This window comes from Bos indicus x Bos taurus, chromosome 8 (assembly GCF_003369695.1).
Source record: "Bos indicus x Bos taurus breed Angus x Brahman F1 hybrid chromosome 8, Bos_hybrid_MaternalHap_v2.0, whole genome shotgun sequence".
NCBI classification, from domain to species: Eukaryota; Metazoa; Chordata; class Mammalia; order Artiodactyla; family Bovidae; genus Bos; species Bos indicus x Bos taurus.
The window spans coordinates 22,580,564-22,652,347 of record NC_040083.1 but is presented as its reverse complement, the minus strand read 5'-3'; the positions used below and the strand labels follow the sequence as shown (position 1 = coordinate 22,652,347).

Sequence of the window (71,784 nt, the reverse complement as noted above, 5' to 3'; positions counted from 1 at the left end):
CTGTATATGACACCCGGCATGTTCTTTTCTGTCATGCTGCTGCTAAGTCGCTTCAGTCATGTCCGACTCACTTTCTGTTATGACGTCATTTGAATTCAGTCCCTCAGTCATGTCCAACTCTTTGTGACCCCATGCACTGCAGCATTCCAGCTTTCCTGCCCATCACCAACTCCCAGACCTTGTTCAAACTCATGTCCAACGAGTCAGTGATGACATCCAATCATCTCATCCTCTGTCATCCCCTTCTATTCCTGCCTTCAATCATTCCAGCATCAGGGTCTTTACTAATAAGTCAGTTCTTCACATCAGGTGGCCAAAGTATTGGAGTTTTAGCTTCAGCATCAGTCCTTCCAATGAATATTCAGGACTAGTTTTCTTTAGGATGGACTGGTTGGATCTCCTTGTAGTCCAAAGGACTCTCAGGGGTCTTCTTCAACACCACAGTTCAAAAGCATCGATTCTTCGGTGCTCAGATTTCTTTATAGTCCAACACTCACATACATACCTGACTACTGGAAAAACTATGGCTTTGACTAGATGGACCTTTGGCGGTAGAGTAATGTCTCTGCTTTTTAATATGCTGTCTAGGTTTGTCATAACTTTTCTTCCAAGGAACAAGTGTCTTTTAATTTCATGGCTGCAGTCACCATCTGTGATTTTGGGGCCCAAGAAAATAAAGTCTGTCTCTCTTTTCATTGTTTCCCCATGTATTTTCCATGAAGTGATGGGACTAGATGCCATGATCTTCATTTTCTGAATGTTTTAGGTATTAAACCAGCTTTTTCACTCTCCTCTTTCACTTTAATCATTAGAGAAAGTGTTCCTTTAGTTTCTCTTTGCTTTTGCCATAAGAGTGGTGTCATCTGCATGTCTGAGGTTATTGATATGTCTCCTGTCAATCTTGATTCCAGCTTGTGCTTCATCCAGCCCAGCATTTCACATGATGTACTCTGGATATAAATGAAATAAGCAGGCTGGCAGTATACAGTCTTGATGTACTCTTTTCCCAGTTTGGAACCAGTCTTTTGTTCCATGTCCAGTGCTAATTGTTCCTTCTTGACCTGCATACAGATTTCTCAGGAGGCAGGTAAGGTGGCCTGGTATTCCTTTCTCTTGAAGAGTTTTTCACAGTTTGTTGTGATCTACACATTCAAAGGCTTTAGTGTCGTCAATGCAGTAGAAGTAGATGTTTTCTGGAATCATGACCTAGTTGAGCACAATTATGGGTGAGGCATCCTCCTGAGTTTAATATAGTGCTGGGCAAAGGCTGAAAAGTGTGCTGCACTTAGTACTTGAATCCCCAGACCACATGTGCCTTCAAGGAAGGAGACTCCTTGTGGTTTTAGCAACAAACTCAGTATGACTGGTACCAGCAGGAATAGAGTGGAAATACCAGACGCTGTCTATTATAGTTCCAGGAAATAGGGCCCAGATGAAGCAAAATAGCTGGGTCATTTGTAAATGCCTTCCAGTAGTAGGAGGAAATCTGAGAAACTGCTTTAGCTACAATTACTTGTTGAGGACTTATCTGATGGTACAGTGAATAAGAATCTTTCCTTAGGAGAGACAGATTAGATCCCTGGTCCAGGAAGTGTCCACCTGCCACGGAACAACAAAGACAGTGCTCCCCTGTTACTGAGACCCTGCTCTAGAGCCCACACGCTGCAACTCCTGAAGCCTGCACGCTAGAGCCTGAGGAGGACCACACAGCAAGTAAAGCGGGTACTGCGAGGAAGAGCGATCCCCACTTGCCACAACTGACGAAAGTCCAGGCAAGCAGTGAAGACCCGGTGCATCCAGAAGTGAATAAGTAAATAAATAACCAGAAAACAACTTGTTGAGCAATTACACTGGGCCTGGTACAGAGGATACCACAGAGAAGAAGGCAGAGTTCAGTCACTACAGAGCTGATTTGCCAAAGATGGTCACATATCTCTTATTTGAAGTTTGGAACATAAGGGGACAAGACAACATAAAATCCACTGCAAATTCAAAAGGATTCCGGAGCAGAGCCAAAAGTTAAATCTTCCCATGGAATAATCAATATTTATCCCATTCTGAATTAATTACAAAGATGGTTTCCTTTTATTTTAAAAGAATAGACTTGGATTGGAAGTTGGAAGTCATTTGGAAAATATGAAATTTAATGCAAATGAACAGAGAGAGAGATTCACATGGATGGTGATTCCTAAATCATGTTTTCTCACTGGGGATGATATGCTGCCACACATGCAGACATTAGTTTTCTGAAACATGAACAAAGCTTGTCATTACAATGATTTATTATTACACTTCAAAACCCAATCTGATACAACAAAATTGGACTCCTTAGTATTTATTTCTCACTTTGGCATTTCTTGTGTATCATATGTAAGAGGAGCATTGAGATTGAGTTTATGGAATATAAACAAATTGTATACAAGGTCAGTGGTGCAACCTAAGGCGACTTGATGGTTCACTGGAGGACTTTCTCTCCTTCCTTTGCTTCATCTCAAAGTCATCTTGTGAGAGGTGGCCTTTCTATACTTATGAGCAACCATTGGATGTCTTGGGCATGTTGCTTATGTTTGAACCTCAGTGTTATTTGGGCTCCAGAAATTAAATAAAAATGGAAAATTGTATTTGTAAATAAAATACAAAAAATATATTTTTATGTAATTCTACTATAGCTATTCACCTATCCAAGTGTTGAAAAGAAAAAAAATGTTGATAATATCCAGATGAATATCTAGCATTAATTAAAATGAAAAATTACTTTCTGATATGAAGAAAATTCAATGTTAAATACCTAAAATAAATATTAAAGAACTATTTAAAGTTATTCAATGATTTGAGCAGCTTTGAATGACTTTCAAGAGTGTCTATACCTTGGTATGATTATAAAGTATTTATGTAAGTTCTATTTGAATATGTAATTTGATACATTCCTACTTATATAACTAAACATATGACATTAAAACTCACTCAGGATACTTAGTTTATAAAGTTAAAGTATAATTCAGTAGATTTCTTAGTTTTGTTCTGGTAGATATACTTTTTGGTTTCCTTTGTTTGCTGGGTCAGTCTATAGTACTTTATTTTTGGTGGACTGTTCTGATTTTGCTTATGGATGTATACATATGCATGTATATTTGTTCAAACTTTTTATTGGTAGAGGCCTCTGGATCCACACTAGGCTTTTGCAGTCTGCCTAGCTATCCTTTTGTTTTTTTCTCCTGTTTTCTTTATTCTTCTGTTTTTTTTCTCTTTTCTCTTTTTTATAATTTTAACTTATGATTTTTTAAACATATCATATTATTTCTATACTTATTCCTTTGTGTGCCTTTCCTACTGCTCTTTTCCCCTTGCAGTTAATTTTTAATGTATATAAATCTTCTTCATCTACCTCTATTTAACTTTGCATATCTATTCTTTCTTTCATGTCTTTCTTTCCTTTTCTCTCAACATATTTCTTAGTTTTGTTTTTATTGCTTTATTCCCTACTTGGCACCTTGCTTTAGCTTTGTTTTCCAGTCTGTGCTTTAGTTACTTTTGTGATTAATTGGTAAATATAATTTTTTATTTCCTTTTTTTCACCAGGTCAGTCTAATGTACTTTATTTTTGTTGGACAGTTTTGACATTGCTCATGGGTGTATGTGCATATATGTATATTCCATTATTTTAATTATTATTTACCTGATTTTGTAACTGCTATTTGTCTGGGATTCATCTTTGGTTTCTCGTTTTGGATATTCATTTTAATCTCACTTAATGCCATAACAAACCACTTGTGGAATCTTTATTCCTGACCACAAATCAAGCCCTGAGCCTTTGGAGTGGGAGCACTCACTCCAAGACCCTAGACTACCAGAGAACTAACCCTAGTGGGTATCAAATAGTGAGAACTCAGACAAAGGAAAGCACTGGAATACAAGACCCAGCATCACCCAATCACCAGTAGCAACCTGTGCAGGACACCTCATCTAAACAACAAACAAAGCAAAAATACAAACCCAATCATCAGCAGACATGATTACCACCTCACTCAGCCTTGCCACTTAGAGGAAAAACAAACAAAAACTGAGCACAAATTTCACCCTATAAGAAACTTACACAAACCATTGGACCAAACTTAGGAGAGCAGAAACCAAAAGGAAGAAAGAATTCAACCTTGAAACCTGAGAAAACGAGACCTCAGACAAAATAAGTTAAAAAAAAATCGTCATGAAAAGGTGGAGAAATACTACACAAATGAAAGAACAAACTAGAAACACAGAAGTCCAAACAAATGAAGAGGAAATAGGCAAAATACCTGAAAAAGAATTCGGAATAATGATAGTAAAGATGATCAGAAATCTTAAAAGCGAAATGGAGAGAAAACAAGAATCCATTAACAAAGACCTAGAAGAATTAAAGAATAAGCATACAGAGACAAAAAACACAATTACCAAAATTAAAAGTACTCTGCTGATGCTACTGCTGCTGCTGCTGCTGCTAAGTCACTGCAGTTGTGTCCGACTCTGTGACCCCATAGCAGACTATTTGAAGCAGAAGAACGAATCAGTGAGCTGGAAGATAAAATGGTGGAAATAACTTCTGAAGAGCAGAATAAAGTTAAAAGAATCAAAAGAAATGAAGATGGTCTCAGAGACCTCTGGGACCATATTAAATGCACCAACATTTGAATTATAGGGGGTCCCAGAAAAACATAAAGAAAGAAAGGGTATGAGAAAAATTTTGAAGAGATTAAAGTTGAAAATTTCCCCAACATGGAAAAGGAAATAGTCAATCAAATCCAAGAAGCACGATTCCCATACAGGATAATCCCAAGGAGAAACACGCCAAGACACATACCAATCAAACTAACAAAGACTAAACACAAATAAAGAATATTAAAAGCAGCAAGGGAGAAGGAAAAAGTAACATACAAGGGAAACCCCATATGCTTAACAGCTGATCTTTCAGCAGAAACTCTGCAGGCCAGAAGGGAATGGCAGGATATATTTAAAGGACTGAAAGGGAAAAAATCTACAACCAAGACTACTGTCACTGGCAAGGATCTCATTCAAAATTGATGGAGAAATAAAAAGCTTTTCAGACAAGCAAAAGATAAGTCAGTACCACCAAACTAGCTTTACAGCAAATGTTAAATGGACTTATATAGTCAAGAAATACAACAGAAGGAAAAGGATCTATAAAATCAACCCCCAACAATTAAGAAAATGGCAATAGGAACATATATATCAATAATTACTTTGAATGTAAATGGATTAAGTGCTCCAACCAAAAGATACAGACTGGCTGAATGGATACAAAAACAATACCCATATATATGTTGTCTACAAGAGACCCACTTCAGACCTCAAGACACACATAGACTGAAAGTGAGAGGATGCAAAAATATATCCCATGTGCCGGGAGCCGGCGAGAGACATTCCGCTCGTGACAAAGGTCATGAGGAAGGAGGCTCGGCATACGCAAAGGCGGGATCAAGCCTCGGGAGTCTCCCCGGATATTCTCGAGCATCTTCCCCCAAAAAACCAGAGTCTGCCTACTTTATTGCTTTGTGCTCTCACCTCTGACTTTACTGGGGGCTGTCCTCCACCACCATCTCGCTCTCTCTGTCAAAGACTTAACTTACAGCTCCAATTAATAAAGTTCCTGGGCAATTAGGAGTGTTTAAATCCAAACCCCTCAGATGGCTCTCTAACTCGCCTGACAAGTTTACCCGGACTCCTACAGCTATGCATCCGATTGTTTACAGTCTCCCAGAGGCACGGGAATCTTAAGATATTCAAATAGTTTAGAGCCTCTCAGAGAGTTAGAAACTGTCAGAATAAACTAGTAAAGGATTTCATTGATGAGCCAATGCTTGTTGCCAAGTTTTCACATCCCCTGAATTGTATCCTTGAATGTGTATTAATTAATATAGTTGGTATGTAGAAAAAGTAAGTAGTGGCCTTGGTGTTAGTAACTTTAGACCCTTAAGGTAATAAATTCTTTCCTTTGTTGTAAGCCCATTACACATCCGCCCTATAGGAATGCAATTTTATCTTCGGAAGATGGCGCCAAACCTTAAAATAATTACTCTTAGAGAAAATAAGTCTTTGTTGATAAGTCCTTGTCAAGAGTCATAAAATGTTAATAGGCCTTCTGGCCAGAAGATGATGTAAATCACCTAAACCATTTGTATACGATAAATTTGCAGGAAAGAAACCCTGGTTTTTGATAAGGATCAAAAACTGCTGACTTTGCAGCCCCTATTATCCTCTATGTGTAACTTAGGGTATATAAGCCCCTGTTGAAAATAAAGCTACGGGCCTTGCTCACCAACGCTTGGTCTCCCCATGTCATTCTTCCCTTTAACTTCCAGCTGAGTCTCCATCTGGAGCGCGGAACCCACCATGCTTACTAATTATGCCTGGGCTTCTAAGATCCGACCGGGGAGGCCTCAGTGTCTCCTCTCCTTCAGGAGAATGAAGGACAGCTGCGGCCTACGTAAGTGGTGCAAACTTCTTGTCTTGAAGTTTTATTGGTCTCCCGCGTAAACCAAGCTACTCAGCCTCTTTTCTCCACTGAATTTTCCTACTGAGCTATCCTCATTCTATTACTCTTTATATCTTTGATAAATATGTAAATAGTCGCCGACTCCGTTTCCCCTTCGAATACCCTGGATCAGCCGGGGCTGGACCTCGGCACCCATGCACATGGGAAGCAAAAGAAAGCTGGAGTAGCAATCCTCGTATCAGACAAAACTGACCTTAAAATAAAGATTACAAGAGATAAGGAAGGACACTACATAACGATCAACAGATCAATCCAAGAGGAAGACATAACAATTGTAAATATCTATGCACCCAACATAGGGGCACCTCAATACATAAGACAAACACTAACAGACATAAAAGAGAAATTGACAGGAAAACAATAACAGTAGGGGACTTTAATACCCCACTCACACCAATGGAGAGATCATCAAAACAGAAAATTACTAAGGAAACACAAGTCTTAAAATGATACATTAGATGAGACGGATCTCATTGATATCTTCAGGACATTCCATCCAAATTAAGAAGAATACACCTTCTTCTCAAGTGCACATGGAACATTCTCCAGGATAGACCAGATCTTGTGTCACAAATCAACCCTTGGTAAATTTAAGAAAATTGAAATCATATCAAGCTTCTTCTCCAACCACAACACTATGAGACTAGATATTAATTACAAGGGAAAAAATGTAAGAAACAGAAACACAAGGAAATTATACAACACATTTCTAAATAATCAACAGATTACTGAAGAAATCAAAAGGGAAATAAAAAAATTTTCTAGAAGCAAATAATGAAAATACAACTCAAAACCTATGAGATGCAGCAAAAGCAGTCCAAAGATGGAAGTTTATTGCAATACAATCTTACCTCAAGAAACAAGAAAATCATTGAATAGACAACCCAGCTTTAATCCGAAAACAGCTGGAAAAAGAAGTACAAAAAACCCCCCAAAATTAGTAGAAGGAAAGAAATCACAAAGATCTGAGCAGACATCAATGAAAAAGAAATGAAATAAAGAATATTAAAGATTAATAAAACTAAAAGCTGGTTCTTTGAGAAAATAAACAAAATTGACAAGCCAGACTCATCAAGAAACAAAGAGAGAAGAATCGAATCAACAAAATTAGAAATGAAAAAGGAGAGGTTACAACAGACAGTGCAGAAATAATTGGATTATAAGAGAGTATTATGAACAACTATATGGCAATAAAATGGATAACCTGGAAGAAATGGACAGGCTCTTAGAAAAGTTCAATCTTCGAAGACTGTACCAGGAAGAAATAGAAATTATGAACAACCCAATTACAAGCACTGAAATTGAAGGTGTGATTAAAAAAAAAAAAAATCTCCCCAAAAAACAGAAGCCCAGGACCAGAGGGCTTCACAGGAGAATTCTATCAAACATTTAGAGAAGAGCTAATGCCTATCCTTCTAAAACTCTTTCAAAAAATTACAGGGGAAAGAACACATCCAAACTCATTCTACAAGGCCACCATCACCCTGATACCAAAACCAGACAAAGACAACACACAAAAAGAAAACTACCAGCCAGTATCACTGATGAACATAGATGCAAAAATCCTCCACAAAATTTTAGCAAACAGAATTCAGCAACACATCAAAAAGCTCATACACCATGATCAACTTGGGCTTATTCCAGGGATGCAAGGATTCTTCCATATACACAAATCAATCAATGTGATACACCACATCAACAAATTGAAAAATAAAACCACATGATCTCAAAAGACACAGAAAAAGCCTTTGACAAAATTCAGCACCCATTTATGATTAAACCTCTTCAAAAAATGGGCATAGAAGGAACCTACCTCAACATAGTGAAGGCCATATATGATAAACCTACAGGAAATGTTATTTTCAATGGTGAAAAGCTGAAAGCATGCCCCCTAAGATCAGGAACAAAACAAGGGTGTCCACTTTCTCCACCATTATTCAACATAGTTCTGGAAGTCCTAGCCTCAGCGATCACAGAAGAAAAGGAAATAAAGGAATCTAGATAGGAAAAGATGAAGTAAACCTCTCACTATTTGCAGATGACATGCTACTGTACATAGAAAACCCTAAAGATAGTATTAGAAAATTACTAGAGCTAATCAATGAATTTAGCAAGGTTGCAGGATACAAAATCAATACATAGAAATCACTTGCATTTCTATATACTAACAATGAAAAATCATAAAGAGAAATTAAGGAATCAATCCCATTCACCATTGCAACAAAAAGAACCAAATACCTAGGAATAAACCTACCTAAGGAGACAAAAGAACTTTACACAGAAAATTATGAGACACTGAAGAAAGAAATCAAAGATGACATAAACAGATGGAGAGATATTCCATGTTCCTGGGTAGGAAGAATCAATATTGTGAAAATGACTCTACTACAAAATGCAATCAACAGATTCAATGCGATCCCTACCAAATCACCAATGGAATTTTTCACAGAAGTAGAACAAAAAATTTCACAATTCATATGGAAACCCAAAAGACCCTGAATAGTCAATGCAGTCTTGACAAAAAATAATGCAGCTGGAGGTATCAACCTTCCTGACCTTAGATTACACTACAAAGCTACAGTCATCAAGACAGTATGTTACTGGCACAAAAACAGAAATATAGACACATGGAACTAGATAGAAAGCCCAGAAATAAACCCATGCACCTATGGGTACCATATTTTTGACAAAGGAGGCAAGAATATACAATAGGGCCAATAGCCTCTTCAATAAATGGTGCTGGGAAAACTGGACAGCTACACATAAAAGAATGAAATTAGAACACTTCCCCAAAACATACAAAGATAAACTGAAAATGGATTAAAGACCTAAATATAAGACCAGAAACAATAAAACTCTTAGAGGAAAACACTTGATGTCCTTAGAGGCAGAACACTCGATGACATAAATCAAAGCAAGATCCTCTATGACCCAATTCCAAGAGTAATGGAAATCAACCAAAAGTAAACAGGTGGGACCTGATTAAACTTAAAAGCTTTTGTATAGCAAAGGAAATTATAAGAAAGGTGAAATGACAACCCTCAGAATGGGAGAAAATAATAGCAAATGAAAGAACTGAAAACGATTAATTTCCAAAATATACAAGCGGCTCATACAACTCAATGCTAGAAAAACAAACAACCCAATCAAAAAATGGGAAAAAGACCTAAACAGTCATTTCTCCAAAGAAGACATACAGGTAGCTAAGAAACACATGAAAAGATGCTCAATATCGCTCATTATTAGAGAAATGCAAATCAAATCACAATGAGATATCACCTCACACAGGTCAGAATGGCCATCATGAAAAAGTCTACAAACAATAAATGCTGGAGAGGGTGTGGAGAAAAGGCAAAGCTCTTGCACTGTTGGTGGGAATGTAAACTGATACAGCCACTATGGAGGATGCTATGGAGATTCCTTAAAAAACTATGAATAAAACTACCATATGACCCAGCAATCCCCCTCCTAAGCATATACTCTGAGGAAACCAGGGTTGAAAAGACACATGTATCCCACTGTTTCTTGCGGCACTATTTACAACAGCTAGAACATGGAAGCAACCTAGATGTCCATCAATAGATGAATGGATAAAGAAGTTGTTGTACATATACATAATGGAATATTACTCAGCCATAAAAAGGAACGAATTTGAGTCAGTTCTGATGAGCTGGATGAACCTAGAACCTGTTATACAGAATGAAGTGAGTCAGAAAGAGAAAGCTAAATATCATATTCTAACACACATATAAGGAATACAGAAAAATGGTACTGAAGAATTTATTTGTAAGGCAGCAATGGAAAAAGCAAACAGGTTCCAGAAAAACATCTATTTCTGCTTTATTGACTATGCCAAAGCCTTGGACTGTGTGGATCACAGTAAACTGTAGAAAATTCTGAAAGAGATGGGAATACCAGACCACCTGACCTGCCTCTTGAGAAACCTGCATGCAGGTCAGGAAGCAACAGTTAGAACTGGACATGGAACAACAGACTGGTTCCAAATAGGAAAAGGAGTACGTCAAGGCTGTATATTCTCATCCTGCTTATTTAACTTATATGCAGAGTACATCATGATAAATGCTGGGCTGGAAGAAGCACAAGCTGCAATCAAGATTGCTGGGAGAAATATCAATAACCTCAGATATGCAGATGACACCACCCTTGTGGCAGAAAGTGAAGAGGAACTAAAGAGCCTCTTGATGAAAGTGATAGAAGAAAGTGAAAAAGTTGGCTTAAAGCTCAACATTCAGAAAACTAAGATCATGTCATCTGGTCCCATCACTTCATGGGAAATAGATGGGGAAACAGTAGAAACAGTGTCAGACTTTATTTTTGGGGGCTCCAAAATCACTGCAGATGGGGATTGCAGCCTTGAAATTAAAAGATGCTTACTCTTGGAAGGAAAGTTATGACCAACCTAGATAGCATATTCAAAAGCAGAGACATTACTTTGCCAATGAAGGTCCATCTAGTCAAGGCTATGATTTTTCCTGTGGTCCTGTATGGATGTGAAAGTCGTACTGTGAAGAAAGCTGAGCACTGAAGAATTGATGCTTTTGAACTGTGGTGTGGGAGAAGACTCTTGAGAGTCCCTTGGACTGCAAGGAGATCCAACCAGTCCATTCTAAAGGAGTTCAGTCCTGGTTATTCATTAGAAGGACTGATGCTAAAGCTGAAACTCCAATACTTTGGACACCTCATATGAAGGGTTGACTCATTGGAAAAGACTCTGATGCTGGGAGGGATTGGGGGCGTGAGGAAAAGAGGATGACAGAGGATGAGATGGGTGGATGGCATCACTGACTCAATGGACAAGAGTTTGGATGAACTCCAGGAGTTAATGATGGACAGGGAGTCCTGGCGTGCTGCAATTCATGGGGTTGCAAAGAGTTGAACATGACTGAGCAACTGAACTGAACTGAATGGAGAAACAGACTTAGAGAATATACTTATGGACACGGGGAGAGGGGACAGGGTGAGATGTATGGAGAGAGTAACATGGAAACTTACATTACCATATATAAATTAGATAGCCAACGGGAATTTGCTGAATGGCTCAGGAAACTCAAACAGGGGCTCTGTATCAACCTAGAAGGGTGGGATGGGGAGGAAGATGGGAGGGAGTTTCAAAAAGGAGGGGATATATGTATACCTATGACTGATTAATGTTGAGGTTTGATAGAATACAACAAAATTCTGTAAAGCAATTATCCTCAATAAAATAATAAATTTAAAAAAACAGTAGCTTTCACATTTAAGTTATAGCTTAAAATTTTATGTAATTCTCAACTCTACATTGAATACAAAGAGTAATATTTACACTTCCTTTTTCTATGTACAGAGAAAAGTTATCCATAGAATTCATAAAAACATACCCAGTATATCTGTGCTATCAAAATTTCACAATCAGGGCACCTAAAATATATCTAAAAAGGCTCTGTGGTCAGAAGAAAGAAGGACAACATGAAAAAAAAAAACAATGATTGAGAAATGCTGCCTTAACCCATTTGGAGAGTGCAAACTGAAAAACAAAAACAAAAGTAGAAAGCAAGAGGGAACTTTCAGAAAATGGAAACCATGGGCTCCTACTTAAGACACAGGCCTGAAGGAAGGTCTTCAGAGAATCTAGAGAGCAGGTTCAGAGTCACCCACCTCCCCAGGCCACAAGCATCTGCAAGGTCCCCGATGGCCCCAGCCTGGTCCTTACTCCTGGCCCTGCTGCTGCTCAGCTGCAACGCCATCTGCTCTCTGGGCTGCCACCTGCCTCACACCCACAGCCTGCCCAACAGGAGGGTCCTGATGCTCCTGAGACAACTGAGGAGGGTCTCCCCTTCCTCCTGCCTGCAGGACAGAAATGACTTCGCATTCCCCCAGGAGGCGCTGGGTGGCAGCCAGTTGCAGAAGGCTCAAGCCATCTCTGTGCTCCACGAGGTGACCCAGCACACCTTCCAGCTTTTCAGCACAGAGGGCTCGGCCGCTGTGTGGGACAAGAGCCTCCTGGACAAGCTCCATGCTGCACTGGATCAGCAGCTCACTGACCTGCAAGCCTGTCTGAGGCAGGAGGAGGGGCTGCGAGGGGCTCCCCTACTCAACGAGGACTCCAGCCTGGCTGTGAGGAAATACTTCCACAGACTCACTGTCTATCTGCAAGAGAAGAGACACAGCCCTTGTGCCTGGGAGGTTGTCAGAGCACAAATCATGAGAGCCTTCTCTTCCTCAACCAACTTGCAGGAGAGATTCAGGAGAAAGGACTGACACACACCTGGGTCAATATGGAAATGATTCTCATGGACCAACAGACTACACTTCCTCCTGCGCTGCCATGTCAAGGACTCTCATTTCAGCTGTTATCATGCAGTGAAATTGATTCAATTTGTCAAATATTTCCTGGAATATTAAGTGACATTATGTTCTACTCTACAGGCACTTGGTCCTCACAGATGCCGAAGCTGATCTATTTACTTATTCACTACCTGGACCATTATTTATCTCTTTTAGTATTTATTTATCTATTTATAAATATTTAAATGATCTTGTTGATATAATATTATGTATGTGTATTCATGGGAAAATGTAATTTTGTATTTAGTTAGTTTGTGATTTTTTTTCACTCATTAAATTCTTAGTGTAAAAAACTTACTTTGTTTTTTCCCTAAACACCAAGCCTGAATGGCACCTTGATTAAAACAATGCATTTTGTAAATCCTTGACCCCTCTTTAGGATTTGGATATTAGAAGTAAAAACTCACAAGCTCTACCTAAGTTGTTTGTTGCTCTGAAGACCTTGAAGTGATCATAACTACTCCAATACATTTTGTAACTCTGATTTTTTCAAAAGAAAAGTAACCTAAAAGCAATGATCCAAAAAATTCATGCTTCAGGATTTGATGAACTCTTGGGAAGGGCTTTCTGCCTCTCGTTGGTTGTCGAAGTTGTTTCCCTGGAAAGTGGTAGAGATGCTTGAAGAGATGTGGTCAGTCGGCAAGAGGTCAGGTGAATATCTTATCTTTACACTCAAATATCACAATCATTCACTTCCTCCCGGTGTAGGAATTCCCAGCATGCTCTCCTCATTCACTCTGCATGAAGGTGTCCTCTTCATTCACATAGCTGTTTCATTCTCCATTATGGTTTCTGGTTGTCATTTTCCTTTTAAGACTGCAAAGCCACCAACTGAAAGCAGAACCTGAGTGAAACTTCTAGATTTGTCAGGCACTCGCCTATGAGATCACCTGCTCTGCCTGCCAAGCACTGCAGGTCCAGACTGCCCCGCCTCAAAGAGAAACACAGTAAAAAGAGGGAACCCCGCACCACAGTGAACAATGGTGGAGTCTCCAGGGGCTCCTCTGTGCCTCCACCTGGCTCTTCCACTTGCTGATTGCACTAGGAGGAGCTTGCCTGGGTCAGGAGTCTCACTTGCTCAAAAAGCCCAAAGCGCAGGAAACTTGGAGTTGAAAGTCAGCAGCAGTTTGAGTACTCGGAAGGAGAACAGAGAAGTGTAAAGTGTTCCCTGGAACAGAGGCAGGTCCTCAGGACCTGAACCACACAGATGAGCTGCCCTGAGGCAAGAGGGCCAGTCCTGTCACAGCTCCAGACACGTTTCCTCCTTAGGACCCAGCAAGGTATCTCAGAGCAGAGCAAGATGTACCTGGGGACAACGCAGTCCACTGCCGGGGTCCAGCCCCGACTGATCCAGGGTATTCGAAGGAGAGACGGCGTAGGTGAAGATCAGGAAACAATTGCTTAATTAAATGTTAATTAAGGATATAAAGAGTAATAGAATGAGGATAGCTCAGTGAGGAAATTTCAGTGAAGAAAAGAGGCTGAAATAAGGATAGCTCAGTGAGGAAATTTCGTGGAAAAAAGACGCTGAATAATTCAGCCAGAAGGTGAGAGAAAGAACGACATGATGAGACCAAGTTTCGGTGAACAAGGCCCGCACTTTATTTTCCAAAGTAGTTTTTATACCTTAAGTTATGCATAGAGGATAATGGGGGAAGGGTTAGAGTCATGCAGCAAGCCAGGCTTTCTTCCTACAAACTTATCATATGCAAAAGCTTAGGTGATTTGCATCATCTTCTGGCCCGGAGGCCTGTTAACATTTTAAGACCCTTTATTCAGAAAACTTATTTTTCTCTAAAGGTGATTGGTCAGGAGCCACCCTCCAAAAGCATTAGATAAAGTTGCATTCCTACAGAGCAAAGGTGTGGTGGGCTATAACAAGAAAAAGAATTAACTCAAGGGTCCCAGGTTACAAACATTAAAGCTACTACTTACACCAATTATATTAATCAATACACTGCCAGGGACACAGCAGGTAAGGGATATGGAAACTTAGCAGCAAACATTGGCCCAACAAGTGAAAATCCCTTCACCAATACAATTTCTAATCAATCTTTTAACTACTCAAAAGAATCTGTGTTTAGACAGTTTAGACCATCTCCTGCCTCTCACAGTTGGGAGGCTCTGAACAATCACATGTGGCCGGAAAAACCTATTCAGGCAGGCTAGAGGATTTCCAAAGGAGTTTGTAGGATGAAACACTGTCACACCCAGGAATTATTAACTGGAGCTGTAAGCTAACTCTTTTTTCAGAGAGAGGTAGTGGGGGGCAGCCCCCCGTAAAGTCAGAGGTGTAGGTGAAAGCACAAAGCAGAAAGTAGGCAGACTCTGGTTTGGGGGGTAGATGCTCAAGAATTTCCAGGGGGGCTCCTGAAGCTTGATCCCACCTTTGCGTATGTCGAGCCTCCTTCCTCATGACCTTTGTCATGGGCAGAGTTCCTCACGCTGGCTCCTGGCAGTGATAGAATTCCAGTTGAGCTATTCCAGATCCTGAAAGATGATGCTGTGGAAAGTGCTGCACTCAATATGCAATATGCACTCAATATGCAATATGCCGGCTCCCGGCAATCCACGAAGTTCTTAAATTCCTCCATAATGTCTTTGCATCTTTGAGAGACAAAGTCAAACGAGCTTGAATAAAAGAGTCGCAGGCAGGCCTTTAGAACATTCATTAACAGTGGGACAGAGCCATCCCCCCAGGACATATGTCAGTAATGTGCAGACTGCTGCTGCTGCCGCCAAGTCGCTTCAGTCGTGTCCGAAACTGTGCGACCCCATAGATGGCAGCCCGCCAGGCTTCCCGTCCCTGGGATTTTCCAAGCAAGAACACTGGAGTGGTTGCCATTTCCTTCTCTAATCATGAAAGTGAAAAGTGGAAGTGAAGTCACTCAGTCATGTCCGACTCTAGTGACCCCATGGAGTGCAGCCTATCAGGCTTCTCCATCCATGGGATTTTCTAGGCAAAAGTACTGGAGTGGGGTGCCATTGCCTTCTCCGATGTGCAGACTGGGAGATCGCAATTTCTCAAAGTAACAAAGATCTTTGTGGAAATTAGTGTATTTAATGTAGGCAATTTTGAAGGAGGACATTGATGGATCAATCATCTTTCTCTTCTTCCCAGTTGGGACACATAGCACATATAGCTACATGTAAAGTCAGAGGGGCATTTTTTTTATATAATTTAATTTATTTATTCATTTTTCACTGTACTGGGTCTTCATAGCTGCATGAACTTTTGCCCAAAGCTGGGCTTCTCTCTAGTGGTGGTGCATAGGCTTCTCATTGCAGTAGCTTCTCTCGTTGAGGAGCTGGGGCTCTAGGGCACTCGGGCTTCGGTCGTGAAGGTCCCGGGGTCTGGAGCACAGGCTCAATGGCTGTGGTGCACCGGCTTCACAGCCTCTAGACCACTTGTAGTCCTATGTGGCACCTGCCTTGGCAGGCAGATTCCTTACCACTGAGCCACCAGGGGAGCTCCTCAGAGGACATTTAAAGTACATTGAGAGGTGTAGAAAGCTTCTTGAGGATTAGGGTCCTAAAACAAGTAAAAAACATTCCTTTATTACTGGTAAAAGTATCATTTTATTAACAAACTATTTTCTAAATAACTTTTCAATGTCAATTCTATACTATTAATGATATTTAATAAGTTGATCTAGAAATTAAAAAAAAAAGATAACTACATAAGGCATTGAAGCTTACTTCACAAGTCAAGCCAGTCTCTCCCTGCTAAGGAGAAAAATCTTCACTGCTTCTGTCTAGGAAGCACATATGTTTTTCCCTCTTTGTCACACACAGGTCTCCTCAACAGCCACATCCTGACCAGTAGCTGGAAAACAAGGAGCAGAAGTTCTCCACTGGACTCGACACCAGGATGACCCGTCTGGACTGGAGGTGAGCAATGCAGGTGTCCTCCTTTAGAATGAGAACAGCAGGCTTGGGAGTTCATTTTCTCAGGAGGACTTGCTGAGGACTACAGGCTGGAGGTCAGCCTCTCTTCTGCTCTGAGGGACTGCTCCACAGATGTCGGGGAGGTCAGGATGCATGTGATTGTGGTGAAGGGGTGACGTGCAGATAAGCTCACATCTTGGGAGAATGTGGCTGAGAATCAGGAGGAACAGATGTCTCTCTGAAGGATTTTAGAGCTTTTCTACCCATGAGAAGGTGCAAAATTGGGTTCATAAATTTCCTCTGGGAATTATCTAACTCTCTGCTGACTTGCTGTGCCAGTTTTCCCAGAGCACAGAGTGCCTCGTTCCTGATCTCCATCCTGAACTCCTATCAGGGTGTGTTGGAGGTCAGGACTGCAGTGAGTAGTGACTTTATTCTGCAGAATCTGCTGAGGAAAGATGTTTTCATTGTCATCCTGAAGGAGCAACGTCAGAGCTCATGTGGTGAGAAACTGTTGGATGCTTTTTCTTTGTACTTAAACTCACAAGAAAGGTCAAGAGTTTAAAACACATAGAAAAGAGGGCTCACTTCTTGTAGGGATAATAAAGTTATTTCACTATATTTCATTGAAGAAACCACTCATAAAAGCTTAGACTTCCTTCTGCGCGGCTTGTGTGATTGGACTTCCCCAGCCAGGGATTGAAATCAGGTCACAGCAGTGAAAGTGCTGGATCCTAACCACTAGCCAATGAGCAAACACCTGTTTTTTTTTTTTTTTTTTTTTAAGCTGGCAGAACAATCTATTCCCTTCTAACTACTTAATAGTGATTTCATCTATTTAAATTAAATCTTAGTTCTGCTGACTTCAGACCACACCCTGTGGCCCTACAAAACAATAGATAGTGGCCCTTTGGCATTTGAAATGGATTAAGGGGTCTTTGTCATCTCATTCTCCTCCTCATTTATTTCATTGGTTCCTTAATATCATGTTGATATAAACCCTTTTATTTTTTAATGGGATCCTCCAGACAAATCAAAGCCGCCAAGGTTTGCCCTTGAATCTTTGCTACTATTGGAATAGTTCATTTGTTCAGATTTATACTTTTCTCCAGGATTATAAGTAAGTGTGACCTAAGAGTTAATGAGAGGATTCAGTTAAAATTCTAAAGAACTTGGAAAGTGGCTAGTCCATTCAGTTCAGTTCAGTTCAGTCACTCAGTCGTGTCCGACTTTTTGCGACCCCATGAATCGCAGCACGCCAGGCCTCCCTGTCCATCACCATCTCCCGGAGTTCACTCAGACTCACGTCCATCGAGCCAGTGATGTCATCCAGCCATCTCATCCTCTGTCCTCCCCTTCTCCTCCTGCCCCCAATCCCTCCCAGCATCAGAGTCTTTTCCAATGAGTCAACTCTCGCATGAGGTGGCCAAAGTACTGGAGTTTCAGCTTTAGCGTCATTCCTTCCAAAGAAATCCCAGGGCTGATCTCCTTCAGAATGGACTGGTTGGATGTCCTTGCAGTCCAAGGGACTTCTCAAGAGTCTTCTCCAACACCACAGTGCAGAAGCATCAATTCTTGGTGCTCAGCCTTCTTCACAGTCCAACTCTCACATCCATACATGACCACAGGAAAAACCATAGCCTTGACTAGACGGACCTTTGTTGGCAAAGTAATGTCTCTGCTTTTCAATATGCTATCTAGGTTGATCATAACTTTCCTTCCAAGGAGTAAGCATCTTTCCATTAGTAGCAAGCAATAAAATTCAGTGATTATTTTAATATCATAATTACCATTTCCCTGATTAAGATCAGGGTCTTCTAGAATCATTTAATTCCATTTCCTTTTAGTTTTTCTCAAAGCCTCTTCTCATTGCCTGGGCGGATTTGTTACCTAGGCAGATGCTCAGGAAGGTTGGGCTCCAAGACACTGCCAAAGAGGATTCGTGTTCTAGCAACTGGCATTCTAGTCGTTCACCTCTTGTTAGGTGGTGGGTTTGACTTCTTCCTTCTCTCCTGAAACTAATCCTACATGGATTAATTGAAAGAAAACTGAGATAGCTGATCTTCCAAAGCAAAGGGCAGTCAACTGACCCAGGATTTGGCCTTCCTTGAGCTTCTGTCGGAAGCAGCCATGCCCCAAGCTCCGTGTTGTTCGTCCTGGCCTCATGCTTCCCCTCTGCCACAGCCTCGTCCCCAGCTGTGCTGCACGGAATTTGCTAACTCAGAATGAGTCATTCCATCAGGGGAAACCACTTCCCTTCTTTCAGAAATTCATAATACATTAGTTTTCTCTTTGCCCACAAAACAACTGTGGACTTTTACTTTCCAGGGAAGTGCAAAGGGAAACAACAACAAGAAAAAAAAACTAAAGTTTGAAATGATAGACCTACAGCCCCTCTGCCTTTCTTTGCTTTATTGTTCTTACCTCAACGTGAATTAGAACCAGAGCAGAAGCAGCAAGACAAATCCTGACCACCAAGTCACTAAAAGAATGCAGAAATTTTAAGTAAAAATTACACTGTGGAAAATTCTGAAAGAGATGGGGATAGCAGACCACCTGACCTGCCTCTTGAGAAACCTATATGCAGATCAGGAAGCAACAGTTAGAACTGGACATGGAACAACAGACTGGCTCCAAATAGGAAAAGGAGTACATCAAGGCTGTATATTGTCACCCTGCTTATTTAACTTATATGCAGAATACATCATGAGAAACGCTGGGGTACAAGAAGCACAAGCTGGAATCAAGATTGCCGGGAGAAATATCAATAACCTCAGATATACAGATGACACCACCCTAATGGCAGAAAGTGAAGAGGTACTAAAAAGCCTCTTGATGAAAGTGAAAGTGGAGAGTGAAAAAGTTGGCTTAAAGCTCAACATTCAGAAAAAGAAGATCATGACATCTGGTCCCATCACTTCATGGGAAATAGATGGGGACACAGTGGAAACAGTGTCAGACTTTATTTTTCTGGGCTCCAAAATCACTGCATGTGGTGACTGCATCCATGAAATTAAAAGACGTTTACTCCTTGGAAGGAAAGTTATGACCAACCTAGATAGCATATTGAAAAGCAGAGGCATTATTTTGCCAACAAAGATTCGTCTAGTCAAGGCTATGGTTTTTCCTGTGGTCATGTATGGATGTGAGAGTTGGACTGTGAGGAAGGCTGAGCGCCAAGAATTGATGCTTCTGAACTGTGGTGTTGGAGAAGACTCTTGAGAGTCCCTTGGACTTCAAGGAGATCCAACTAGTCCATTCTGAAGGAGATCAGCCCTGGGATTTCTTTGGAAGGAATGATGCTAAAGCTGAAACTCCAGTACTTTGGCCACCTCATGTGAAGAGCTGACTCATTGGAAAAGACTCTGATGCTGGGAGGGATTAGGGGCAGGAGGAGAAGGGGAGGACAGAGGATGAGATGGCTGGATGGCATCACTGACTTGATGGACATGAGTCTGAGTGAACTCCGGGAATTGGTGATGGACAGGGAGGCCTGGCATGCTGCAATTCATGGGGTCACAAAACGTCGGACACGACTGAGTGACTGAACTGAACTGAACTGAAAGGAAAGAAGGCTATTTCTCCCTGAACGAGTAGCCTCGCTCTCACAATCCTGAATTCTCAGAGGGAGAAAGAAACAGAGGAACAGAGATGCCCAGTGGAATCAACTGCCTGAATGAACGACTATAACTCACTAGATTCTGTGACATAAGCTTCCAGTGAGAGACAACACCATCACTCAATCTCCTTCTTCCAACTCAGAAACTCTGATCAGAACAAGTCTTGAACAGTTTAAGTAAAAAGATTGAATAATAAAACTATACTTGGCAATGCACATAATATTTATCTACTAAAAGAAAAATAATTGCAGTTGGAAATTCCTCTACCAACTTGCACAAATACATATTTGCTCTCAGTATCTGAGCACTGCTGACACTTTGGACATCTGGGGACATGGGTCAGGAGAAGAGGAGGTCACCACTGAGAACTAAGGTTCTTCACACAAATATTGCAGGGGAGAGGACGGGGGTTTAGGAAGATGATTTATTCTCCCAACAAATAAGTCCTCCACAGAAAGGAGATTTTCGAGTCCACAGGATGTGGTGAGCCTGTCCTCAGGGAGGGAGTCCAGAAGGGGAGGAAGGGACTCTGTCACTCTAGAGGACAGGGGGGTGGCTCCATGTGATCTCTCCTTGTGAGTGAGGTGCTGCTGGGAAAATACAATTATCCTGGATTGAGAGTCTCCTTGTCAATGTTCTCTGAGAAGAACCAGGATTCTGGTGGGAGTATTGGCCCAGTCTGTGAGGACGACAAGTCTCCAGTAAGAAAATGGTGGAAAAAAATGATGATATCTGTAACAGTCCTGACCTCAGGTTCCCTGAAGCACAACCAAATGGACCTGCAGGAATGTGTTCCAGAAGGAAGAGAAACAGGGGAGGAGTTCATGGACTCATAATAATCAGCCTCTTCTCTAAATCAAACACTCAAGAAAACTCAGCATTTGTTTTGAAGAACTTAATTGCCAGAGTGATCTGGTAAACCCCTAAATAAATGCAGAAACCACAGAGCCGAGGGAGCTATCTTCCCATGTAAAGTAAGAGAGAAAAAAGGAGCCTAATAGCAGGGCTCCCGATGTGTTCACGGATAAGAGGAGACCAACATTTATGCATTAGAGACAAAGAGGAATAATGTATATAATTACAAATGTCCATTAATTCTGACTTAAGACAAAGACCTTTCTCATTTGATTGATAGATATCCATTTGGATGGGTACATTTGAAGTTATTAGGAAGTAGGTAAAATTAATAGTTTAGATTGATGACATTTTCTTCGATCATACTGTGAATACATAAATAAAAATCAAAAAAGGAAGTACAAGTACACAGAAATGACTAGAAAATGAAAACTATCATGTTCCTTATTTAATGGCCTTGCTAGAAAGCATGGCATCAGAGAACCTACCTCGAGGTTCCACCAGAGGCCGTCTCAGCCAGCCCAGCAGCAGCCTCATCTTCCCCATGGCCGTCATGCTCTCTCTACTGATGGCCCTGGTGCTGGTCAGCTACGGCCCGGGAGGATCCCTGGGCTGTGACCTGTCTCAGAACCACGTGCTGGTTGGCAGGAAGAACCTCAGGCTCCTGGGCCAAATGAGCAGGCTCTCTCCTCGCTTCTGTCTACAGGACAGAAAAGACTTCACTTTCCCCCAGGAGATAGTGGAGGGCGGCCAGCTCCAGGAGGCCCAGGCCATCTCTGTGCTCCACGAGATGCTCCAGCAGACCGTCAACCTCTTCCACACAGAGCGCTTCTCTGCTGCCTGGGACACCACCCTCCTAGAGCAGCTCCGCATTGGACTCCATCAGCAGCTGGATGACCTGGACGCCTGCCTGGGGCAGGGGATGGAAGAGCAAAACTCTGCCCTGGGAAGGATGAGCCCCACACTGGCCATGAAGAGGTATTTCCAGAGCATCCATGTCTACCTGCAAGAGAAGGAATACAGCGACTGCACCTGGGAAATCGTCAGAGTGGAGATGATGAGATCCTTCTCTTCATCAGCCAGCTTGCAAGAAAGGTTAAGATGATGGATGGAGATCTGAACTCAGCTTGACATAACTCTTACTGACTAAGATGCCACATCACTGTTGTACACTCACCTGCAGCGATTTAAGAGACTCTGAATTCTGCTTTAGCCACAGTATTTATTGAATTAAATCAAAAATACTTTCTCAGTAGTAATAAGCAAGTAGTTATAAAAAGTACTCAGCTGCACAGGAATCAGTGCATAGCAATGACTGCCCTGATGTTATTTATATGTTTCTTTATGTACATATTTTCATTCATTATTTTATCTCATCATATTTATGCTGCTAAGTCACTTCAGTCGTGTCCGACTCTGTGCGACCCCATGGATGGCAGCCCACCAGGCTCCCCCGTCCCTGGGATTCTCCAGGCAAGAACACTGGAGTGGGTTGCCATTTCCTTCTCCAATGCATGAAAGTGAAAAGTGAAAGTGAAGTCACTCAGTTGTGTCTGACTCTTAGCGACCCCATGGACTGCAGCCTACCAGGCTCCTCTGCCCATGGGATTTTCCAGGCAAGAGTACTGGAGTGGGGTGCCATTGCCTTCTCCACATCATATTTATATTTTTATATAAAATTTTTGTTTACATTGTAATAAAATTTAGGAAACATATTCATTTCCTTAATCTTCTAATTTGTTTTTATTAAATTCTTTTTTTTCCTTTTTTTTAAATTTTATTTTTAAACTTTACATAATTGTATTAGTTTTGCCAAATATCAAAATGAATCCACCACAGGTATACATGTGTTCCCCATCCTGAACCCTCCTCCCTCCTCCCTCCCCATACCATCCCTCTGGGTCGTCCCAGTGCACTAGCTCCAAGCATCCAGTATGGTGCATCGAATAGGCAAAACACTCTCTGACATACATCACAGCAGGATCCTCTATGACCCACCTCCCAGAATATTGGAAATAAAAGCAAAAATAAACAAATGGGACCTAATTAACCTTAAAAGCTTCTGCACATCAAAGGAAACTATTAGTAAGGTGAAAAGACAGCCTTCAGAATGGGAGAAAATAATAGCAAATGAAGCAACTGACAAACAACTAATCTCAAAAATATTAAATTCTTATGAAGGTAAACTTGTTTCTTCATTCTGAAGACCTAAATCTTTATTTTGTCTACATAAACCTATTGTGGAATTGCATTTGCCCTTGTATACTATGGAATGGCTCTATTACTTCTCAGGACTTGATTGTCAAAAGGTGGAATTCCTGGAATTCCACGGCAGTCCAGTGGTTTGGACTCCACGCTTCCAGTGTAGGAAGCTCAGGTGCCATGGATATCTGCTCAGGGAACTACGATTCTGCAAGCTACGGAGTGCAGCCCTCCATTCCACCCCACCAAAAAAAAAAAAAGGAGATAGAAAGGAATTCTGAAACTGTGGAAAATGACTAGTCCTGAAGTCACAGATAAACTAATTTATACCCAGTCAGCAAAGAACTGTTGGTGTCAGTATCTGGGGGGAAGACTCATCTCCTCCAGAAAAGTTGCCAACATGTGGTGCTGAGTGGCTGATCCCGACACGTTACTCTTCCTCCCACCTTCCCCTCAGTCCTGCTTTACTGAACAATCTACTCCCTTACACAGTCTCCTCACTGCCTCCAACACAGGAGCTCTGTTCTGTGATGGTTTCTGGTTCAAAGTTTCTCTGAGTGGAAATCACTGGAAGAGAGCGCAAGTGAAAGGAGAGTTCTAGAAATTTCAAAACCTTTGAATTGCAGCTCTGCTATTTCCTGCAAAATATCACAAACACTAAGGAGAAGGAAATGGCAACCCACTCCAGTATTCTTTCTTGAAAATCCCATGGACAGAGGAGCCTGGTGGGCAACAGTCCATGTGTCACAAGAGTCGGACACGACTGAACCAACTTAGCATGCACACAGGCACGCATGCTGTCTTGATCCTCTTCTTTAATATGGGGAAAATAAGAGTAGTTTTTCATAGGACTACTGTTAGGATCAATGAGCCCATACTACAAGAAGCATAAAAGAGTGCCTGGCAGTAATGATCAGGACAGTGAGTCCCAGAGTAGCTGCCCACAGGGAGCAGACGGGACAGCTGGCCTGAGGCAGTGACTGAAAGGCAGCACTGGAAAGATGCTAGGTCTTTGGTAAAAATATTTAACTTGGGTGCTAGTTTCACAGTATATTCAGTGTGTGAACTCTCCTGTGCTCAATGGTGAAGACAATTCCAGTTTCTGTGTTTCAGACTTCTAGAAGTATTCTTAGGAAGTCACAGAAATTCTTTGAGAAAGAAGAATTAGTAGAAAATTCTTTGATCTACTATAAAAATGAATAATAGGGAAATCATAGAGATCTATGAATGCAGAAAATCACACACATGACTCATTAATAATGTTTCTTGCTTCTTTAGTATGAGTACAACTCTACTACTTCTTGAAGACATTTCTAAACTTACCTTCTCAACTCACTGTTGGGTTCAGTCTTTCAGCAGCAAAGCAGAGGCAGGAAGAAAAGAGCAAGGGCCATGCGGGGTGAGGCTCTGCTCTCCAGCCCTGGGCTGTCCTGGGTTTGATCCTAGTTGTTTTCCGTGAAGACTTCAGTCCCTAAGTGCCGGCAGTGTCACCTCCTAGAGTCGGTCCTTCTCAGAAATTACTGCCTTTGAGGAGAAACTGCTACAAGTGTATGCAGGTGTCTTATACCCAAGCGAGAGTCTTTCTCTGAACAAGGGGCCATGAAGTCAATATTATTGGTCAAAATACATAAACCTTGCACATGCATACTGCCAACATCCATGACAACAATGGCTACATTAATCCACATTCAAGACCATATAAGCTCTTATATGTTCTCTCACATTGACCAAAACAGGATCTTATCATCCTTTTTACTTTTTGCCAGTCTGACTGGTGACACATAGCATCTAGCAGCAACCATTAGTTTTCCTTTTCCTAATTGATGGCGGTTGTTATCAGTCATACTCCAGTCAGGAAAACAGAAAATTCCTTCCAGCCTTCTAGTCCACCCTTGGAACTGGTATGGGAAAGGAAAACAATCCGCAGGCAAAGGAGAAATGTACTGGAAGGAACTAGAGCCCCAGCATCACAGAGTAGAGTTGAGGAGAAGAGCTGTGGAGCTGAGACGTTGGTTGAAGACCGCTGCACTAGGATAGAGGACGGCCTTTCCCCATCACATCCGCTGGAAGCTCGGCTTCCCTGTGAATTTCTGATCCACACAGACGCACCCACTGCTCTTGCACTGTCACTTTACTCACGTAAAGAAGGTCATCATTCATTTTTGGTCAAACTCCGTGATCTCCAGCTAGAAGACACACAGATTGCAAGGTCCTCAACCAGATCCCAGGCTCCACACTCACACTGCACTCCTGCCATCTGGCTGCTATCCAGTCTGAGTTTCGTTTGTGACCAAGAAGTTTGTTGTTTTCCTGTGTTCAAAGCCCAGAACTGTCTTCTGTTCAAACTGATGAACTAGGTCATGACCTGCTCTAGTTTTCAGGCCTTTAAAAATGTATCTTGATGATGATATCTTCCAAAGACACATGCTGGAATCATATGCCAAACTGCCTATTTCACAGTTGGTGTCTACTGAGCACACATTATGCTGAAATCAAAAGCATTTTAATTGCAATTTTTTAAACAACTTATCTATATGAGAAGACATTTTGAAAAAGGTAATGAAACTCTCCAATGAAAAACTGACTTAAAAAAATGCTTAATAGATGACCTTTGGTTAAAAGACATGAGAGGAAAAAAGGATTTTGTAAATTGAGATGAGTTATTCAAAGTAGTTACTGGGTCATAAGTTTGTCAAATATGGCTTTCGATCAGATGAAGAGAGATATACAAAGAAGTAATCTTGAAAACATTACTGATGATTTTGCTTCCATTAAAGCCAGGAACTTAAGTAATGTTGTGGCATAAGGAAAATATTTGAATTTGATGTGAGTTGAAGACTTATACATTTTAAAACATTTTCCAACCAATTAACATTACAGGAGAAATTAACCATTTATATTAATGTTAAATGAAATAATTTTCCCTTTACCTAGGAACTTCTTTTTAAGTCTCAGTTTTGTCCCCAAGTCTTGCCACTGGAGGGTTGCAATATCTAGTAGATTCCCGTCCAGATTGTAGATACCTTTCCCCTTTCCCTGAATTACTCCTTTTCCCCATAAACAAGGGCTTCCTTTGTGGCTCAGCTGGTAAAGATCTGCCTGCCTGGGTTCAATCCCTGAGTTGGGAAGATCTCCTGGAGAAGGGAAAGGCTACCCACTTCAGTGTTCTGGCCTGGAGAATTCCATGGACTGTATAGTCCATCGATGGGGTCGCAAACAGTCAGACACGACTGAACGACTTTCACTCACTCCAGAGCAATCCTGAATCTGAAAACATACCACAACATGCTGTGATTTCCAGCCCTCAATCATGGCATAAAAGGGCACCGGTGTGAACCGCTCTGGCTAAAATCTTCTCCCAGGAAGGGGAGGTGGACGCAATAGTAGCTTACCTAGAATTTGGAGGTGCAGAAATCAAAGGCTCTGAGCGACGCGGCACAAAGCTCGCCTGGGCAGTGGGGCCCGAAAAGGAAGTTTCCTCTCTGTTCCCGCGGCCCCAAGCTCTCCCTGGGCCCCGGCGGCGCCTCGCTCCGGTCGCGGCTCCTGCCCACGGCGACCCGCTTGTTGTCCCCGTGGATCTGATGCCCCAGCTGGCAGCGCTGTACCTGGAGGCGGGTCTCGCTGGGTGGGCGGTGCCGGTCTGTCAGTTACTGAGAGATCGGGCGCCACCTCCCGGCCGCTGGGGCTCAGCAAAAGGAGTCGGAGGGCTCCGGAGTTCAGTGCAGGACCTGAACTGTTTCACAGAGGCCCAGGTGAAGGGCTGAATTTCTGGACTCTCGGTTTCCCTGCTGATGGCAATGGGGAGGCTCTGCTCCATCCCTCACATTTCACCCGTTAGCTTAGGTCGTCTTCTATTCTTTTTTATCATTTTCCAAATTCATATAATTTGGAAGCAAAAGTTTGTTGCTGAACCACAAAAGACACCAGGATTCTTGGTCTCCAGAGAAGAAGAATTCAATCCAGGGCCAGTGACGAGGCTTGATCGCTCAGAACTTTGTGTAATAAAGTTTTATTAAAGTATAAAAGAGATACAGAAGGCTTTTGACATAGACATCAGAAGGGGCAGAAAAAGTGCCCCGACCTAGTCTTCAGCCAGATGTTATATAGCTACTGCTGCTGCTGCTGCTCTAAGTCGCTTCAGTCGTGTCCGACTCTGTGCGACCCCATAGACGGCAGCCCACCTGGCTCCCCGTCCCTGGGATTCTCCAGGCAAGAACACTGGAGTGGGGTGCCATCGCAGTCTGCTAATTAGACAAAGGAAATGTCTCAAAACTCAGAGAATGGCACCAGGCCCCTCACCCACAACATGCATTGAGATAACATTGGCACCAGGTGAGTCATCCCTGGCCATAACACGATTGACATGAATCTTGAAGAAAGGCAGATTTCCAAAAAAATATACAGTTTCATTAACACAGATTAGGAGAACACTGTATGAGTGTAACATACTGGTTTGTCAAGTCGGTTCTGAGCCTTTAGGTGGAACTGACTTGAACACAGAGTCTAGAGTAAATACACAGTACATTATCAGCTTAAGACAAACATTTCCACTAGAAAAATGCATTGGTTAGCTCAAGGTTTGGGAAAAGTTCAGTTCAGGTGGAACCAGGTGTCATTATGGCCACACAGAAGTTTAAGACAAACCTCTTTTTAAATGTGTATGGGGAAGGGGAACAAATCTAAGACTAGTTTGTTTCCTCCTGCTGCTGAAGAGAGAGAAAGAAAGTGTCTGACACTTGCAGCCTGTTTCCTCTGTTTGGAAACCCCTGGCCTTCCTGTCTGTTACCCTCTCAAAAGCATTAAGTAGTTTTTTTACTTACAGTCACAAAGCCATCAGCTTGGTGTTTTCTACAGAGGATTCACTGAAATGTTTGTAATCCAATCTCTTGCTGGGGTCACAACTCATAAGGATCTTGTCCATCATGTATCCCCAATTTATGGTGAGGATTCATTGAACAATCTATATGAATCATCTTAGACAGTTAAATATGATTATTTTATAATTATTAGAATTATTAATTTTGTCAATCACATTTAGACTTTCAGTAATAACTACCAGTTGATAATTTCATTTTGCTTATTATACAAAATAATCAGACATGTTGTAAATCACTCAGCTTATCTAGAATTGGAGGTAGATGTGAACTGATGGAAACAAGAGGTTTGTAGCATCGAGGTATGAAACAACAAGGGTGCATCTCGTGTTAGAAATAAAACAGGAAATTAAGTGAGGGCTCAGCACACTCAGTGTGCGCAGGTGTGACGGTCTACATCAGCAGTGTGGAATCTGACATTTTAGGTTTTGAAAACTGGATTTGCCATTTCATTGTTAGATTATTTTATTCAAATAAAGTCTTAGCAGGAGGCTCTTCGAAACAAAAATATTAACTCGGTTTCAACTATGTTGGAAGGATTGCGTGAGTCCCTCACAAAGGCTAAGGAGTTTGTAGTTGTTGTCACTGTCATTTTTGATAAACACTGATAGTCTGTGGAATTTGTCTGGCAGGTCCTTGGTAATCATGTCCATGGTAGTCTTGTAACATTTAATTAGTAATCAATTCAGGATGGATGTGCCATAAAAAGTGAGGGCAGCATCAGGGAATGTGTTCTTACTCCTCAATAATATCAAGAATGAAATAGATCCTAATGAATCCTTGCCATAAACACAATACCTTGGTATCTTCTTACTACTGTGTTATGGACTGAATGTGTGTGTGTTCCCCAAATTCATATATTAAAACTCTACCCCTTGACTTCCTTGATGCTCCAGGGGCCAGGACTCCATGCTCCCAAAGCAGGCAGCCTGAGCTAGATCTCTGGTCAGGAAACTAGATTCTGCATGGCAAGCAAGACTTCCCGTGGCTTAAGTAAAGATCCTGGGGAACACATGTATACCTGTGGCGGATTCATTTTGATATTTGGCAAAACTAATACAATTATGTAAAGTTTAAAAATAAAAATTAAAAGAAAAAAAAAAAATAAAGATCCTGCACGAAGCAACCAAGATCCAAGAACCAGCATACATCGACTAAGACATGCCTCAGCAAAATAAACACATGAAATAAATATTTTAAAAAGTCTTTAAAAACCTGCAGAAATCCAACCCATCAATGTGATAGTATCAAGAGCCGGAATATTAGGGAGATCATTAGGGTTAGTAATCAATAAAATTCAGTTTTTATTTTTAATGTCATAACTACTGTTAGTTAGACTGAGATCGGGATCTTTTGGAATCATTTACTTCCCTTTCATTCTAGTTGTTTCAAAGCATATTCTCTTTGCACAAGTGGATTTATCACCTACGCAGATGCTCAGCAAGGCTGGTCTCATCGACCTTGCCAGAGAGGATTAGTGTTTGAGCAACTGGGGCTCTGATTGCCTGTCTCTTGTGAGCAGGTGTGACTTCTTCCTTCACCCCTTATACTGACCACATGCTGATTAAAGAAAAGAAAAATTAGGAGGCTGGTCTTACAAAGCTGATGGCAGTCAACAGATCAAGGACTGGTCCTTCTTTGAGCTTCTGTAAGAAGCAGCCCTGCCCCAGCCTTTCTGTTGTTCATCCTGGCCTCATCGTTTCCCTCTGCCTCAGACTTGTCCCCAGCTGTGCTGCACTGCAGTTTGCTAACTCAGAATACGTCACTGGGTCAGGGGAAAACCACTTCCCTTCTTTCATATTCATGACATTGAGACTTACTCTTGTTTTCTTGTTGCCCACAAAAAACTGTGCAATTTTACTTTCTAGAAATGTAAAGAGAAACAAAAAAATCTAATGTCTTGAAAGTGATAGAGATGCAGCCCCTCTGGCTTTCTTTACTTCCCTTTGTTGTTCTCACGTCATCATGAATTGCAGCCACAACAGGAGCAATGAGACAAATCTTGTCCAATAAGTTAGTCACTTCAGTTCAGTTCAGTAGCTTAGTCATGTCCGACTCTTTGCAGCCCATGAACTGCAGCACGCCAGGCCTCCCTGTCCATCACAAACTCCCAGCTGCTGCTAAGTCGCTTCAGTCGTGTCCGACTCTGTGTGACCCCCATAGACAGCAGCCAGCCCACCAGGCTCCCCTGTCCCTGGGATTCTCCAGGCAAGAACACTGGAGTGGGTTGCCATTTCCTTCTCCAATGCATGAAAGTGAAATGTGAACGTGAATTCACTCAGTCGTGTCCGACCCTCAGCGACCCCATGGCCTGCAGCCTTCCAGGCTCTGCCATCTATGGGATTTTCCAGGCAAGAGTACTGGAGTGGGGTGCCATTGCCTTCTCCTGCCAACTCCCAGAGCCTACCCAAAAGAAGTCACTAAGTGAATATAAAAAGTTTAAATGAAAAATTACACTCAAGGAAAGAAGACTATTTCTCCTGATCTAGTAGGCTGGGTCTCACTGTCCTGCATTCTCAGAGGAAAAGAGACAGAGGAACAGAGATGCCTGGTGGAATCAACTGCCTGAATGAACAACTGTAACTCACTAGATTCTGTGACATAAGCTTCCAGTAAGAGACAACACCAATACTGAATCTCCATCCTCCAGTTCAGAAAGTTTGAGCAGAACAAGTGTCAAACAGTTTACGTTAAAGAGTTGAATAATAAAAACTATACTTAGCAGGGTAGATATTATTTAATCTACTAAAAGCAGAATAATTGCAGTCGGAAATTCCTCCACCAACTTGCACAAACACACTTTTGCTCTCAAGGACTGAGCTTTGCTGATACTTTGGACACCTGGGGAAACGGGTCAGAGAAGAGGAGGTCACCACTGAGAATTAGGGTCCTTCACACAAACACTGCAGGTGAGAGGTGATGGTTCAGGAAGACGATTTATTTTCACAAGTAAATGAGCCCTCCACAGAAAGGAGATTTTTGAGTCCTCAGGATGTGGTGAGCCTGCCCTGAGGGAGGGAGCCCAGCAGGTGAGCAAGGGGACTCTGTCACTCCAGAGGACAGGGGGTGGCTCCATGTGATCTCTCCCGTGTGAGTGAGGTGCTGCTGGGGAAATACAATTATCCTGGAATTAGAGTCTCCCCACCCATATTATCTGAGAAGAACCAGAATTCTTGGTAGGGTTAATGGCCGGGCCAGCAATGGACAATAGGTCTCCAGTACGAAAATGGTGAAAGCAAGCGTGATGTCTGTAATAGTCCTGACTTCGTGGTTCCCTGAAGCACAACCACATGGACCTGCAGGAACGTGTTCTAGAAGGAAAAGAAACATGGGAGGAGCTCATGGACTCACAATAATCAGCCTCTTCTCTAAATCAAACACTCAAGAAAACCCATCCTTTGTTTCAAACAGTTTCTTTGCTAGAGTGACCTGGTAAATGCCTGATAAACACAGAGCCTGCCTTCCTAAGTAAAGTAAGAAACAGAAATTAAGCCTAGGATCAGGGCCAAAAATGTGTTCATGGAACAGAAAAGAGCCACATTTACACATGAAAGAGAAAGAGTGATAATGTTTGTACTTAGAAACCTACATCATTTCTAATGTAAGACAAAGACCTTTCTCATTTGATTGATAAATATCCATTTGGATGGGTACATTTGAAGTTATTGGGAAATAGATAAAAGTAATAGTTTAGACTGATGACAATTTCTTTGACCATATTCAGAATACATAAATGAAAATCAAAAAAGGAAGTACAAGTACACAGAAATGACTAGAAAATGAAAATTACTGTGTTCCCTATTTAATGGCCTTGCTTAGAAAGCATGGCATCAGAGAACCTACCTCAAGGTTCCACCAGACGCTGTCTCAGCCAGCCCAGCAGCAGCCTCATCTTCCCCATGGCCTTCGTGCTCTCTCTACTGATGGCCCTGGTGCTGGTCAGCTATGGCCCGGGAGGATCCCTGGGCTGTGACTTGTCTCCGAACCACGTGCTGGTTGGCAGGCAGAACCTCAGGCTCCTGGGCCAAATGAGGAGACTCTCCCCTCGCTTCTGTCTGCAGGACAGAAAAGACTTTGCTTTCCCCCAGGAGATGGTGGAGGTCAGCCAGTTCCAGGAGGCCCAGGCCATTTCTGTGCTCCATGAGATGCTCCAGCAGAGCTTCAACCTCTTCCACAAAGAGCGCTCCTCTGCTGCCTGGGACACTACCCTCCTGGAGCAGCTCCTCACTGGACTCCATCAGCAGCTGGATGACCTGGATGCCTGTCTGGGCCTGTTGACTGGAGAGGAAGACTCTGCCCTGGGAAGGACGGGCCCCACACTGGCCATGAAGAGGTACTTCCAGGGCATCCATGTCTACCTGCAAGAGAAGGGATACAGCGACTGTGCCTGGGAAATCGTCAGACTGGAAATCATGAGATCCTTGTCTTCATCAACCAGCTTGCAAGAAAGGTTAAGAATGATGGATGGAGACCTGAAATCACCTTGACATGACTCTCACTGACTAAGATGCCCCATCATCTTTGCACACTCATCTGTGGCCATTTCAAAAGACTCTGATTTCTGTTGTAGCCACAAAATTTATTGAATTACTTCAGCCAATACTTTGTCAGTAGTAAATGAATATACATAAATTTTTTTGGCTGCAGGTGCATCAGTCCCGAAGTGAAGACTGCCCTTATTTTATTGTTTGCTTATTTATTTTGTTATATTTATTCTTTTATTTCCTCATATTTATTTTTCCATATAAAATATTTTTGTTTACATTGTATTAAAATTTAACAAATACATTAACATTTTTATTTCATTATATTTGTAATTTGTTTTATTTATTAAATATTGTCAAGGTGAACTTCTTGAATTTTTTTACCGTTTTATGTTTAGTTGCCAGGTAAAGTCTGATTCTTTTGTGACCCCATAGACTGTAGCCCACCAGGCTCCTCTGTCCATGGGATGATCCAGGCAAGACTACTGGAGTATGTTGCCATTTACAGGGGATCTTCCCAACCAAGGATGGAATCTGGAATCTGCATTTTAGGCAGATTCTTTACCATCTGAGCCACAAGGGAAGACCCTTGTTTGAAAGAAATGAGAGAAAAAGGGATTTTGTAAACTGAAATTAATAATTTACGATAGGTACTGGGTCATGAGTTCAGTTCAATTCATTCACTCAGTCGTTTCTGACTCTTTGAGACCCCACGAACTGCAGAATGCCAGGCCTCCCAGTCCATCACCAACTCCCAGAGTCCACCCAAACTAACGTCCATTGATTCAGTGATGCCATCCAGCCATCTCATCCTCTGTTGTCCCCTTCTCCTCCTGCCCTCAATCTTTCCCAGCATCAGGGTCTTTTCAAATGAGTCAGCTTTTCCCATTAGGTAGCCAAAATATTGGAGTTTCAGCTTCAACATCAGTCCCTTCAAAGAACACCCAGGACTGATCTCCTTTAGGATGGACTGGTTGGATCTCCCTGTAGTCCAAGGACTCTAAGAGTCTTCTCCAACACCACAGTTGAAAAGCATCAATTCTTTGGTGCTCGGCTTTCTTTATAGTCTCACATCCATACATGACCACTGGAAAAACCATAGTCTTGTCTAGATGGACCTCTGTTGACAAAGTAACGTCTCTACTTTTTAATATGCTGTCTAGGTTCATCATAACTTTCCTTCCAAGTAGTATGCTTCTTTCAATTTCATGGCTGCAATCACCATCTGCAGTGATTTTGGAGCCCAGAAAAATAAAGTCAGCCACTGTTTCCACTGTTTCCCCATCTATTGGCCATGAAGTGATGGGAACAGATGCCATGATCTTAGTTTTCTGAAAGTTGATCTTTAAGCCACCTTTTTCACTCTCCTCTTTCACTTTCATCAAGAGGCCCTTTAGTTCTTCTTCACTTTTCTGCCCTAAGGGTGGTATCTTCTGCATATCTGAGGGTATCGATATTTCTCCCCACAATCTTGATTCCAGCTTGTGTTTTCTCCAGCCCAGTGTTTCTCATGATGTACTCTGCATATAAGTTAAATAAGCAGGGTGACAAAATACAGCCTTGACAGACTCCTTTTCCTATTTGGAACCATTCTGTTGTTCCATGTCCAGTTGTACCTGTTGCTTCCTGACCTGCATACAGATTTCTCAAAGGCGGGTAGGTGATCTGGTGTGCCCATCTCCTGAAGAATTTTCCACAGTTTATTGTGATTCACGCAGTCAAAGGCTTTGGCATAGTCAATAAAGCAGAAACAGACGTTTTTCTGGAACTCTCTTCTTTTTTGATGATCTAGCAGATGTTGGCAATTTGATCTCTGGCTCCTCTGCCTTTTCTAAAACCAACTTGAACATCTGGAAGTTCATGGTTCACGTATTGCTGAAGCCTTGCTTGGACAATTTTGAGCATTACTTTACTAGCCTGTGAGATGAGTGCAATTGTGAGGTAGTTTTAGCATCCTTTGGCATTGTTAGTCAAATACGGCATTCATGCAATGAAGTGAGATAAACTGGGAAGCAATTTTGCAAACATTACTGATAATTGTGTTTCCACTGAAGCCAAGAACTTAAAATTTTGTTTGGTCTTAGAGATAATATCTTAATATTTAAGACTTATAAAGTTTAAGTTATTTATATTTACTTATAAATTATAAGAATCCACCTGCAATGCAGGGGTCCACAGGTCGATGAGTGGGTCAGGAAGATTCCCTTGGAGAAGGAATAGGCTACCCACTCCAATATTCTTGAGTTTCCCTAATGGCTCATCTGGTAAAGTATCTGCCTGCAATGTGGGAGACCTGGGTTCGATCCCTGGGTTGGGAAGTTCCCCTGGAGAAGGGAGTGCCTACCCACTCTAGTATTCTGGCCTGGAGAATTCCATGGACTGTATAATCCATGGGGTCACAAAGAGTCAGACATGATTAAATGACTTTCACTGTAAATTTTGAAGTATTTTTTAACCAGTTAACATTGCAAGAGAAATTAACCATTTATATTAATATTAAATGAAATAATTTTCAGTCTCAGTCTTGTCCCCAAGTCTTCCCACGGGAGGGTCCGAATATCTATCTCATAGATTCCTGTCCAGGCTTCAGGTGCCTTTCCTTTTTTCCTGAAACCCTGAAAGAATTAGTCTTTCTCCCCAGAAACAATCCTGAATTTGAAAATACTTCACAATATGCTCTGATTTCCAGCCATCAATTGCAGCATAAATGGCCAGGTGTAAACTGCTCTGGCCGATATCTCCTCCTAGGAAGGGGAGGGTGGACATGGGGGCAGGTGCAGAAATCTAAGGATCTGAGCAAAGTAGCATTAAAGCTCCCCTGGGCAGTGGGACCAAAAAGGAAGTTTCCTTACTGCTCCTGCGACCCCACGGGCTCCCTGGGCTGTGGCGGCGCCTCACAGGGATTAAGGCTCTTATCCACGGGGACTCCTCGGTTCTCCCCTGGATCCTGCGCAGGAGTTCGAGGCGCTGGACCTGGAGGCGCGTCGGGTCCATTACTGAGAGTTTAGGTGCACATCCTGGCCAATGGGGCGCAGCGAAGGGAGCTTGGAGGACTTAGTTTAGTGCAGGACCTGAGTTATTTCAATGAGACCCAGGTGAAGTGCCGAATTTCTGACACTCTGGTCTCCCTGCTGATGGCAACGGGGATGCTCTGCTCCATCCCTAACATATCACCTGTTAGCATATGTCGTCTTCTGTTCTTCCAGTCCTTTCCCATATTCATGTAATTTGGTAGCATTAAGTATTTTTAACCTAAATCCACAAGAGCCCTGTCAGCTTGGTGTTTTCTACAGTTGTTCTCATTGTTTAGTCGCTAAGTCTTATTGGACTCTTTGTGACCCCATAAACTGTAGCCTGCCAGGTTTCTCTGTTTGGGATTCCCTAGACAATACTGGAGTGAGTTGCCATTTCCTCCTCCAGAGGACCTTCCCAATCCAGGATCTAACACCCCTCTCCTGCATGGACACGTGGATTCTTTAATCCACTGAAAGATTCTTTCACACCAGGGAAGCCTGTTTCCTACAGAGACTCACTGAAATGTTTGTAATCCAATCTCTTGCAATGGCTATAATTCTCAAGTGTCTTATCTATCATGCATCTCAAGTGTATGGTGACGGTTAATTGAGCAATCTATATGAATCATCTTGGACAGTGAAATATGATATTTTATAATTATTAGAATCATTAATTTTGTCAATCACATTTAGACTCTCAGAAAGAATTAACAGTTGATAATTTCATTTTGCTTATTACATAAAATAATCAGAATACATTGTCAATTGCTCAATTCATCTAGAAATTTGTGGTAGATGGTAAACTAATGAAAATATAAAGTACTGTAACAGCAAGGTAAGGAAAACAAAGGACAACGTGTGTTAGTGAAATAGGAAAATAAGCGATGGTTCAATACATACAATTTGTACAGTGTTTATGGTATGGATAGGGAGGTGGAGTTTGGAATTTGACACAATAGGTTTTGAAACCTGGACTTGCCATTTCCTTATTAGATTGTTTTATTCAAATAAAGTCTTAGCAGGTGGCTCCTGGAAATGAGAATATTTACAACTCAGGTTCCACTATATTGGAAGGATTAAGTGTCCCTTTTAAGAGTTAAGGAATTTGTAGTTGCTGTTAACATCATTTTTACGATTGAAAGTCTGTGGAATTTGTTTGGGAAGTCTCGGTAATCATGTTCACAGTAGCACTGTAACATTTAATAAGTAATATATACAGGATGAATGAGCCATAATAAGGGATGACAGGATCAAGGAATGTTTTCAGTTCAGTTCAGTCACTCAGTCGTGTCCGACTTTTTGTGACCCCATGAATTGCAGCATGCCCAGCCTCCCTGTCCATCACCAACTCCCAGAGTTCACCCAAACTCATGTGCATCGAGTTAGTGATGCCATCCAGCCATTTCATCCTCTGTCATCCGCTTCTCCACCTGCCCCTAATCCCTCCCAGCATCAGGGTCTTTTCCAAAGAGTCAACTCTTCATATGAGGTGGCCAAAGTATTGGAGTTTCAGCCTCAGCATCAGTCCTTCCAATGAACACCCAGGACTGGTCTCCTTTAGGATGGACTGGTTGGATCTCCTTGCAGTCCAAGAGACTCGCAAGAGTCTTTTCCAGCAGCACAGTTCAAAAGCATCAATTCTTCCACGCTTAGGTTTCTTCACAGTCCAACTCTCACATCCATACATGACCACTGGAAAAACCATAGCCTTGACTAGACAGACCTTTGTTGGCAAAATAATGTCTCTGCTTTTTAATACACTATCTAAGTAGGTCAATACTTTCCTTCCTCAAATAAATATCAAGAATGAAATATATTCTAATGAATCTGAAATAAACACAATGACTTGGTGTCTTCTTGTTACCATGTTACAGGTTGAATGTGTGTGTGTTCCCTCACCATGTGATCATATCAGGAGGTGGGATATTAGAGAAATCATTAGGATTAGAGGAGGTTAGGAGGGGATTCCTCATGCACAGCATTACTGTCTTCATGAGGCTCACAAGACACTTTGCTTCGTCTCTGCTCTCCACCATGTGAGGACATAGAGAGACGCTGGTGGTCTGCAACCCCGAAGAGGGTTCTCACCAGAACTCCACCCTGCTGGCACCCTGAGCTCACACATGCAGCCCCCAGGATGGTGACAAATAAACTTCTATCACTGATGAGCCACCAGACTCTGGGACCTTGTTAGAGCAGCCTGAACCAAGACCCAGGGCATGGCACATTTAGCGCCTGCAGTCCACTAGTTGAGGTTGTATGTAAATATTTTATGTTCAAAGCATACATGACAGAGAAGAAATTGTCATGTGTAATTATTCTCAACCCCCTTCCTCAGAAAGAAAACTGATAATCTGCACTCACAAGTAAAAACCATAGAGTCTGAATCAGAGAGAGGAATGATGGCCCATCTAAAGGACATTAAGAGTACTGATGAAAGAAAGGAAACAGCAAGATAAATGAGGCAACAGGGGAGAATGCTCAGCCTTCTGGTTCTTCCCAAGGGATAATGGGAAAAATATACCTAAAATAATTTTTATTTTAATATATTTTGAAAAACACTTGGATATTTTAAAAATCATTTAACCGTTTAGCCAATATTGTTCCCTATCCATCGCTTGACCCAAACATTTGCATCAACCATTTCTTTAATCAGTAACCAGTCAGAGAGTGGGCAGTGAATTTAACCAATTTGCTTAAGTTCATGTTTCGGTGAAAGTCAATACATTTCAGTATCTTGAGAATTAAAATATTTCCCCTTAATTCCTGAGTTTTCCTGCCAACTTGTTCAAAAAGAAATCTGTTGGTTCCATGTTCTAAATTATTTTTATTTCCTTATTATCCATGAATATAGGCCAGGAAATCTTGTTTTTAATTTAATCTGTACAGGGACAAATATTCTTCAGTTCAGTTCAGTTCAGTCACTCAGTCATGTCCGACTCTTTGCGACCCCAAGAACTGCAGCACACCAGGCCTCCCTGTCCATCACCAACTCCCGGAGTTCACTCAACTCATGTCCATTGAGTCAGTGATGCCATCCAGCCATCTCATCCTCTGTCATCCCCTTTTCCTCACGCCCCCAATCCCTCCCAGCATCAGAGTCTTTTCCAATGAGTCAACCCTTCGTATGAGGTGTCCAAAGTATTGGAGTTTCAGCTTTAGCATCAGTCCTTCTAATGAATAACCAGGACTGATCTCCTTTAGAATGGACTGGTTTGATCTCCTTGCTGTCCAAGGGACTCTCAAGAGTCTTCTCCAGCACCATAATTCAAAAGGATTGATTCTACTGCACTCAACCTTCCTTATGGTCCACCTCTCACATCCATACAAGACTACTGGAAACACCATAGCTTTGACTATACAGACGTTTGTTGTCAAAGTGATGTTTACTCTTTTTAACATGCTGTCTAGTTCTGTCATAGCTTTTCTTCCAAGGAGCAAGTGTCTTTTAATTTTGTAGCTGCAGTCAACGTCCACAGTGATTTTGGAGACCAAGAAAAGAAAATTTGTCAGTTTCCACTCTTTCCCCATCTATTTGCCATAGATGTCAGAAGCTTAGGTTTTTAAATGGTGAGTGTTATGCCAGCTTTTTCAGTCTCCTCTTTCACCCTCATCAAGAGATTCTTTAGTTCCTCCTCGCTTTCCTCCATTGGATTGGTATCATGGTATTTTATTATTTATTCCTATCAAAGTTGTTAAGAACATCCAAAAGTATATGAAGAGCTAAACAGAAAGAAATATTCATAAAATTTAGAGGAATATTCAGCAGAGAATTAAAAATTGGTTTCTGATATGAGACAAAGTTAAAAGTGCCTCAAAATAAATATGAGGAAAATAATCTAAGATTTTCAAGATTTTAAGTTTTGAAAGATTTTTAAGTCTATCTATACTGTGGTATTATTATATATTTTTATATGAATTTCATATGAATATTCAATTTGGTACATTACTATTTATATAAGTAAATACCCTCCATCAAAAGTCATTTTTCAAACTCATTCATAAAGTTAAATAAAACTCAACAGCTTTTACATTTTATGTACACCTTTCATTTTATGGCATTGTTAACCCTAGGGTGAATACAACAAGGAAGCTTTGCACTTTCTTTTTCTATGTATAAAGATATGCATGGAGTACAAAGATGGATCCACAGCATAAATGTGTTGTCACAATTTCACGGTGGGGGTAATTAGGAAAAAAAAAATCTCAGAAGACTGTCAATAGGGGAAGGGGGGGCAATAATGAAAACAACGTTTGCGAAATGCTGTCCTAACCCATTTGAAGAGTACAAACTGAAAAACAAAAACAAAAGTAGAAAGCAAGAGGGAACTTTCAGAAAATGGAAACCATGGACTCCTATTTAAGACACAGACCTGAAGGAAGGTCTTCAGAGAACCTAGAAAGCAGGTTCACAGAGTCACCCACCGCCCCAGGCCACAAGCATCTTCAAGGTCCCCGATGGCCCCAGCCTGGTCCCTCCTCCTGGCTCTGCTGCTGCTCAGCTGCAACGCCATCTGCTCTCTGGGCTGCCACCTGCCTCACTCCCACAGCCTGGCCAAGAGGAGAGTCCTGACACTCCTGCGACAACTGAGGAGGGTCTCCCCTTCCTCCTGCCTGCAGGACAGAAATGACTTCGCATTCCCCCAGGAGGCGCTGGGTGGCAGCCAGTTGCAGAAGGCTCAAGCCATCTCTGTACTCCACGAGGTGACCCAACACACCTTCCAGCTTTTCAGCACAGAGGGCTCGGCCGCTGTGTGGGATGAGAGCCTCCTGGACAAGCTCCGCACTGCACTGGATCAGCAGCTCACTGACCTGCAAGCCTGTCTGAGGCAGGAGGAGGGGCTGCCAGGGGCTCCCCTGCTCAAGGAGGACTCCAGCCTGGCTGTGAGGAAATACTTCCACAGACTCACTCTCTATCTGCAAGAGAAGAGACACAGCCCTTGTGCCTGGGAGGTTGTCAGAGCACAAGTCATGAGAGCCTTCTCTTCCTCAACAAACTTGCAGGAGAGATTCAGGAGAAAGGACTGACACACACCTGGTTCAACACGGAAATGATTCTCACGGACCAACAGACCACACTTCCTCCTGCGCTGCCATGTGGAAGACTCATTTCTGCTGTCATCAGGCACTGAACTGAATCAATTTGTTAAATGATTTCAGGTATATTATGTGACATCATGATCTACTCTACAGGCACTACTCTGTCCCAGATACTCAAGCTAATCCATCTACTTATTTATCTATTTGGTATTTATTTATCTAATTTAATATTTATTTATCTATATATAAAGAATTAAATTATTTTGTTCATATAATTATGTATGTATAATTAATGGAAAAATATATTTTGTATTTAGTCAATTTATGAGTTTTCTTCATTCATTAAACCTTACTATAAAAATCTTCCTTTGTTTTTCTTTAAAAAAGAAACATGAAGACTGAATATGCAACTTGATTAAAGAATGCATTTTATAATTCCTTCACCCATTTTTGTGATTTGCACATTACAAATGGGGATTTTGGGGGGATTTTCTGACCGGGACTTGGAAGCGACGAACCTGAAAGAAGGACACTCAGACAGTCTCTTGCAAGGACTGACAAGTTTATTTCTGCAGTCAAGCCTTTTTATAGAAGTAGGAACAAAGAGCATAGAGTATACAGCCAGCAGAGCACGTACGGGGTTAACACCTAATCAGTAAAAATATTTCAAGGACAGCGCACTCTAAGTGACCCATGAGCTTATCCCATAACCCGTTTTCTCAAGCAACATCCTTAATATTTATTATTAAATTTTGGCGCCAGGCATAACCAAAGGCAGGAGATGTTTCTCTGCCTGGGCACATCAAGCCGGGGTATTTCTGGGCCTTTGCCATTTTCCCAAGGACTTCCTCCAACCGGCTATTTTGTCCTGGGCTTCCCAACAACAAGTTAAAATATACTTTCTCTAGCCAGGTGGTGTGTTGCTCTCAGGATCTAGACATGAACATCATTAATTCAATCATTTTTGTAACTTTGATTTTTTTAATGGAAAGTAACCTAAAAACAATAATGAGTTAATTTATAATAAAATTTTAACTATTTTAAAAATAGTATAATTAATAGTAGAAATGACTATCAATTAGCTTGAATGCTACAATGAGAGCGAGAAAAGTGGGATTCCCCCAGTAGAAGGTGGATCAAGCTGTGAGAGGATGTGAAAATAAAAGTTAACTACTTTTCATTTCAGTGCAAATTTCATTTCAGTGCAAATGTTCAATGGATATTGGAGATGGCAATTTACAAGCAATTTCATAAAGCATAAGGTGTAACAGAAGTACTGATCAAATAGGAGGAGAGTGTAGAATGAGAAAAGGAGTTAAAACTGAGTCCCATGACCTCAGTCTTAAAAGGGAGGGAATGCCACAAAGGAAGCAGAGATGGAATGGCCATGTGTTAACTGCACAAGAGAGAATGGTGAGAAGACAGAGATGCAAAGCTGGCAACCACTTAAGACTCAATGCATTCCTGACCATGTAGATGGAAAGTGCTTCCTACTTGGAAAAGAGATGGCATGGGCCACCTTAATGAGAGCTTGCTTGGTAGAATTAATCAACAGACACCATAGTGGACAAAGTGGAAGGATGGAGAAGAGAAGGTAATAGTAATATGTATAGAAAATGGTTTTGAGATATTTGCTGTCTCATTTGAGGAGAGAATAGGGTGGGACTTAGAGTCGAAGGTGGGTTTTTTTGTTTTTTTCCTGCTCTGCAGTGTTTTCCCTTTTTGGAATATTTTGCTTATGAAGAGATTTCACACATTTGATGCATTGAAAACACATATCACTGTTTAAGATCTGATTTACTTTAAACCATGAGATTTAGTGACACAGTGATAAAGTATCATTCTTTGGATTGCGTTATAGAGTGTTGACTGTCAGGAAGCTGCTCTGTGGTTGAAAGCATTCACTGCATGGGAAACAGATGGAACTGACCTTAGTAAGAGCTGATGGGGTGGAATTAACCACCAGGAACTGTACTGGGTTAGGTGGCATTTAATAAGAAACAAAGTCCCAATGTCACTGTTTCCTCTGGGGATTCTCTTTCGTTCTTTCACTCTCACCATAGTTAGAATTGCCTTGGAAACAAACAGAGATCATTCTGTCGTTTTTGAGATTGCATCCAAGTACTGCATTTCGGACTCTTTTGTTGACCATGATGGCCACTCCATTTCTTCTGAGGGATTCCTTCCTGCAGTAGTAGATATAATGGTCATCTGAGTTAAATTCACCCATCCCAGTCCATTGCAGTTCGCTGATTCCTAGAATGTCGACATTCACTCTTGCCATCTCTTGTTTGACCACTTCCAATTTGCCTTGATTCATGGACCTGACATTCCAGGTTCCTATGCAATATTGCTCTTTACAGCATCGGACCTTGCTTCTATCACCAGTCACATCCACAGCTGGGTATTCTTTTTGCTTTGGCTCCATCCCTTCATTCTTTCTGGAGTTATTTCTCCACTGATCTCCAGGAGCACATTGGGCACCTAATGACCTGGGGAGTTTCTCTTTCAGTATCCTATCATTTTGCCTTTTCATACTGTTTATGGGGTTCTCAAGGCAAGAATACTGAAGTGGTTTGCCATTCCCTTCTCCAGTGGACCACATTCTGTCAAATGTCAAATGACCACATTCAATATCACAGTAATCCAAGTCTATGCCCCAACCAGTAACGCTGAAGTTGAATGGTTCTGTGAAGACCTACAAGACCTTTTAGAACGAACACCCAAAAAAGATGTCCTTTTCATTATAGGGGACTGGAATGCAAAAGTAGGAAGTCAAGAAACACCTGGAGTAACAGGCAAATTTGGCCTTGGAATACGGAATGAAGCAGGGCAAGACTAATAGAGTTTTGCCAAGAAAATGCGCTGGTCATAACAAACACCCTCTTCCAACAACACAAGAGAAGACTCTACACATGGACATCACCAGATGGTCAACACTGAAATCAGATTGATTATATTCTTTGCAGCCAAAGATGGAGAAGCTCTATACAGTCAGCAAAAACAAGACCAGGAGCTGACTGTGGGTCAGACCATGAACTCCTTATTGCCAAATTCAGACTTAAATTGAAGAAAGTAGGGAAAACCACTAGACCATTCAGGTATGACCTAAATCAAATCCCTTATGATTATACAGTGGAAGTGAGAAATAGATATAAGGGCCTAGATCTGATGGATAGAGTGCCTGATGAACTATGGAATGAGGTTCGTGACATTGTACAGGAGACAGGGATCAAGACCATTCCCATAGCAAAGAAATGCAAAACAGCAAAATGGCTGTCTGGGGAGGCCTTACAAATAGCTGTGAAAAGGCGAGAAGCAAAAAGCAAAGGAGAAAAGGAAAGATATAAACATCTGAATGCAGAGTTCCAAAGAATGGCAAGAAGGGATAAGAAAGCCTTCTTCAGCGATCAATGCAAAGAAATAGAGGAAAACAACAGAATGGGAAAGACTAGGGATCTCTTCAAGAAAACCAGAGATACCAAAGGAACATTTCATGCAAAGATGAGCTCGATAAAGGACAGAAATGGTATGGACCTAACAGAAGCAGAAGATATTAAGAAAAGATGGCAAGAATACACAGAAGAACTGTACAAAAAAGATCTTCATGACCCAGATAATCATGATGGTGTGATCACTGACCTAGAGCCAGACATCCTGGAATGTGAAGTCAAGTGGGCCTTAGAAAGCATCACTATGAACAAAGCTAGTGGAGGTGATGGAATTCCAGCTGAGCTATTCCAAATCCTGAAAGATGATGCTGTGAAAGTGCTGCACTCAATATGCCAGCAAATTTGGAAAACTCAGCAGTGGCCACAGGACTGGAAAAGGTCAGTTTTCATTCCAATCCCAAAGAAAGGCAATGTCAAAGAATGCTCAAACTACTGCACAATTGCACTCATCTCATACTCTAGTAAAGTAATGCTCAAAATTCTCCAAGCCAGGCTTCAGCAATATGTGAACAGTGAACTTCCTGATGTTCAAGCTGGTTTTAGAAAAGGCAGAGGAACCAGAGATCAAATTGCCAACATCTGCTGGATCATGGAAAAAGCAAGAGAGTTCCAGAAAAACATCTATTTCTGCTTTATTGACTATGCCAAAGCCTTTGACTGTGTGGATCACAATAAACTGTGGACAATTCTGAAAGAGATGGGAATACCAGACCACCTGATCTGCCCCTTGAGAAATTTGTATGCAGGTCAGGAAGCAACAGTTAGAACTGGACATGGAACAACAGACTGGTTCCAAATAGGAAAAGGAGTTCATCAAGGCCGTATATTGTCACCCTGCTTATTTAACTTATATGCAGAATACATCATGAGAAACCCTGGACTGGAAGAAACACAAACTGGAATCAAGATTGCTGGGAGAAATATCGATAACCTCAGATATGCAGATGACACCACCCTTATGGCAGAAAGTGTAGAGGAACTAAAAAGCCTCTTGATGAAAGTGAAAGTGGAGAGTGAAAAAGATGGCTTAAGGCTCCACATTCAGAAAACGAAGATCATGGCACCCGGTCCCACCACTTCATGGGAAATAGATGGGGAAACAGTGGAAACAGTGTCAGACTTTATTTTTCTGGGCTCCAAAATCACTGCAGATGGTGACTGCAGCCATGAAATTAAAGGACGCTTACTCCTTGGAAGGAAAGTTACGACCAACCTATATAGCATATTCAAAAGCAGAGACATTACTTTGCCAACAAAGGTCCGTCTAGTCAAGGCTATGGTTTTTCCTGTGGTCATGTATGGATGTGAGAGTTGGACTGTGAAGAAGGCTGAGCGCTGAAGAACTGATGCTTTTGAACTGTGGTGTTGGAGAAGACTCTTGAGAGTCCCTTGGACTGCATGGAGATCCAACCAGTCCCTTCTGAAGGAGATCATCCCTGGGATTTCTTTGGAAGGAATGATGCCAAAGCTGAATCTCCAGTACTTTGGCCACCTCATGCGAAGAGTTGACTCATTGGAAAAGACTCTGATGCTGGGAGGAATTGGGGGCAGGAGGAGAAGGGGACAACAGAGGGTGAGATGGCTGGATGGCATCAGTGACTCGATGGACGTGAGTCTCAGTGAACTCCAGGAGTTGGTGATGGACAGGGAGGCCTGGCGTGCTGTGATTCATGGGGTTGCAAAGAGTCAGACACGACTGAGCAACTGATCTGATCTGATAGTTAGAATAGCATTTGTTTTCCTTTTGCCTCAATGCTTCCAACACAGTGACAGCTTTCCAAGAAAGCTGAATGGGGAAGAAAATCAGTGATGAATTGAACATTATGGAAAATCATGGTACAGGCCCTTTTATGTTTCCATTTTTACTTTCTTATTAAGCTACAACCTCAAAATGATACAGAAAGTAATTCAGAAGTAGAAAGACAACTCCTGCCCAAAAAAATACTAAATGAAATAGAACATATAAAATTACAAAGACTCTGAAATCAGGAAAGCATGAGGGCTGATTACCTAGCATCACAGACCCTACAGCTCCACTATGAGATGAAAATGATGATCCAAGAGGCACAGTAGAAATGTACTCAGTCAGCTAATGATGCCTATTAACTCCTTCTATTAAGAAGGCCAATAAGTGAAGTCAATAGAAGATTCTGATGGGAGGTCTGATGGAAACTCTAAGAATACTCTTTGTGAATTCAGTGTAATTATTATGAACTCTGTGCTCATGACAGAATGGTGAACAAGACATACGCCTTTCTCCTGTGGTGGTTACTTGTCAAACACGTCTAATAAATCTGTTTTCAAGAAAACCAATCCAGTACCATAAGCCAGTGTAGTTGATGTACAAAATCAAGAGGGCAGAAACAAAGGCAGAACTAGAAGTAGACACAACCCAACTCCTCCCCAAATGAATGCTAATGATCACTGTCAAGGCCAATTTACCTCCGTTCCTTTTCTCTAGTCCATCATCATCAACTTTTAACAGACATTTACGGTACTAAAAGCTGAAGAACGCAGTTTGAGGACACAGCAAGTATCCCAATTAGTCTCAGATACACTAGAGGTTTAGGAATGATCAGATCAGGAGTCAAAATAACAGCGATTAGAGTGCAAAGGGCTCTAATGTATTCATCCTGTACTTTTCCTCAGTCATACTATGTATGGTATTTAGAATAGTTTTGTTCATACACTATCATGTTCAAATTTATAATGTATTCAAATAGAAGAAAAGATACTTACCTTTATTGTTTTTCAAATTATTTTCTCCTTTAATTTACAAAACTCTTCCCCAGAAGACAGCTTGGAATTGTTACTCTTATAAAAAGAAATAGCTTAAATTCACAACGCATACTGAAACATGGATGAAGAATTCTACTCATTACTCACTTCTTTCAGCAGGTTATAACTTAAAACTGCATATTTCTATATCAGATATCCGATTTAAAATTGTTTATTTCTATATCAGATATATATATATATATATATATATATATATATATATACATACATCTCAGATATACTTTCAGTTCTGAAAACACAGAGGTGGAAAAACCAAATAGGAAACCTCTTCTTTTGGAGGGTTTAGTTTGGAAGAGAAAAGTATAAAAGCAATAATCATGCTTAATTATTTAAGTTTCCTGTTACAATGAGAGCTAGACAAAAGGGGATTCTCCCACCAGAATCTGGTTGAGGCCTCTCGGGAAGGGGAGAAAGCTGATTAGTCTATAGAGTGCCCAAAAAACACCTAAAGACAGATTTCCCATTTCCCATTGGTAGAAGCTTATATGGATGTCGTGCTTTAGGATTAGCGTGTAGAATGAGAAGATGACCTAAAGCTCATGAGGACCTGCCACTCTGAAGGTTGAGAAAGTAAAGGAGAGTCTGCAAAGGGCCCAGAGGTGGAGCATCCAGTGCACTTGGGAGCCAACCTGGAGAAACGATCTCCCCAAAACACCGGAGAAGAAAACAAAGGGCTGAGAATCAAACGGGCTGAAAGTTAAAAAATGATTTCTATGTGATATTAGATCCTGCATCGAATCTAGACGGGTAATCAAGGAAATTGCTGAACTTTGTTGAGCCTCAGTCTCCTCAAATATAAAGTGAGTGAAAATGTTCCTAGTGTTTGGAGTGTCAGAAAAAGCAGAACATTTAAGAGCACTTAGCCAAGCATCACCCACTGAGTGAGGGCTAAACAGGTAGAGCATGTTTTCTTTTCTTTCATATAAATCTAAATGGAAATAATGAATTCTACCCTCCCTCTTTCACTGACTGCAAAACAATAACAACCTAAATAAAAGTATTGGGGGGAAGTGTTTCATCGATTGTATGTAATTATATACATGATAAAATAATAATATATACATGTGTGAAAAATGAAGTAATAAAGCACACTACATATATAACATACCATGCACCTATCTGCTGATTCTGATACATGGCACCATTCTGCTCCATCTCTGCTCCCCTGGGTCTCATTCTTACACTCAAATATCACAATCATTCACTCCTCCCAGTATAGAAATCCCCAGTGTGCTCTCCTCATTCACTCTGCATGAAGGTGTCCTCTCCATTCATACAGCTGTGTCCTTCTCTATTACGCTTGCTGCTACTGCTGCTAAGTCACTTCAGTCATGTCCGACTCTGTGCGACCCATAGACAGCAGTCCACCAGGCTCCCCCGACCCTGGGGTTCTCCAGGCAAGAACACTGGAGTGGGGTGCCATTGCCTTCTCCACTCTATTACGCTTTCTGGGTTGCCATTTCCTTCTCCAATTAATGAAAGTGAAAAATGAAAGGTGAAGTCGCTCAGGCATGTCCAACTCTTAGCGACCCCGTGGACTGCAGCCTAGCAGGCTCCTCCATCCATGGGATTTTCCAGGCAAGAGTACTAGAGTGGGGTGCCATTGCCTTCTCCACTCTGTTACGCTTTCTGGTTGTGAATTTACCCTTAAGACAGCAAAGCCACCAACCAAAAAGCAGAACCTGAGTTAATGTTCTAGGTCTGTCAGACACTCTCTTATGACTTCACCCACTCTGCCTGAAAAGCACTGCAGGTCCAGACTGTCCAGCCTCCCAAAGAAACACACTAAATAGAGGGAACTGCACCACAGTGAACAATGGTGGAGACACCAGGGGCTCCTCTGTGCCTCTCCCTGGGCTCTTCCACGTGCTGATTACACTAGGAGGAGCTTGCCTGGGTCAGGAGTCTCATTTGCTCAAAAGGCCCAAAGTGCAGGAAACATGTAGCTGAAAGTCAGCAGCAGCTTGAGAACTTGGAAGGAGAACAGAGAACTTTAAAGTGTTTGTGGAGCAGCGGCAGGTCCTCAGGACATGGAACAACACAGATGAGCTGCACTGAGGCAAGTGCTTCTCCACAACATTCCTGTTCAGAGAATGAGAAGACTGAGCGGATGCTGAGAGCACAGAGACAGAGCATGAATGCCTGGCCACCAGCTATGTCCCCATGGGTGACGTTCATACCACAGCAGCCTGCAGAGTCCTGAAAGGGGCAACGATCACTCCCGTCACAGCTGCAGACTTGTTTCTTCCTTAGGACTCAGCAAGTTATCACACAGCAGGACAAGAGGTGCCTGGGGACAATGCAATCCAAGGAAGCTCTTAAATTCCATCATGGTATCTTTGCCTTATTGAGGGACAAACAAGATCAAACAAGCTTGCATAGAAGGGACACAGGCAGGGCTTTAATACATTTAGCAACAGTGGGACAGATCCTTCCTTGCAGGACATATGACAGTAATGTGCACACTGGAAGATTCTAAAATTAACAACGATTTTTGTGGAAATTCATGTATTTAACGTGGGCAGTTGCGAAAGAGGACATTGATGGATTGATCCTCTCTCTTCTCTCCAGTTGGTACATATAGCATTTTTAACGGAGAAGGCAATGGCACCCCACTCTAGTACTCTTGCCTGGAAAATCCAATGGATGGAGGAGCCTGGTAGGCTCCAGTCCATAGGGTCGCTAAGAGTTGGGCACAACTGAGCGACTTCACTTTCACTTTTCACTTTCATGCATTGGAGAAGGAAATGGCAACCCACTCCAGTATTCTTGCCTGGAGAATCCCAGGGACAGAGGAGCCTACTGGGCTGCCCTCTATGGGGTTGCACAGAGTCGGACACGACTGAGGCGACTTAGCAGCAGCAGCAGCAGATACGTTTAAAGACAGAGGACATTTAAAGTACATTTTCGGTTTGGAACCCTTCCAGAGGATTAGGGCCCTAACACAAGCAAAAACCATTCCTATATTACTGCTAAAAATATCATTTTGTTAACAAATGATTTCCTAAGTAATATTTTTATTTCAACCCCATAGTATTATTTTTGATATTTAAAAGATTGAGGCTAGAAATTTAAACAAACACAACCATGTAAGACCATAAGGCTGACGCTGGAGTTCATTCCAGACCCTCCCTGCTAAGGAGCCCATCAAAACCGGTGCTGCTGTGCTCACTTCAGCAGCACATACACTAAACCTGCGCTGCATCTGTCCAGGAAGCCTGTGTGCTCTTCCCTCTTGGTCACACATGAGGTCTCTTCAAAGCCCACATCATGACTAGTGGCTGGAAAAAGAAAGAGCAGAGGGTCTTCACTGGACTCAGTGGACCACAGGATGAGCTGTCTGGACTGGAGGTGGAAATGAAAGAGAATGAGAGCGAGAGCAACAGGCTGACCTGAGGAGGTCTCCTGGGAGAGGTCCTTGTCGACTGAAAAATATCCAGCAGTGTGAGAGCCAGGAGTTCAGTTTTGGGGGAAGACTTCCTGAGGACTACAGGCTGGAAGACAGGCTCTCCTCAGCTCTGAGGACCTGCTCAAGGCCTTAGCGGGAGGTCAGTGTACACGTGTTTGTAGTAAAGGGGTTACATGGCATCAAGCTCACATCTTGGTAGAAGGAGGCTGAGGGTCAGGAGGAACAGATGTCTCTATAAACGATGTCCGTGTTTTCTAAGTATGAGAAGTTGCAAAAACTGGGTTCAAAAATTTTCTCTGGGAATTATCTAACTCTCTGCTGGCCTGTTGTGTCAGTTTTCCCAGCCTCGTTCCTGATCTCCCCCCTTAACTCCTATCAGGGAGTGCTGGAGGTCAGGGACTGCAGTGGGTATAGTGACTTCATTCATGTAGAACAAGATGGCAAATGACATTTTAGTTGTCATCCTGAAGGAGAAACATCAGAGCTAAAATGGGTAGGTGCTTTTTCTTTGTTCTTAAACTCACTGGAAAAGTCAAGAGTTAAAACAACAAAGATTTCAGGAGTCAGTCAGCTCCTGTAGGTTTAATAACATTTCACTAAATTTCATTGATGAAATAACTCATAAAATCTTAAGAGTTCTTGCTGTGCTGCTTGTGGGATCTCAGTTCCCCAATCAGGGATTGAACCCGGCCTGCAGCAGTGAAAATATAGGATCCTGATGACTAGACCTCTAGGAAACTCTAGGAAATGCTTTCTTTTTCTTCTTCACTTGACAGACATATCTAGTCTATTCTAACTACACACCAGTGATTTTGTGTTTTTGATTAGAACTTAGTTCTGTTCACTCAGACCACACCCGAATCACCCCACAAAACCATAGACTAGTACCCTTTGGCATTTGAGGTGGATTAGGGTCCTCTGTCATCTCACTCTCCTGGATCTACTTGTTTCATTCATTCCTAAATATCATCTTCAATTGAACTCTTGACTTTTTTGATGGGTTCTTTAAGAAAAATCATTGTGGAGCCACTAAGGTGTTCCCTTGTATCTTTGGTACATTAGGAATAGTTTGGTTGTCAAGATTTATGTTTCTCTCTAGTTGCATGACTGACTATAACCTCATAGTGTTAATGAGAAGACCGAGTCAAAATTTGAAAGAACTTAGAAAAGTGGCTAGTCCATTAGTAGCAAGCAATAAAATTCAGTTATTATTATTTTTTTTTAATTTATTTCACTTTTAAACTTTACAACATTGCATTGGTTCTGCCATACACCGAAATGAATCCGCCACAGGCACACATGTGCTCCCCACCCCAATAGTTATTATTTTTAATATCACAATTACTATTATCTAGAATAAGATCAGAATCTTTAAAATCGTCTAATTCCTTCCTTTTAATTCCAGCTTTCCCAAACATCTTCTCAGTGCCCAGGTGTGTTTATCACCTACACAAATGCTCAGCAAAGCTAGATTCCATGATCCTGCCAGAGAGGGTTATTGTTCTAACAACTGGGTTCTGCTTGTCAGTCTCTTATGAGCTGGTGGGTGTGTCTTATTCCTTCTTTCCTTATTACTGATCACATGTGGATTATATGAAAGAAACATCAAACGACTAATATACAATGCTGAAAGCAGTCAATGGAGCCAGGGCTTAGCCTTTATTGAGCTTCCGTCAGAAGCAGCTATGTCCCAGCCTTTCCTTGTTCACACTGGCCTCATCCTCCCCCTCTGCCACAGCCCTGTCCCCAGCTGTGCTGCACTGAAGTTTGCTAACTCAGAATACGTCACTGTGTCAGGGGAAAACCACTTCCCTTCTTCCACATTCATGACATTGAAGACTTACACTTGCTTTGTTTTTGTCCACAAAACACATCTCCAATTGCAATTTCTAGGAAACTTGCAAAGAGAAACAAAATCTAAAGTCTTGAAAGTGATAGAGATGCAGCCCCTATGGCTTTCTTTACTTTCCTTTATCTCATGATGAATTAGAACTAGATCAGGAGCACTGAGACAAATCTTGTCCAGTAAGTCACTAAGTGAATGCTGCTGCTGCTGCTGCTAAGTCGCTTCAGTCATGTCTGACTCTGTGTGACTCCATAGACGGCAGCCCACCAGGCTCCACCGTCCCTGAGATTCTCCAGGCAAGAACACTGGAGTGGGTTGCCATTTCCTTCTCCAATGCATGAAAGTGAAAAGCGAAAGTGAAGTCGCTCAGTCGTGTCCGACTCTTCACAACCCCATGGACTGCAGCCCACCAGGCTCCTCTGTCCATGGGATTTTCCAGGCAAGAGTACTGGAGTGGGGTGCCATTGCCTTCTCCACACTAAGTGAATATAGGCTATTAAAAACTAAATGAAATATTACACTCAAGTAAAGGAAAAAAGGGTATTTCTCCTGACCTACTAGCTTGGTCCTCACTGCCCTGAATTCTCAGAGGAACAGAGATGCCCATGGAATTCAGCTGGCTTAAGCAACGGTTAGAACTGGACATGGAACAACTGATGGTTTCAAATCAGGAAAGGAGTATGTCAAAGCTGTATATTGTCACTCTGCTTAGTTAACTTATATACAGAGTACATCATGAGAAATTCTGGGAGGATGAAGCATAAGCTGGAATCAAGATTGCCAGGAGAAATATCAATAACCTCAGATATACAGGTGACACCACCCTTATGGCAGAAAGTGAAGAAGAAATAAAGAGCCTCTTGATGAAAGTGGAAGAGGAGAGTGAAAAAGGTGGCTTAAAGCGCAACATTCAGAAAACTAAGATCATGGCATCTGGTCCCACAACTTAATGGCACATAGATGGGGAAACAATGGCAACAGTGGCAGACTTTATTTTGGGGGGCTCAAAAATCACTACAGATGGTGAGTGCAACCATGAAATTAAAAGAAACTTGCTCCTTGGAAGAAAAGTTATGACCAACCTAGACAGCATATTAAAAAGCGGAGACATTACTTTACCAACAAAGGTCCATCTAGTCAAACACAGCTATGGTTTTTCCAGTAGTCGTGTATGGATATGAGTTGGACTATAAAACAAAGCTGAGCACCAAAGAATTGATGCTTTTGAACTGTGGTGTTGGATAAGACTCTTGAGAGTCCCTTGGACAGCAAGGAGATCCAACCAGTCCATCCTAAAGGAAATCAGTTCTGAATATCCATCGGAAGGACTGATGCTGAAGCTGAAACTCCAACACTTTGGCCACCTGTTATGAAGAACTGACTTATTGGAAAAGACCCTGATGCTGGGAATGACTGAAGGAAGGAGGAGAGGAGGACAACAGAGGATGAGACGGTTGGATGGCATCACTGACTCAATGGACATGAGTTTGAATAAGCTCTGGGAGTTGGTGATAGACAGGGAAGCCTGGTGTGCTGCAGTCCATGGGGTTGCAAAGAGTCAGACACAACTGAGCGACTGAATTGAACTGAACTGAATGAACAAATGAAGCTCAACCCTTGGTTCTGTGAAATAGCTTCTAATCAGAAACAACATCATCATTGAATCTCCTACCTCAAGCTCAGAAAATTTCAGTAGAACAAGTGCTCAATAGTAAAAGGGTTGAATAATTATATCTATACTTGGTCAAATAAAAATTATTTGTCTACCAAGGCTAGGGCTTCCCTGGTAGCTCAGATGGCCAAGACTTGTTCTGTGAGGCAGGACACCCGGGTTCGATACCTGGGTCCTTTTATTTTTATTAAGGTTAAGGGAGTGCAGTTGGATTAATTTCTCCACTTATTGCACAAACACACATTTGCTCTTAGCGTCTGAGGGCTGCTGACACTATGGACACCTGAGGACACAGACCAGGAGAAGAGGAAGTCACCACAGAGTAACAGGGTCCTTCACACAAACACTGCAGGGGAGCGGGAAGGGTTCTGGAAGATGAGTTTTTTCCCAACAAGTAAACAGGCCCTCCACAGAAAGGAGATTTTCAAGCCCTCAGGATTCTGAGGATTGAGCCTGCTCTCAGGGAGGGTATCCAGCAGGTTTGGAAGCAGACCCTGTCATTCTAGAGGACAGGGTGAGGCTCCATGTCATCTCTCCCTTACAAGGTGCTGCTTGGAGAATAGAGTTGTCCTGGATTTAGAGTCTCTTCACTCATGTTTCCTGAGAAGAACCAGGATTCTGGTGGAATTATTGGCTCAGTCTGTGGAGGACAACAGGTCTCCAGAAAGAAAATGGTGGAAAGAAAAGGTGATATCTGTAACAGTCCTGACGTCATGGTCCCCTGAAGCACAACCACAGGGACCTGCAGGAAATTGTTCTAGAATTTGTTCTAGAAACATGGAAGAAGATCTTGGACTCGTAATAATCAGCCTCTTCTGTAAATCAAACACTGAAGAAAACCCATCATTTGTTTTAAAGAGCTTAATGGCTAGAGTGATCTGGTAAATTCCTAAAAAATACGGAAACCACAGAGCTGAGAGAGACTAGATTCCCATGTAAAGTAAAAGGGGAAAATGGAGCCTAAGATAAGGGCTACAAATGTGTTCCTGGATAAGAGGAGAGCAACATTTAGGCATGAGAGACAGTGAGCAATAATGTGTGTAATTACAAAAGTACATCTGACTTAAGACAAAGATTTTTCTCATTTCATTGATACATATCCACTTGGCTGGGAATATTTGAAGTTATTGAGAAATAGATAAAATTAGTAGTTTAGATTGTTTTCTTTGATCATATTGTGAACACATACATGAAAATCAAAAAAAGGAAGTAAAAGTGTAGAGAAATGACTAGAAAATGAAAATTACTGTGTTCCCTATTTAATGGCCTTGCTTAGAAAGCATGGCATCAGAGAACCTACCTCAAGGTTCCACCAGACACCGTCTCTGTCAGGCCAGCAGCAGCCTCATCTTCCCCATGGCCTGTGTGCTCTCTCTACTGATGGCCCTGTTGCTGGTCAGCTATGGCCCAGGAGGATCTCTGGGCTGTGACCTGTCTCAAAACCATGTGCTGGTTGGCAGGCAGAACCTCAGGCTCCTGGGCCAAATGAGGAGACTCTCCCCTCGCTTCTGTCTGCAGGACAGAAAAGACTTCGCTTTCCCCCAGGAGATGGTGGAGGGCAGCCAGCTCCAGGAGGCCCAGGCCTTCTCTGTGCTCCATGAGATGCTCCAGCAGAGCTTCAACCTCTTCCACACAGAGCGCTCCTCTGTTGCCTGGGACACCATCCTTTTGGAGCAGCTCCGCACTGGACTGCATCAGCAGCTGGACGACCTGGACACCTGCCTGGGGCAAGTGATGGGAGAGGAAGACTCTGCCCTGGGAAGGACGGGCCCCACACTGGCCGTGAAGAGGTACTTCCAGGGCATCCATGTCTACCTGAAAGAGAAGGGATACAGCGACTGCGCCTGGGAAATTGTCAGAGTGGAAATCATGAGATCCTTGTCTTCATCAACCAGCTTGCAAGAAAGGTTATGAATGATGGATGGAGACCTGAACTCACCTTGACATGACTCTCACTGACTAAGTTGCCACATCATCCTTGTAACTCACCCGGGGTCATTTCAGAAGACTCTGAATTCTGCTTTAGCCACCAAATTTATTGAATTAACTCAGCCAATACATATCAGTAGTAATAAGAAAGTAATCAAGTACAGGGGTATCAATCCATAAGTGATGACTGCCCTGATGTTATTTATTTATTCTTTCTTTAGTTAATGTAATGTAATATTTTATCTCATCATATTTATATTTTCATATAAAATATGTGTATGTATTGAAATTTAAAAAATATATTCCCTATTTCATTAAAATTGTTATTTATTTATTAAATAGTTATCAAGATAAATTTCTTGAATTTTTATTTTGAAATTTTATTTTGAAAACCTGAATCCTATTGTGTCTACATATACATTGCACAAAATAGTATTTGTTCGCTTTATACTGTGGAACATTTCTATCATTTTCTAGGACATGTTTGTCAAAAGGTGGAATTCTGAGAATTTTCTGTGGGTGCCATTGTTAGGGCTCTGAGTTTTTCCTCCAGGGTGCCTTGGTTGAGGAACTTATATCCTCTAAGCTGTGGAGGGTGCCAAAAAAAAAAAAAAATGTTAGACAGGAAATTATGAAATTGTAGAAAATGGTTAGTCTTGATGTCACAGGCATAACCAATTTATACCCACTCATTAAAGAATGGTTGATATACATATCTGAGGGAAGCAGTCACCTCCTGCAGGAAAGCTGATGCCATATGGTGTTGACTGGCTGCTCCTGACTCCAATACTCTGCCTTCCACCTTCTCCTCAGCACTGCCTCACTGAGCAATTCACTCCCTTCCACAATACCTTCACTGCCTCCACACAGGAGCTCTGTTCTGTGCTGGTTTCTAGCTGCATGGTGTAATAAGAGTGGAAGCCACAGGAAGAGAGCCCAAGTGAAAGGAGAGTTCTAGAAATTCCAAAACCTCTGAATCCCACCTCTGCTATTTACCAACAGTGTGACCCTGAAAAATCTCACAAACACAACAGGTCAGTGTCCTCATCTTTAATATGGGGACAGTAAGAGTGGTTTTCATACAATTACTGTTTGGATTCAATGAGTCCATATCACACAAGAGACATCAAGTGCTCCTGGCAGAAATCATCAGGACTGTGAGAATCACGGAGTGGCTGCCCTCAGGGAGGAGACAGGACAGCTGCCCTGAGACAGCGACTGGAGAGCGCATGGAAAGGTGCTGGCCCCTGACAAAGGAATTTTCTTTTCCACTTGGGTGCTAGTTTCATAGTGCTCTCAGTGTGAGAACGTTCCTTTGCTGTATGCTGAAGAGCATTCCAATTTCTGGGTTTCATACTTCTAAAAGCATTCCTGCTGCTGCTACTGCTGCTAAGTCACTTCAGTTGTGTCCGACTCTGTGTGACCCCATAGACGGCAGCCCACCAGGCTCCCCCGTCCCTGGGATTCTCCAGGCAAGAACACTGGAGTGGGTTGCCATTTCCTTCTCCAATGCATGAAAGTGAAAAGTGAAAGTGAAGTGGCTCAGTCCTGTCTGACTCTTAGTGACCCCATGGACTGCAGCCCACCAGGCTCCTCCATCCATGGGATTCTCCAGGCAAGAGTACTGGAATGGGGTGCCAATGCCTTCTCCGAAAAACATTCCTGTGAGTTCATAAAAAACTCTTTGAGAAAGATGAATTGGTAGAAAATGCTTGATCTAACATAAATACGATAATAGGGAAAGAATAGAGATCGCATATCAGTACAGATAATCAAACACAAACAGAGGCAGGAAGGAAAGAGCACGGGCTGTGAAGTGTGTGGTTCTGATCTCCAGTTCTGGGCTGTCCCAGGTTGGATCCTAGTTCTCCTTTCCATAAAATCCTTTGTCCATACTTGCTGGCAATGTCACGTCCTAGAGCCTCTGTTTTGCTACTGAAAGAACAAAACCCAAGAAATGGTTCAGAAGCCAGTTTTACCTCTTCTCATACTAAAGAAGTGAGAAACATGATTAATGAATGAGGTGCTTGATTTTCGGCAACCTCCAAGGAGACTCACACCAAGGGCCACCTTCCAGGATTGCTGCTGCTAGTACCCTTGTCCCCAGGGCAAGCCACTGCTGACCCACACTTCCCTAGGAGACTCCAACTTTAGGAGGTGGGTCTGGTTCAGTCTCCTGTGGGGTCACTGCTCCCTTCCCCTGGGTCTTGGTGCATGCAAGATTTTGTTTGTCCCCTGCAAGAAGAGTCTCTCCCACCGCCCTGTGGAAGTCCTGTAATCAAATCCCACTGGTCTTCAGAGTCAGATTGCCTGGGGATTCCCAGTCCCTTTGCAGGCTTGCAAGCATGACATGAGGCTCAGAACCTTGACACCAGTGGGAGAACTTTTCTGGTATTATTGTTTTCCAGTTTGTTGGTTTCCCATCTGGCAGGTATGGGATTTATTTTTATTGTGCTTGAGAGACTCCTGGATCTTGTAGTTTCTTATTTGTGTTTGGACGTGGGGCATCCTTTTTCGGCAGGCTCCAGAGTCCTCCTCTGGATGGTTGTTCAACAGCTAGTTGCGATTTCGTTGCTCTTGCAGGAGATGAGTGCATGTCCTTCTACTCTGCCATCTTGAACCAGAACCTAAGCCAAAACTTTGATATTTGACCATTTGACATATGCTGAACTATCTTGTGCACACCCAGCATATCTTTTATTCACCACCATGGACGTACGTGTAGCTGAGATTTGAACAGGAGGTTAGTTACTGGCAATAGGTATATTGTCTGTCTTCAAATAGTATGATTTTCTAAGAAAGATTTTAAAAATCAATATGTCAATGGCTGCACAGAAAATATTGTTATTGAGGTATATCCAAGTTCCTGCAGTAACAAGCCAGGGTTCATTTTTAAAAATTGATCAACAAAGATCCTACCAATTTATACATTTCATTCAGCATATTTCAACCTTTATTATTTTAAGAATTTCCTATAATCTGTACTTTTCAAGATCAAAGTCTTTCTTTTCATTTTAAACTCCCCTCCCCTACACACATCCTCCATCAGGACCTTCTGAGAGTCCCTTAGATGGGTAGGAATTGACTCCCCAGAGCAGGAGCAAGTGTCCATTTCTTATTCCCACCCAGCATTGTGCACAATGGTAGGATACTACTGGTCCTCAGGGTTGTCAATAAAAGTTTAAGTGTAATAATGATAATAATAATAATGATAAGCTTAAAAGAGTTTTACCAGTTAAACTGTTTGAAAATGACAATCTTGCTGCATTTTTTTGTTTTTATTTTTTGCGGGTTACTCTTGTCTTCTCAGGTGACCAGTATATTTGTTATCTGGGCATCTCTTTAGTTTTCCCTCAAGTTCCTGCATCATTTCGTCCAGTTGAGTTTTTTGTCCTATGCTACTGTTTTCTCAGCTTTAAAATAAGGATATGGGAGTGGATATGTGTGTACCTATAGCTGGTTTACATTGTTGTATAGCAGAAACCAGCACAACATTGTAAAGCAATTATTCTCCAATTAAAATCAAAATAGGGATAATGAGATATACTCTGTTCAGTATAAAATCTCATGTTCTGTACTCTATATGATGTTAATATAACAACTTACAGAATTATCTTAAATGAGTAGATTATATAAAGCATCAGGGCCACATTAAACATGTGAGAGTTGTTACTGTGACAACAGTGTATATAAAGGTGTATACAAAGGTTTCTCCATTATTTTATGTCTACCCTAAAGATGATTATGCCTTATCTGTGCCTTGCTCAACTCTAATTTTTAATGCAAAAACTCACTTCTGAAAATTAGAATAAGTTAATCTTTTCTGCTTCTGCTGCTGCTGCTAAGTTGCTTCAGTCGTGTCCGACTCTGTAAGACTCCATAGACGGCAGCCCACTAGGCTCCTCTGTCCCTGGGATTCTCCAGGCAAGAACACTGGAGTGGGTTGCCATTTCCTTCTCCAATGCCCAAAAGTGAAAAGTGAAAATGAAGTCGCTCAGTTGTGCCTGACTCTTAGTATTGTACAAAACATATCTACACATTTTGAAATTTTACTAGCAAATAAAATAATCACATGACTGTACCAAGCACACCGAGATATTTAGTGGGCATCAAATCAATATGCAATCAATGCACTTGGCATATAAGATGCTTATTAGGTAGGAAATGGTATATTAAGTGTAAACCTACATTATGCTGAATTAAAAAACATCTTGATTATGAATTTTAAAGCACTTATCTGTATGAAACGACATTCTTAAAAAGTTAATAAAACTCTCCAATGCAAAACTATGTATAGATTTGAAAGCTTAACATAAGATCCTTAGTTAAAGGAAATGAGAAGAAAAAAAGATTTTGAAAATTGAGATTAATTATTTAAGGTAGCTACTGGGTCATAAGTTTCTCAAATATGGCTTTCCCTCAATTGAACTGAGGTGAACAAAGAAGTAATTTTGAAAACATTACAGATGATTTTGCTTCCACTGAAGGCAGGAACTTAAAGTTTTGTTTTAGCATAAGGAATATTTAGACTTGGTGTGAGTTTCAGACTTCTTTATACATTTTAAATATTTTCAACTACTTGAATGTTACATGAGAAATTAACCATTTATATTAAATAAACTGGATGCTTGGGGCTGGTGCACTGGGATGACCCAGAGGGATGGTATGGGGAGGGAGGAGGCAGGAGGGTTCAGGATGGGGAACACATGTATACCTGTGGCAGATTCATTTTGATATATGGCAAAACCAATACAATATTGTAAAGTTAAAATAAAATAAAATTAAAAAAATAAAAATCAATTCACTGAATAACTGATTTATGAATGGCAAAATTGACTGAACAAATGAACCAAAAACTTGTTTCAAGAAATATTCTTTTAAAATATATTTAATGAAACAAAAGACAAAAAATAAATAAATAAATAAAATCATTTTCCCTTTCCCCAGGGGCTCCTGTAAGTCTCAGTCTTGTCCTCAAGTCTTTCCACTGGATGGTCCCAATATCTAGCTTACTGTCCGGAATGTACATGCCTTTCCCCTTTCCCCAAATTAGTTTTTTCCCCGAGAAACAACCTGGAATCTGAAATTGTGCCACAACATGCTCAGATTTCCAGCCATCAGTCGCAGCATAAACGGGCACCAGTGTAAACTGCTCTGGCTAAAATCTCTTCCCAGGAAGGGGAGGATGGACTCAGGGGCAAGTGCAGAAATCAAGTTCTAAGCCAAACTCCTGCAAAGCTCCCCTGGGCCATCTGGCCCCAAAAGGAAGGTTCCTCATTGCTCCCAAGGCCCCAGGCTCTCCCTGGGCCCCAGCAGCACCTAGCTCAGCTGGAGACTCCTGCCTACACAGACTCCCCAGTTCTCCTGGTGGACGTGGAGTTGGAGTTCAAGGCACTGGATCTGGAGACAGGTCTGCTGGGCGAGAAAGGCCAGTTGCTCTGTTACAGGGAGTTCTGTGGTCCCCTCCTGGTCGCAGCTGCTGCTACTAAGTTGCTTCAGTTGTGTCCTACTCTGTGTGACCCCTTAGACGGCAGCCCACCAGGCTCCCCAGTCCCTGGGATTCTCCAGGCAAGAACACTGGAGTGGGTTGCCATTGCCTCCGGTTGCTGGAGCGCAGGAAAGGCAGATTTGAGCATCTTGTTGAGCTGGAGCCATGGGACTGAATTTTACTGAAGTGCTGATTTTGGGGGATTCCTGGTCTCTCAGAAGGTAGCAATGGTGATGATCACCATTCTCCAGGGCTGGAGAACATCACCCTCCGTGTCATCAGGGAAGGTGTTGGCATCTGGTGAGCTTGGTGATGCTGCAGATGTTGGGCTGTGCCAGCCTTTATCCAGCTTTTCTCAGCACCTTCCCCCAAATAAGATCTGTAAATAGGGCAGAATTGTCATTTTCTACACTTTCTCAGTTTTGTTTTCATGGAGAAACTTTTCCCTTCTTCCTGGGCATCAGAGAATGTCACAGCTTCGATGCTTCTTCTGTGTTATTACACTGGAAATGAAATATACTCATGGAAACATCTCAGTCCAAAAGGAAATATTCATCTATATGAGTCAACTCAGCTTGAAAGAAAAACCTGAGCCTCAATCTCTCTTCTTTAGTCTAAAAGAAAATTTAGAGGTGTGATTCCATACTCTATTGCGGAATTTTTAAATTGCACCAATTTTTAAATTGCCATATCTCTCTGCATTTCCTTTTGAAGTGTCTAATACATAAGATTTGAATTCTTCAGTTATTTACAGGACTATTGCTCCTGTTTTCTGGTAGTCTACAGATAATAGTGGCATAATAATGAACATGGGTTAATTCATAGCATTCTCTTCATTCTCTCACCAAAGTGTGCTGACCACACACATATATATGACAATGTGTTTGTCGATGTGGATTCCAGGAGGGGATGATGACTGTCCTCCTGGGAGCAGGGGAGAAGACTTTGGAGGCAGGACGAGGAGGAAGGAGGTAGCATGTGCACAGAGCAGCTGAGGGCCAGTACTCAGAGCTGATGAAGAGCAGGGACTGGGAGCAGCAGGAAGCTCTAGTCTCACACAATCTGGGGCTCCTGAGCGTAGCCAACACCGAATGTTCATTTTGTCTTCTAAAACATCCAGACGACTTTAATAGCAGTCACAGAGGACAGTCCTTTACTTCAAATAATACAAAGTTTGCAAATTAGCCTGAGAATGTGGAGCTTAGAGAATGATAGCAATCTTTCATATCAGTATAACCAATAGTAACCTCTTTACTCCACCCTCAGTCCAACCAAGAGAAGCTTTGACTGCAAGTTTCTTAACACAGTCAAGGGTCTTCATGTTGAATCCCTAAGTGTTCATTCTAGGAGAGGGAATGCCCACAAGACTGTGAAGAGCCCAGGAGCCCAACTTTCCTCCCTTTTCAGCAAGGCCTTGTACATAATGGAGAGAAATCCTACAGCACTTGAAGTACTTTGCTGAGGAAGAGATTCTAGAAAATTTTTCCACTCTCCTAGAATTTTGATGTCTTGTTCCTGGTCAGGGAACTAGAGCCTACAGTCTACAACCAAGACTTCCCATGCCACAAGTAAAGATCCTATCTGACGCAAGGATTATGGAAGATCCAGCATGCCCCAACTAAGACCTGGCACAGCCTAATAAATATATAAATTAAATACATTTAAAATTCTTAAGAAACCCAACCCATCAATGTGATGATATCACAAGGTGAGATATTAGGGAGATTAGGGTTACAATCAATAAAATTGTTAACATTTTTAATATCATAATTATTGTTACCCAGATTAAGATCAGGATCTTTTGGAATCATTTCATTCTCTTTCATTCTAATTTTTTCAAAGCAACTTCTCATTGCCCAGGTGGATTTGTCACAGATGCAGAGCAAGGCTGGTCTCCTTGACCCTGTGAGAGAGGGGAGGGTTAGTCTTCTAGCAACTGGGGTTCTGATTGCCTGACTCCCATGAGCTGGTGCGTGTGACTTCTTCCTTCTCCCCTTATACTGACCACATATGGATTAAAGGAAAGAAAAATCAGGTGGCTGGTCTTACAAAGCTGAGGGCAGTCCATGGACTCAGGACTTGGCCTTCCTTGAGATTCTATCAGAAGCAGCCATGTCCCAGCTTTTCTGTTGTTCCTATTGACTTGATCCTTCCCCTCTGCCTCAGCCTAGGCCCCAGCTATCCTGCACTGAAGTTTGCTAACCCAGAATACATCACTGTGTCAGGGAAAGCCACTTCCTTTCTTTCATATTCATGACATTGAGACTTACCCTTGTTTTCTACTTGCCAACACACCACCTGTGGAATTTTACTTTCTAGCAAAATTGCAAAGAGAAACAAAAAAATATAACCTCTTGAAAGTGATGCAGCCCCTCTGCCTTTCTTTAGTTCCCTTTCTTGTTCTCACCTCATCCTGAATTACAACCAGAGAAGGAGCAGTGAGATGAATCTTGTCCAATAAGTCACTAAGTGAATATAAAAAGTTTAAATTAAAAATTACACTCAAGGAAAGAAGGCTATTTCTCCTGATCTAATATATTGGGCTCACTGCCCTGCATTCTCAGAGGAGACAGAGAGAGAGAGGAACAGAGATGCCGGGTGGAATCAACTGCCCGAACACATGACTGTAACTCACTAGATTCTGTTACATAAGCTTCCACAAAAGACAACACCAACACTGAATCTCCTTCCTCCAGCTCAGAAACTCTGAGCAGAACAAGTGTTGAACATTTTAATTCAAAGAATTGAATAATAAAAACTATACTTGGCATACTAGATATTATTTATCTACTAAAAGCAAAATGACTGCAGTTGGAAATTCCTTCACATAAACACACTTTTGCTCTCAGCATCTGAGCACTGCTGATATTTTGGATATCTGGGGAAACAGGTTAGGAGAAGAGGAGGTCAACACCGAGAACTCGGCTCCTTCAGAGAAACGCTCCAGGGGAGAGATGGGGTTCAGGAAGATAATTTATTTTCCCAACAAATAAACAAGCCCTCCACAGAAGGAGATTTTGAGGCCACAGGATGTGGTGAGCCTGTCAGCAGAAAGGGAGTCCAGCAGGTGAGAAAGGGACTCTGTCATTCCAGAGGACAGGGGGTGGCTCCATGTGATCTCTCCCTTGGGAGTGAGGTGCTGCTGGGGAAATACAATTATCCTGGATGTAGAGTCTCCTCACCCATGTTCCCTGAGAAGAACCAGGATTCTGGCGGGGGTATTGGCCCAGTTTGTGGAGGTCGACAGGTCTCTACAGAAAGAAAGGGTGATGTCTGTAATGGCCCTGATTTGTGGTTCCCTAAAACACAGCCACATGGACCTGCAGGAACATGTTCTAGAAGGAAGAAAAACGTGGGGTAAACTCATGGACTGATAATAATCAGCCTCTTCTCTAAATCAAACACTAAGGAAAACCCATCTTGTTTCAAAGAGCTCAACTGCCACAGTGATCTGGTAAATCCCTAAATAAATACGGAAACCATAGGGCTGAGAGAGCCTGGCTTCCTAGGTAAAGTGAGAGGGGAAAATGGAGCCTAAGATGAGGGCTACAAATGTGTTCCTGGACAAGAGGAGAGGAACATTTACACATGAGAGACAGGGAGCAATATGTGTGTAATTACAAATGTACTTCAATTCTAACATAAGATGAAGACCTTCTCATTTGATGATGAATATCCATTTGGATAACACATCTGAAGTTACTGGGAAAAGGGAAAATTAGTAGTTTATAAATTGATGACAATTTCTTTGACCATATTCAGAATACATAACAGAAAAATGAAAATAGGAAGTAAAAGTGTATAGAAATGATTAGAAAATGAAAATTACTGTGTTCCCTATTTAATGGCCTTGCTTAGAAAGCATGGCATCAGAGAACCTACCTCAAGGTTCCACCAGACGCCGTCTCAGCCAGCCCAGCAGCAGCCTCATCTTCCCCATGGCCTTCGTGCTCTCTCTACTGATGGCCCTGGTGCTGGTCAGCTACAGCTCGGGAAGATCCCTGGGCTGTGACCTGTCTCAAAACCATGTGCTGGTTGGCAGGAAGAACCTCAGGCTCCTGGGCCAAATGAAGAGACTCTCCCCTCGCTTCTGTCTACAGGACAGAAAAGACTTTGCTTTCCCTCAGGAGATGGTGGAGGGCAGCCAGCTCCAGGAGCCCCAGGACATCTCTGTGCTCCACGAGATGCTCCAGCAGACCTTCAACCTCTTCCACACAGAGCGCTCCTCTGCTGCCTGGGACACCACCCTCCTGGAGCAGCTCCTCACTGGACTCCATCAGCAGCTGGATGACCTGGACACCTGCCTGGGCCTGGTGATGGGAGAGAAAGACTTTTCCCTGGGAAGGATGGGCCCCACACTGGCCGTGAAGAGGTACTTCCAGGGCATCCATGTCTACCTGAAAGAGAAGGAATACAGTGACTGTGCCTGGGAAATTGTCAGAGTGGAAATCATGAGATCCTTCTCTTCATCAACCAGCTTGCAAGAAAGGTTAAAAATAATGGATGGAGACCTGAACTCAGCTTGACATGACTCTCAATGACTAATATTCCATATTACCCTTGCACACTCTGGTGTTGTCATTTCAGAAGACTCTGGTTTCTTCTTTAACCACCAGATTTATTCAATTAGTTCAGCCAATACATAGTAATACTGTATTAGTAAGCAAGTGGATATAAAAGGGGTATCAGTCCATAAGCAATGACTGTTTGATGTTATTTATTTATACTTTATTTATTTAATGTATTACTTTATCTCAATATTTTATATTTTCATATAAAATATGTATATGCTTACATTGTATTAAAATTTAGAAAATATATTCCCCTATTTCATTAAAATTGTAATTTGTTTTATTTATTAAATACTTATCAAGGTAAACTTCTTGAGTTTTTTTTATTTTGAAAATCTAAATCCTTATTTTGTCTATATATACCTATCACAAAACAGTGTTTGTTACCTTTATACTGTGGAACAGTTCTATCACTTTTCAACAAATGTCCATCAAAAGGTGGAGTTCTTCAAGCTTTCTGGTGGTACAGTTTTTAGGACTCTGAGTTTTCCCTCCAGGGAGACTTGGTGGGGAACTAAGTTCCTACAAGCTGTCGAGGGTGCCAAAGAGAAAACAGGTAGAAAGGAGATTATGAAATTATAGAAAATGGTTAGTCTTGATGTCATAGGCATAACTAATTTATACCCACTCATTAAAGAATGGCTGATAGACATATCTGAGGGAAGCAGTCACCTCCTGCTGGAAAGCTGATGCCATACGGTGTTGTCTGGCTGCTCCTGACTCCTATTACTCTGCCTCCCACCTTCTCCTCAGTACTGCCTTGCTGAGCAATTCATTCCCTTACACAATACCTTCACTGCCTCCACACAGGAGCTCTATTCTGTGCTGGTTTCTTCTAGCTGCATGGTGTAGTCAGAGTGGAAGCCCAAGTGAAAGGAGAGTTCTAGAAATTCCAAAACCTCTGAATCCCACCTCTGCTATTTACCAACAGTGTGACCCTGAAAAATCTCACAAACACAACAGGTCAGTTTCCTCATCTTTAATATGAGGACAATAAGAGTAGTTTTCACAGGCTTACGGTTTAGATTCAATGAGTCCATATCACACAAGAGGCATCAAGCGTGCTTGGCAGAAATCATCAGGACAGTGAGAATCACGGAGTGGCTGCCCTCAGGGAGGAGACAGGACAGCCGCCCTGAGACAGCGACTGGAGGGCAGCATGGAAAGGTGCTGGCCCTTTGGCAAAGGTATCTTGTTTTCCACTTCGGTGCTGGTTTCATAGTGTTTTCAGTGTGAGAACTTTCCTTGCTGTATGCTGAAGAGAATTACAATTTCTGGGTTTCATATGTCCAAAAGCACTCCTATGAGTTCATAAAAATCTTTGAGAAAGATGAATTAGTAGAAAATGCTTTGATGCAATACAAAGATGAATAATAAGGAAAGAACAGAGATCTCATATCAATCCAGAAAATCAAACACATGCAGAGGCAAGAAGGAAAGAGCAGGCGCTCTGAAATGTATTTCTGTCCTCCAGTCCTCCGCTGTAAGGGTTGGATCCTAGTTCTCTTTTCTATAAAGTCCCTTGTCCATACTTGCTGGCAATGTCACCTCCAGGAGCCTCTGCATTGCTGCTGCTGCTGCTGCTAAGTCGCTTCAGTAGTGTCCGACTCTGTGCAAACCCATAGACGGCAGCCCATTAGGCTCCTCTGTCCCTGGGACTCTCCAGGCAAGAACACTGGAGTGAGTTGCCATTTCCTTCTCCAATGCATGAAAGTAAAAAGTGAAAGTGAAGTCACTGGGTCGTGCCTGACTCTTAGCGACCCCATGGACTGTAGCCCACCAGGCTTCTCTGTCCATGGGATTTTCCAGGCAAGAGTACTGGAGTAGGGTGCCATTGCCTTCTCCACATTGCTACTGAAAGGCAAAACCCAACAACGGGTTCAGAAACCAATTGTTACCCTTCTCATACTAAAGAAGTGGGAAACATTATTAATGACTGAAGTGTGATTTTCTGAAACCCCCAGGGGACTCACGCCAAGAGGCACCTTCCAGGATTGCTGCAGCTAGTCCCCTTGCCCCCAGGGCAAGCCCCTGCTGACCCACCTCCACAGGAGACTCCACCTTTAGCAGGTAGGTCTGGTTCAGTCTCCTGTGGGCTCACTGCTGCTCAGTTCCCCTGGGTCTTGGTGCTTGAAAGATTTTGTTTGTCCCCTTTGAGAATGGAGTCTCTCTTCCACACAGTCCTGTGGAAGACTTGTAATCATATATTGCTGGCTTTAGAGTCAGATTTCCTGGGGATTCCTAGGCCCTTTGCTGGATTTGCAGACCTGGAAGCCTGACGTGAGTCTTAGATCCTTCACAACAGTGAAAGAACTTTTTTGGTTGTATTGTTTTCCAGTTTGTTGGTTTCCCAATGGGCAGGTATGGGATTTATTTTTATTGTGCTTGAGTGCCTCCTATAATCTCATTATAATTCCTTTTTTGTCTTTGGACATGGGGTATCTTTTCTGGGTCGGCTCCAGAGTCCTCCTGTAGATGGTTTTTAACAGCTCCTTGAGAATTCAGTGCTCTTGCAGGAGATGAGTGCATGTCCTCATACTCTGCCATCTTGAGCCAGAAGCTAAGCCAACACTTTGATATTTGACCATCTGAAATATGTTGAAGCATCTCATGCACACCCACCATATCTTTTATTCAGCAACATGGACCTATGTTTGGCTGAGATTTGAACAGGGCGTTAATTACTGGAAATAGGTATGTTCTTTATCTTCAAATAGTAAGATTTTCTAAGAAGGAGTTTAATAATCAATATGTCAACATGCTGTACAGAAAATATTATTATTGAGGTATACCCAAGTACCTGCAGTAACAAGCTAGGGTTCATTTATAAAATTGATAAACAAAGATCCCAGCAATTTATACATTTCATTCACCATATTTCAACTTTTATTATTTTAAGAATTTCTTATAGTCTGTAGTTTCCAAGATCAAAGTCTTTCTTTTCATTTTAAACACCTGTCCCCTACACACATCCTCCATCAGGACCTTCTAACTGAGAGTCCCTTAAATGGGGAGGAATTGACTCCACAGATCAGGAGCAAGTCTCCATTTCTTATTCCCACCCAGCATCCTGCACAATGGTAGCATACTACTGGTCCTCAGGGTTGTCAATAAAAGTGTAAGTGTAATAATGATAACAATAATGATGATAAGCTTAAAAGAGTTTTACCAATTAAACTGTTTGAAAATAACAATCTGGCTACATTTTTTGTCTTTATTTTTTGTGGGTTACTCTTGTCTTCTCAGGTGACCAGTATATTTGTTATCTGGGCATCTCTTTAGTTCTCCCTCAATTTTCTCCATCATTTCGTCCAGTCGATTTTTCTGTCCTATGCTCCAGTTTTCTCAGCTTTAAAATAGGGAAATGGGAGTGGATACATATGTACTTGGAGAAGGCAATGGCACCCCACTCCAGTATTCTTGCCTGGAAAATCCCATGGATGGAAGAGCCTGGTGGGCTGCAGTCCATGTGGTCGCTAGGAGTCGGACACGACTGAGCGACTTCACTTTTACTTTTCACTTTCATGCATTGGAGAAGGAAATGCAACCCACTCCAGTGTTCCTGCCTGGAGAATCCCAGGGGCGGGGGAGCCTGGTGGGCCGCCGTCTGTGGGGTCGCACAGAGTCGGACACGACTGACGCAACTCGGCAGCAGCACATATGCACTTATAGTTGGTTTACATTGTTGTGCAGCAGAAACCAACACAACAGTGTAAAGCAATTATTCTCCAATTAAAAACAAAATAGGGATAATGAGAATACTGTACTCCATTCAATATAGCATCTCATGTTATTTACTCTATATGATGATGATATAACAACTTACAAAATTATCATATATGAGTAGATTATATAAAGCATTCAGGACACATTAAACTAAGTTGTGAGAGTTCTTACTGTGACAGGTGTATACGAAGCTTTCACCATTATTTCATATCTACCTTAAATAGGATTATGCCATATCTGTGCTTGTTCAACTCAAATTTTTAATGCATAACTTCTACCTCTGTTAAGTTAGAATAGGTTAATCTTTTCTAATATTGTACAAAGAATATCTATACATTTTAAAATTTTACTAGCAAATGAAATGATCTCATAGCTGTAGCAAGCATACCGAGATATTTACTGGGCATCAAGTCAACATGCAATCAGAACATTTGGTATATAAGGTGACTATTAAGTAGCTAATGGTATATTAAGTGGAAACCTACATTATGTTGAACACAAAACCATCTTGATTATGAATTTTAAAGCAACTTATGTGTATGAAATTACAGTTTTAAAAAGTTAACAAAACTCTCCAATGCAAAGCTATGTATAAATTTGACAGTTTAACATAGGATCCTAGGCTAAAAGAGATGAGAAGAAAGAAAGATTTTTAAAATTGAGATTCATTATTTATGGTAGTTACTGGGTCATAAGTTTGTCAACTACAGCTTTCACTCAATTGAACTGAGATGAACAAAGAAGTCATTTTGAAAACATTTGAAGATGATCTTGTTTTGGCATAAGGAAAATATTTAAATGTGGTGTGAATATCAGACTCATTTATACATTTTAAAATATTTTTCAACTAGTTGAACACTGAAGGAGAAAGTAACCATTTATATTAAATGAAATCATTTTCCCTTTCCCAGGGGCTCCTGTCTGATTCTTGTCCTCATGTCTTCCCACAGAAGGGCCCCAACATCTAGTAGATGCCAGTCCAGACTGTACGTGCCTTTCCCCTTTCCCCGAATCAGTCCTTTCCCCAAAACAGCCCTGAATCTGAAAACACACCACAACATGCTCTGATTTCCAACCGTCAATCGTTGCATAAAGGGGCACTGGTGTAAAGCGCTCTGGCTAAAATCTCCTGCCAGGAAGGGGAGGATGGAAGCAGAGGCAGGGGCAGAAATCATAGGCTCCAAGCAAAGTGGCTGCAAAGCTCTCCTGGGCCGTTGGGCAGGAAAAGGAAGTTTCCTCACTGCTCCCGAGGTTCCACGGGCTCCCTGGGCCCCAGCAGCGCCTTGCCCGAGCCTGGGGCTCCTGCCGACTGGGACTCCTCGGTGCTCCTTGGTGGATCCCATGCTCGAGCTCAAGGCGCTTTACCTGGAGTTGGTGCCCACTGGGCGGGCAGGGCCATTGGTCTGTTACAGGGAGATCTGCGGTGCCCATCTCAGCCACAGAGGTGTTGGGAAGGCAGCCTTGAGCTCCTTGTAGAGCCGTAGCCCTGGGACTCAATTTCACTGAAGCACCGAGTTTGGTGATTCCTGGTCTCTAGGAGGATGGCAATGGTGATGATAACCATTCTCCCGGGCTGGAGAACATCACCCTCCATGTCATCAGGGAAGGGCTGGCATCTGGTGAGCTTGGTGATGCTGCAGATACTGGGCTGTGCCAGCCTTTATCCAGCTTTTCCAAGCACCTTCCCCCAAATAAGATCTTTAAATAGGGCAGAATTGTCATTTTCTACACTTTTCTCAGTTTTGTTTTCATGGAGAAACTTTTCCCTTCTTCCTGGGCATCAGAGAATGTCACAGCTTTGATGCTTCTTTTGTGTTATTACACTGGAAATGAAACATACTCGTGGAAATGTCTCAATCCAAAAGGAGATATTCATCTATATGAGTCAACTCAGCTTAAAATAAAACCCGAAGCTCAATCTAACTCTCTTCTTTAGTCTTAAAGAGAACTCAGAGGTGTGACCACATAGTCTATTTTGACAGTTTAAATTGCACCAAAATAAATCTAGCCACAACCCTGCATT

The 71,784-nt window shown here is 42.0% G+C and overlaps 6 protein-coding genes across 6 annotated transcripts; all 6 read left to right on the top strand.

Annotated features, from left to right (window-relative positions):
• The first annotated feature begins 12,052 nt into the window (after positions 1-12,052).
• LOC113897793 (interferon alpha-B-like) lies at positions 12,053-12,805 on the top strand. The gene has a single exon (XM_027550769.1). The coding sequence runs from the start codon at positions 12,119-12,121 to the stop codon at positions 12,803-12,805; it is 687 nt and encodes a 228-aa protein (XP_027406570.1). The 5' UTR covers positions 12,053-12,118.
• Positions 12,806-21,745: 8,940 nt separating this feature from the next.
• Positions 21,746-22,602, top strand: LOC113896978 (interferon omega-1-like). Its single transcript, XM_027549133.1, has one exon. It carries the CDS (start codon positions 21,800-21,802, stop codon positions 22,358-22,360), a length of 561 nt encoding a protein of 186 aa, XP_027404934.1. The 5' UTR covers positions 21,746-21,799; the 3' UTR covers positions 22,361-22,602.
• A 9,467-nt stretch (positions 22,603-32,069) lies between these two features.
• LOC113897792 (interferon omega-1) lies at positions 32,070-32,818 on the top strand. The gene has a single exon (XM_027550768.1). The coding sequence runs from the start codon at positions 32,156-32,158 to the stop codon at positions 32,816-32,818; it is 663 nt and encodes a 220-aa protein (XP_027406569.1). The 5' UTR covers positions 32,070-32,155.
• Positions 32,819-40,287: 7,469 nt separating this feature from the next.
• LOC113897790 (interferon alpha-1) lies at positions 40,288-41,020 on the top strand. The gene has a single exon (XM_027550767.1). The coding sequence runs from the start codon at positions 40,288-40,290 to the stop codon at positions 40,855-40,857; it is 570 nt and encodes a 189-aa protein (XP_027406568.1). The 3' UTR covers positions 40,858-41,020.
• A 12,922-nt stretch (positions 41,021-53,942) lies between these two features.
• LOC113896977 (interferon omega-1-like) lies at positions 53,943-56,113 on the top strand. Its single transcript, XM_027549132.1, has one exon. It carries the CDS (start codon positions 55,329-55,331, stop codon positions 55,959-55,961), a length of 633 nt encoding a protein of 210 aa, XP_027404933.1. The 5' UTR covers positions 53,943-55,328; the 3' UTR covers positions 55,962-56,113.
• Positions 56,114-60,880: 4,767 nt separating this feature from the next.
• Positions 60,881-66,177, top strand: LOC113896976 (interferon omega-1-like). Its single transcript, XM_027549131.1, has one exon. It carries the CDS (start codon positions 65,328-65,330, stop codon positions 65,988-65,990), a length of 663 nt encoding a protein of 220 aa, XP_027404932.1. The 5' UTR covers positions 60,881-65,327; the 3' UTR covers positions 65,991-66,177.
• Positions 66,178-71,784: the final 5,607 nt, after the last annotated feature.

Excerpts from the sequence above, each read along its gene's own strand:
- LOC113897793 (XM_027550769.1), top strand. The coding sequence starts at position 12,119 with ATGGAAACCATGGGCTCCTACTTAAGACACAGGCCTGAAGGAAGGTCT.
- LOC113896978 (XM_027549133.1), top strand. The coding sequence starts at position 21,800 with ATGGCCGTCATGCTCTCTCTACTGATGGCCCTGGTGCTGGTCAGCTAC.
- LOC113897792 (XM_027550768.1), top strand. The coding sequence starts at position 32,156 with ATGGCATCAGAGAACCTACCTCAAGGTTCCACCAGACGCTGTCTCAGC.
- LOC113897790 (XM_027550767.1), top strand. The coding sequence starts at position 40,288 with ATGGCCCCAGCCTGGTCCCTCCTCCTGGCTCTGCTGCTGCTCAGCTGC.
- LOC113896977 (XM_027549132.1), top strand. The coding sequence starts at position 55,329 with ATGGCATCAGAGAACCTACCTCAAGGTTCCACCAGACACCGTCTCTGT.
- LOC113896976 (XM_027549131.1), top strand. The coding sequence starts at position 65,328 with ATGGCATCAGAGAACCTACCTCAAGGTTCCACCAGACGCCGTCTCAGC.